The sequence below is a fragment of the Schistocerca americana genome, chromosome 3 (genome assembly GCF_021461395.2).
Source record: "Schistocerca americana isolate TAMUIC-IGC-003095 chromosome 3, iqSchAmer2.1, whole genome shotgun sequence".
In the NCBI taxonomy this organism is placed as follows: domain Eukaryota; kingdom Metazoa; phylum Arthropoda; class Insecta; order Orthoptera; family Acrididae; genus Schistocerca; species Schistocerca americana.
In genome coordinates, this window is record NC_060121.1 from 527,862,667 (window position 1) to 527,934,755 (window position 72,089).

Here is a 72,089-nt window from a genome sequence, read left to right on the forward strand (position 1 = left end):
CTGTTTTAGGAGGTGTGGTGGGAAAATGTCAGAAAGAATGCACCTCATTTCAGGGCTGATTTTTAGAAAGTCGTAGCCTTGTTGAAGTAGCTGATTAATACATTCAAGACTAGGATAACATTGATTGACAAGAGTTTTGGTGAGGTAATTATGTCTAGTGAATGCTAAGGTGAATATGGTTGTGTATTGCTGTAAAGAGTCTGCATCTGATCAGATCTGTTTCCCTTGGATACCGAAGCTGTATAGGAGGGAATGTACAATGTGGGAAAGATGGCAACTGTCAAAATGTAAGTACTGTTGTTTGTCAGTGGTTTAATATCAACACAAGTGTGTAGCTGACTCTCAATGAGGTTAAGTTCAACATAATAGAAATGGCGTGGGATTCAGAATACGATTATGTATATTTAATTGGGAGAATGCATTCAGAGATTCCAAGAATTTTAACAGGTCAGCCTCACCTTGAATCCATATGGCATATGGTTCAAATGCCTCTAAGAACTATGGGACTGAACATCTGAGGTCATCAGTCCTCTAGACTTAGAACTACTTAAACTAAAATAACAATGCCCGAAGCAGGATTCGAACCTGCGACCATTGCAGCAGTGTGGTTTTGGACTGAAGCAACTAGAACCACTCTGCCACAATGGCCAGCAGCAAAGATATTATCAACATATCTAAGCCAAGTAGGGTATGAAGGCTTATGGATCACAGGAAAGCTTCCGCCAAGCAAACGTTGGCATAGGAGGGTGCCATCCTGGTTCCCATGGCTGCGTTGCTGATCTTTTTGTGTGTCTGCCCTTCTAATGTAAAGTAGTTGTTCTTAAGTATAAAATTGATTAAGGTGTGAAGGAAGGATGTCATAGGTTTGGAAACAGGTGGGCGCTGGTTGAGGTAATTTTCAGGAGTGGACAGAGCATGAGCATGGGGAATGTTGGTATACAGTGAAAGGGGATCTGTGGTGTGATGCAAAATGATTAATAAGTGCTTGAATAATTGGAAAAATTGATTGGAAAGATCAACAGCACAGCATGCTAATGCAGGTGCATTGTTGCATGTGCCACTTGGGACCCAACCTGGCCTTTGGCAAAGTGTCTTCAGATTGATGATCACTTGCGCTTCTCTTAATTACCCAACATGTAACTCAAGTTACCTGGCAAGATCCCCTGCTCTGACAGGAGATTCATCTTGTGTGCATGGTTGGCCAGAGCAACTGCCTTCCAAGGAGTTTGGACCACTCCACAACTAGTTCCTCCTCTGACATCAGCTGGCAGCTGTCAACAGCACCTCCTTCTTAGCACCCATGCGAATGACCTCACATTGTCATCTATAGGCTTACAGGCCCACATCCTTGCTCTCCTAGACCATGGTCTCTGGGATAAAACCAACGTGAAGGTCCTTGCATGGCGCTTTCCTACTGGTCTGGTGTTGATTCAACAATTGTGAAGGTTGTCCATGAGTGCCAACAGTCTGCCGAGCAGCAAGCAGCATTGCAATAACATTCACTGCATAGCCCACACCAAGTCAGCCATGAGACTGTATCCACACTGACTTAATGGGTGCCTTCTGTAATTCTGTGTGGTTGGTATTGGTCGACATTCTGTCAAATTATCCCTATGTCATGCATACACACTTCAGGCAAGTGGAAGTGTCTGTGTAGGTTCTCACTTAGGTTCTCATAATTGGAGCGTGGACCCGTACAATTGTTCCTGATAACTCCCAACAGTTCACTTAAGTGTTGTTCCATGATTTCTGTGCCCACCTCATGTCTGCACTGTTTCACCCGCATTGAATGGGGTATTGTGCTCACTTTTAGACGCCATTAAAACATGTCACTAAACTAACTACATTATTTACAAATGTAGCATTCTGCTATTCTGAGCTTACATGTCACTCATCAAATAGTTTACATAGTAAATCCTTCTCACACAGTGCAAAAACATAGATTTTTCAGCTCAGCTAACCTTTAAGAAACAAAGAAAGAAGTACGAGGGTTATTCCAAAAGTAAGGTCCGATTCGCCGTAACTATTGAAATGTGGCGCCAATGACAAAACACGCATGCGCGCCGACTCCCGGCAAGCCTTGCGCGTCAAACGCCGCCATTCGCTTTGTTACTGTTGCTGAGTGTAGTTCACAGTGTCACTTTACAATGTTTAAGGCAATTGATCAGCCCGCCGATTGTAAAGTAAGGGCAGTGATACGGTTTTTGTCTGCAAGAAACAATTCAGCTGCGGAAATCCATCGGCAGATTACTGAAGTGTATGGTCCTAACATAATGAGCGACAGTAAAGTGCGCAAGTGGGTGCGAGCTTTTAATGAAGGACGGGATAATGTGCACGATGAACCACGGTGTGGCCGACCATCAGTGATTTCAGACGATTTGGTCAATGCGGTTGACAAAAAAATTCGTGAAGATCGCCGATTCACTATTACAGACGTAGACATGCATTTTCCGAATGTGAGTAGAACAACTTTGTACAGAATTGTGTCTGAACATTTGAAGTTTCACAAATTGTGTGCCCTTTGGGTTCCCAGGCTGCTTACTGAGCCCCAACGAATGAAAAGAATGGCTTTTGCTCTTGATTTCTTGGAGCGATATCATAACGAAGGTGACAGTCTTTTAGACAATGTTGTCACAGGGGATGAGACATGGGTTTCTCACATCACTCCAGAGTCTAAATGTCAGTCAATGCAATGGCGTCACACGTCATCGCCAGTCAAGGTCAAGGCAAAGCAGACAATCTCAACACGTAAGGTTATGGCGACTGTGTTCTGGGATAGACGTGGAGTATTGTTAGTCGACTTTATGGAGAGAGGAACAACGATTAATAAAGCCGCCTACTGCGCTACCCTGACTAAACTTCGACGTGCAATCCAGAATAAGCGACGTGGTCTTTTGTCGTCTGGAATCTTGTTGTTGCATGACAATGCCAGACCCCACACTGCAAATGAAACGCAAGCTCTGATCAAGAAATTTGGATGGGAACAGATGGACCATCCTCCTTACAGTCCGGACCTGGCACCAAGTGATTTCCACCTGTTCCGTTACTTAAAGGAGTTTCTCGGCGGCAAGCGCTTCGACACAGATGATGAAGTGAAAGAAGCAGTTAAGGACTGGTTATCGTCACAGGCGGCCGATTTCTATAACATGGGCATTCAAAAGCTTGTTGAACGATGTGACAAATGTTTAAATAAGTATGGAAGTTATGTAGAAAAATAGATAAAGATGTAAGGAATGTAAATAAAACAATTGTTTTGAAAAAACATTTTAGTTTTGATTTTTTTTTTTATAACCGGACCTTACTTTTGGAATAACCCTTGTACAAACCAAAGAAAAAATGTTCCTATTGGAGTACAGAAAATGGAAAAGTGTTACCGTTTATTTAAAAGACTGACTGAAAAGTGAGGTACCAGCTGCTTCAGTCTGCCTTTCTCAGCACCTTCAAAAATGTTCCCCCAAATTTTGCCATGTGAACATATTTGTGCCTTTTTTAACATATAACTTACACCATACTCTCATAGGCTCCCTTAACTGTAATTCACTCACACCTACTGGTTAATTGTTGTAAGTTACTCTTCTCCATTCACTTCCAGTTGCTCTTTCGCTGTCACTCATTCAGCCCAACTCATTGTCATTATCTCTTTGTGTCTCTCTGTCATTGCCTCTTGTGTCACAGCCATGGCCCCCTGCGTTCTGTCATACTGCTACAGTCTCCTCTCATTCTCACAGCCTCTCTTGCTCTCTCTCAGTGCTAATATTTGATCCCTTCCTTCCTGCTGCTGCTGTGTCTTCTTACTGTCAGTGTCTTTCTCCTCCTTGTTATCATTGTCATATACTCTGTGTCTCATTGTCAGTGCCTCTCAACCACTTTCACTTTCTCCATTTCTTTATTCCTCCCACCCATAGATCTGTCCCTTGACTCTTTTCGTAGCACTGTTCTGTCACTGTCAACTAAGTTCCACTGCCACTGTGTCCCTCTCTTTCTCTCACATTGCCATTGTCTCATTCACTCTTTCTGTAACACAACCACCATACTCCAGTATGAATTAGTTTTTCATCTCTTTACCACTATCTCCGTCTTCTCTATGTCTCAGAAATGGATAAAAATATGAAGAAAATTTTCAAGGTTGTTCAGGATTGGGATTTTAGGAATATATCACAAGAATTACAGCCATTTGCTGTGCATAACCGTCTCTCTGCGGCTGGTTTTTGGTAAATAAATAAATAAATAAATAAATAAATAAAGAAAAAAAAAGAAAATGTTTGTAGTGTTTCTCAATAACGGATAAAGATTTTTGAAAACGGGGAGATGGCTCCTCTAGATAAATGCCTAGAAAATGTACAGCTAAAGTTTTAGCAATTTGTTGCAGTTATTTAGTATATTTTGCCTTAGACTGGATTCTACATGTAGAAGTAGGTAACTTTGAACCTCCATATCTTGGAAACGAATAAAGATACCAAGAATATTTTCAAGATTAGATTAGATTAATTATTCATTCTATAGACCCACAAAAGATGGGGTCCTCCTGGGTGTGGAACATGTCAGATAAACACATTACAAAAATGTAATTAGAAAAACTTGAGTTTCATTAATTTTAATGATCCTCAGTCAATAAACAGTAAAATTATGTACATGAATTAAAAGTAACCTTCTAATATTTAAAGGTTTAATAATTACATCTGCTTTCATTAAATCCATCATTAACACCGTAGCTATTTACTTGGCTATTACAACCAAGTATTGTCAAAAATTAAAGTTAATTATTCATTTAATGATCCTCAGTTAAGAATAGTCAAATTATGCACAATATTTAAAATTAAACTTCCACTATTTACAGACTTAAGACTTACATCTGCTTTCCACACATCCATCATTCACGAAGTAGGTGGTTACTTGGCTGTTACAACCAAGTATTGTCAAAAATTAAAGTATAACAAATTTTCATTAAAATGGTTTACTGCAGTTGTTGAGAAATTCATGGATGGAATAGAAGGAGTTGGCCACCAAAAATTCTTTTAAATTATGTTTAAATTGTGCCTTCTCTGAAACTAAACACTTAATTTTGCTGATAACTTATTGATAATATGTGTTGATGAATAGTGGACTCCTTTCTGGGCAAGAGTAAGTGATTTTAAATTTTTATGTATATCATTCTTATTCCTAGTATTGATACTATGTAGTAAGCAGTTAGTTGAAAAAAGAGATGTATTATTTACAACAAACTTCATTAAGGAATAAATATGGTATACTGAAAAGCTGTGGCTAGTATGCCCAATTCTTTGAATAGGTTTTGACATGATGTTCTTGGATTTACACTGTGCATTACTCTTATTATATGCTTCTGTACGCTAAATGTTTTTTTTTTTCTTGGTTTGTGGAGTTACCCCAAAATATGACACCATATGACATAATGGAGTGAAAATAACCAAAATATGGCAGTTTTTTTTATATTTGCATCTCCTGTGTCTGACATCATTCACATTGCAAACACAAACTTGTTTAGGTGCTTTAGCAGTTTGTTAGCATGTCACTCCCAACCGAATTTATTGTCAAGTTGTAATCCCAAGAATTTTATGCTCTCAACTTCTCCAATTTCCATGTCATCATATTTTATACACACACCAGAAGGAAATCTCTTGGAAGCTCTGAACTGCATGTAGTGGGTCTTTTCAATGTTTAATGACAGTGAATTGGCTGTGAACCATTTATTAATGTCAGTAAAAATTTTATTAGCTGCCCTTTCTAATATTATATTTGATTTACTATTTATTGCAATGTTTGTATCATCTGTAAATAATACAAACTTGGCATCTGGTAATTTAACAGATGACAGGTCATTAATATACACAAGAAAAAGTGGTGGACCTAGTATGGAAAATTGGGGAAAACCAGATGTAATTTCTTCCCAGTCAGATGATGTCTGATTGCCTACTGCTGAAGTGACACCCTTTGTTTTCCATTAGTAAGATATGACTGAAACCACTTTGCAGCACTACCAGTGATGCCATAATATTTTAATTTACTTAAAAGAATGCTGTGATTAACACAGTCAAAAGCCTTTGACAGGTCACAGAATATGCCAATTACCTCTAATTTCTTGTCTTATGAATTAAGGACATTTTCACTGTAAGTGTAAATAGCCTTCTCAATATCAGAATCCTTAAGAAACCCAAACTGTGACACTGACAACGTTATTTTCACTAAGGTGCTTAAGTAGACACTTGAACATAATCTTTTCAAAGATTTTTGAAAAAGATGGCAAAAGTGAGATCAGTCGGTAATTTGATGGCATTTCTTTGTCCCCTTCCTTATGGAGAGGTGTAACTTTAGCATATTTAAGCCAGTCCAGGAATGATCCCGTGATAAGTGATTGATTACACAAATAACTTAAGATACGACTAAGCTCACATGAAAACTCTTTTATTAACTTTGTTGATATGTTATAATAACCTCTAGAATGCCTTGATTTCAAGGACTTTATGATGTATTCTATTTCTTTGGGTGAGTAAGTGTCAATTCCATTTTACTGAGATTGCTTGTGTGCACTGGTCTCAGTTATTCCATTGCATTATTTACTGAACCTGACAACCCCATGCTATCAGTACGAGAGACAAAATACTTGTTTAAATGGTTTGCAGCACAACATGTGTTTGTTACCAGGGTTTCATTTCTTTTTAGAGCTATTTGTTCCTCCTCAATTTCTGGTCCTACCTGTCTCTGACTTAACTATAAGCCATATTGTTTTAATTTTATTGCTGGATGTATTTATCTTCTTCTCATAATGCAGGTGTTTAGATTTCTGGATAACCTTCTTCAATATTTTGCAGTTATTTTTGTAATGAGCTATAATACTAGTATCAAAGGTGTCCCTACATATTAGATAGAGTTTCTTTTTTGTCTCACATGATATCTTTATCCCTTGTGTGATCCATGGTTTCTTATTAGACTTCTGTTTAATTTGAGTTACCTTCAGCGGAAAACAATTTCCAAATAAGGATCTAACTTTATTAATGAATGTTTTGTACTTTCTATTTGTGTCTTGGATGCTGTAAACATCCATCCAATTAATTTATTTGAGCAAACTCCTAAATTTCTCAGTTTTTGACTGTTTTATTGGCCTTTTGTACTCAGTTCTGATAGATGTTTTACCCCAACAATTTTCAGAATTTGATGTTACGTGTTGCCTGTCATGGTCAGATAGCCCATTTACTACTGGTTTTGTAATGTGGCTTAGTTGCCTAGAATTGTCTATAAAGATATTATCAATGGTAGTCTTAGAACATTTGTATACCCCTAAATAGAACCCATATATGAGCACCGGAAAATCTTGTTTTTATGCGCTGCGTTTTGGAACATATTAGATACCCCTGCTGTCGCGTGCATATCGATTATGCCCTATTTTGTCACCCAACTTACTCTAATCTGGCTCTCAAAAGAGGAGTAACGTGTTACAGAAGGTGGGTACGTAAATACTCCGTTTTATAGATTTTATTGAACACTGCGATGAATTTAATCAACAAGCATAATTGCACAATTGCGTTATTAATTTCATTGCTTGCCTCAATTTTAAACTTCGCGGTGACACTAGTTACAGTGCCACACTGGAGACTGAATCGTTCTTCCACGTGCCACTAGAATGCGCTGTCATCCGAATCACATCTTCGCAATACTACACATTCCTTACGATGTATAGTATGGAAATGAATAGAAGATCGCTACACTACTAAGGGCTAGCTGTGCAGTCCCGTTTAGCAGCCTCTGAAGTTCTATTCTCGGAACAACGCGGAAAACGTTTTGTACATATACGTAATAACAGCTGATCGGAGAATAAACGCGGGATAATTAAACCGGTTATTCAGGCAGGGTTAGTAAAGAGAATAGGCTTTGACAACGGCAGGAATAGTTACAATATTAGTGATGACAAGATTGATTGTTAGAATGTGGAAGGAGAAGAAACAGAGACATCACACAAACTGTATGGAAGGATATGACGGTTCCAAATTTATATAAAAATTTCGTACTACTACTTTTCTATCTCTTGCTTGAGAAACTGGAGCATATGAATGAAATGTGAAACTGTTCCTAATATAAAACTTTTTTCTCGTAGTAAAATGGCTCTGAGCACTACGGGACTTAACAGCTGAGGTCATCAGTCCCCTAGAACTTAGAACTACTTAAACCTAACTAACCTAAGGACATCACACACATCCATGCCCGAGGCAGGATTCGAACCAGCGACCGTAGCAGTCGTGAGGTTCCCGATTCAGGCGCCTAGAACCGCTCGGTCATTTCTCGTAGTAGACCTAAGAGGCATTTGATATTGGCACTTTGTGAATTATATTCTGACGTGTTATTTATGTAAATGAGGTAGATACAACTGACTAATTGTGCTTAAACAGCCTCGCTTATTTGCCAAGTGTCAAAATTACTGTACTACCGTATTAGAAAGGCCTATTTCGTTTTACATAGCAGACAGTGATAAAACAGACGTAATCAAATTGAGAAACCACACCAATCTTGGGTACTACTCGTATTAACAGCTTTTTCAGTATTAGACACGACATTTTGATTTTTCATGTAACAAAACGTTTGACGAACTTTGATGAGGTAACAGATTCTTTCACACAAAGGAAAGCGCGCCGTGTAAGGCTGTAGGAAGGTCAGAGAGAAAAAATGCTGAGACCGAAGTATTGAAGACATGTGTAGGCCTACTGTCTTCCGTGTCTCTTGTCCTTCCAGGTTTTATGCTTCCTATATTTAATTTTACATTCGGAAAAGAGAAAATTATTAACTAAAAGGCAATAAAGAGTGATAGTTTCTGAAGAGTTTTTATTCTCTCGGTTACAAATAATCCCAACCAGTACTAATTGTGAGCTTTTAATTTCCACTGTCCTAAATATAGGTTTGATGGCTTCCATTACATAATATACACGTTTGAATTCCACCGAGCGAAATACAGTGACATGCGATTGAAGTTGCTATGTAAAGAGGTGTGGCACTTCACTTTGGCATGTTTAAGAACAAATACATTGTCTTACATTTCCTCGAACATATATGTTTTATACACCAAACTCTTCAGAAAGATGTGCGCAACGAAATGAACATATTTTGAAAGATCTTTTCTTTTTAAATTTTTGGCTTCCTCGGACGCTCAAGCAGGGGGGGGGGGGGGGGGGGGCGCCACTATCAAGATTTCGCCACAGTTCGGAAATATCGTATGTCGTAGGTTCGGGGCTGCACATGGGGTAAAGTATCCATTGCGTCACACAGTTGAGTACTGCTGGCAGTTACCATTTTGTGATGGCTTTTGAGATCACCGAAAAGTTGGTATTGATGTATGCCATGTTTCCAGATAAGGTATCAGCAAAGACTTATTTCACAGTTTTTAAATTCTGTCACAGTTTTGATAGCACATGATTCATTGCTGTCAATCTCACAAAAAAGTGTCTTTATTTTGGTGTAGTTGATGCAATAATACTCAGCAGCATTAAACCAAGTAACCCATCGTGTAAGAACAGGCTGAGAGGGGAGGGGCTGTGAGGGTGTTTCTGCAGCCGTTGTAGAGCTTTCACATAGATTTTGTTGTCACAGAAAATTAATTTGATTGCATCTTTTCTGCAATTCTGTCTAATGCATGTAATGTACACAATATTGGTCAGAGAATTTGAAGCCCCTTGGCCAGGACCGGATTTAGAGGTGTGGAGGCCCTGGAGCAACAAAGTGAAGGCCCTTAATTTATTTGCTAAATAGTTTAAATAATTATTTCCCTTCGAATGTTTCAATAATTTATTGTGAGAAAAAATAATAAAATGGCAAAATAAAATACCAGAAAGAAACCAAATTAAGATATGAAGTTAACGAATGGAATAATGGAACCGTGCTAGCAGTTTTCTACGAAAACTCATTGATGATTTCGCCGAAATCCAGCTCCCAAAGTATATCACTTTCAGTGCTGATGGGGACAACTTTGATAGGTGTTTTGCTTCTGAGCCTGTTTTTATAATTTTAATTTTTGAAAACGAGCGCTCTCCGTTGCAATTCGAGGCCATCAAAATCAAGTACATTCTCAGTGTAATTTCAACGTTTGGGAATATTGACATAACTTCTGTCTGACAAACCGTGACATTTCTCTAAACCTAACAAAAATGCTCGTAATCTGAGAGGAAGCAGAAACCGGGACACTTCCTTTAAACTTGAAACAGTGAAAAATGCGAGAAAATTGAGCCTTTTAGTTGGGTGATTGCGAATCGATGCAGCGAGCCGATCACTGTGGGACAGAAGTGGCTCGCTTAAGCAGGTCCTTTGTCTTAGGCACCTCAATATTATTAACAATTGCACTTCAGTCAATAAGTCGCACTACATTCGAGGATGAAGAAGGAGACGCTGTTGCGGCTGTCACCAAATTAAAAAAGGAAGATGAAAAGAAAGTTGCGGGGTCAATATGGGTTCTTCAATTTTCTTTTTCACGTTCTACTTGCAGTTTTCCTTCTGGGAATCACTAGCGAATACTCGAGGAGTTTTGTGAGGATCACCCATGTTTCCACTATAAAAGAAAGGATGGGCTTCAACCGCTGAGAGAACATGCAAAAGACAAGCCGTTAACCAATAAGGAAATAGTCGTGAAAATTCGATAATTGAGAAGAAACCAAAGAACGAAATGATGTTTGGGATCGTGAGAACACAAAAATTGATTACGAGAGCACTAGGAAAGTGAAAAGAATAGAAAAGCTATCCAGTTATGGAATTTGTGTTAGATGTCAGAATAAGAATATGAAAATACATGTGTCCATACAAATTCAGAACAACGATATTTACAGGAATTTACATTTGTTGTACACCATTCATAGACAATTAGGCTCACTTAAGACAATTAACGTGAGTCATAGTTATCGGGGACTCCCCGCTACAAGCACGCCATGAGAGGGGATTCCCCGGTACAAGCACGCCATGAAGCTGGATTGTCTGCTACACGTTCGCCACGAGGCGGACGCTTGTTAACGCCACGACCGACCGTTCAGAAAAAAACGGAGAAAAAGGAGCATTATATATGAAGATAGTCACTGTTCTCGAAAGAACAGAAACCATTGATGACCGTGCAGCTTCTCTAGAATAAATGATAATTAATTGAATCCCTGAGCTGCCGACAGGTGTTGTTGATATCCATCAATGGGGACAGCTGAAAATGAGTGCCTTGACTGGGACTGGGACTCGAACCGCCGGGTTACATGGCAGACGCTCTGCCGACCTGAGCCACCGAGGACACAGATGAATAGTGCGACTGCAGGGGCTTATCCCTTGCACGCTTTCCGTGAGACCCGCGTTCCCAACTGTCCACAATTCTACATATGTAATGTATCTAATAGATATTTGCCATCCACTCATTACTCGCGGACAATTTGGCGATTCCCGTAAGAGTTCGGGCAACCTGTGCGCATTCACATCCCCATCGAGGATATTAACAACACCTGTCGTCAGCTGAGGGTTTCAATTAATTATCATTTAAAAGAAGCAATGACAGGCATGAGGGTCATTTAGTGGTCGATTGCTCGTTGCGATTATTTTTCTTCTCATTACAAAATGATGAACACAATTAAATAATAATATGTGATCAACTGATATTCTTCGATTGTTAAAAAATTATTTATTTATTTCCTATCTGATTTGATGCACTAGGTAATGTGAATAGCTCATCCAATTAATTCGTTTAAAAAAATAATTATTTACATATCTAACGTTATGTACAAAATAGATCATATTGCTGTAAACAATACCTTCGAATCGGAAGTACGGTACTGCCCCAATTTGCCACTGGTGTACTCACGAAATGTAGGAGGAAAATGGTATCTGCTAATCAGGGCTGCTTGGGATACTAAAGGCTTGTGGAGAAGGGTAGTTAGAGAACTGTGGTTCAAATGGCCCTAAGCACTATGGGACTTAACATCGGAGGTCATCAGTCCCCTAGACTTAGAACTACTTAAACTTAACTAACCTAAGGGCAACATACACATCCATGCCCGAGGCAGGATTCGAACTTGCGACCGTAGCAGCGTCCGGACTGAAGCACCTAGAACAGATCGGCCACAGTGGCTGGCGAGAACTGTGGCTAAATTATTTTTTCATCTCATCTGGTCCCACTTCATCTGACTCACGCTCGTAATAAAATAGGAAATGAAGAAGTTATTGAAACGAATTTCACAGTAATATACACTTAAGCGCCAAAGAAACTGGTGTAAGCATGCATATTCAAATACAGAGATGTGTAAACACGCAGAATACGGCGCTGAGGTCGGCAACGCCTATATAAGACGACAAGTGTCTGGCTCAGTTGTCAGATCGTTTACTGCTGCTACAATGGTTGGTTATCAAGATTTAAGTGAGTTTGAAAGTGGTGTTATAGTCGGCACACGAGCGATGGGACACTGCATCTCCGAGGTATCGACGAAGTGGGGACTTTCCCGTACGACCATTTCAAGAGTCCACCGTGAATATCAGGAATCCGATAAAACATCAAATCTCTGACATCGCTGTGGCCGGAAAAAGATCCTACAAGAACGGGACCAACTACGACTGAAGAGAATCGTTCAGCGTTACAGAAATGCAACTCTTCCGCAAATTGCTGCAGATTTCAATGCTGGGCCATCAACAAGTGTCACCATGCGAACCATTTAATCAAACGCCATCGATACGGGCTTTCGGAGCCAAAGGCCCTCTCATGTACCCTTGATGACTGCATGACACAAAACTTTACACCTCGACTGGGCCCGTCAACACCGACATTAGATTATTGATGACTGGAAACATGTTGCTTGGTTGGACGAGTCTCGTTTCAAATTGTATCGAGCGGATGGACGTGTACGGGTATGAAGACAACCTCATAAATCTAAGAACCCTGCACGCCAGCAGGGGACTGTTCAAGTTGGTGGAAGCTCTGTAATGGTGTGGAGCGTGTGCAGTTGGAGTCATATGGTACCCCTGATACATCTAGAAACGACTTTGACAAGTGACACGCTTGTAAGCGTCTTGTCTGATCATTTCCATCCATTCATGTCCATTATGCATTCTGACAGACTTGGGCAATTCCAGCAGGACAATGCGACACCCCACACGTCGAAAACTGCTACAGAGTGGCTCGAATAACACTCTTCTGAGTTTAAAAATCTCTGCTGGCCGCCAAACTCCCGTGATATGAACATTATTGAGCATATCTGGGATGCCCTGCAACTTGTTTTTCAGAAGAGATCTCCACTCCACTCTTGCAGATTTATGGACAGGCCTGCAGGATTCATTGTGTCAATTCCCTCCAACACTAATTCAGACATTAGTCGAGTCCATGCCACGTTGTGTTGCGACACTTCTGCTCGCGGGGACCATACACGATAGGCAGGTGCACCAGTTTCTTTGGCTCTTCAGTGTAATAATTAGGTAGCTGAAGTATTAATGCAATGGTGTAGGCGGAATGAACTAATGATTTTTCCAAATATAATTTTGCATATTATATAGCATCGTTAGAAAATTTGTGGGTTGTGTGTGGTGGGGGGGTTCTCTTGAGGAGGCCTCAGGGCTGAAGACCAGGTTGCCCTCCCCCAAATCCGGCCATGCCCTTGACTTCTTTAGCTACATATGAAGCACCATCTGTTACTAGCAGCAAACCGTTGTCTCTCTTCTCACCAATCGGCCACAGTAGCTTCATAGAGTAGTCAAGCAAACTGGCAATTGTCGAGTTGTTTACTCCTTCGAGAACTTCACATGTTAAGAGGAACATTTATTGAAGCCCGTCAACTTTTAAAACACTACCAACAACATTTGCAGCAAATCGCCCAACCATATCGTTGGTTTGATCTATGGACACCCAGACACTTTGGTCAGCAACATTAATTCGTATTTTGTTTAGCATCTTCTCGTAGCACACAGATAAATAGTTCTTACTCAGTATAGATTCATCTGGAACTCGATGTGCTATGTACTTCTCCAAGAACTGTCTGAGTAGTGGATTCATTAGCTTCTCCTATGGGATGTTGCAAGACACCATCACCTCACCCAAATCCTCGAAGAATGATTCCACCGTTGAAGTTGGACCGATCCGCTCTTCCCTTCACACAACTGCTGTGTTTGGCGGTATTCATTGTTGTCGCGCATTAAAACGCTTTCCGGCACTAAATTTGGGGTGCACTCAGCCTCGCGATGCCAACTGAGGAGCTACTCGACCGAATAGCAGCGGCTCAGGTCAAAGAAAACCATCATAAAGACCGGGAGTGCGGTGTGCTGACCACACGCCCGTCGTATCCGCATCCTCATCTGAGGATGACACGGCGGTCGGATGGTCCCGATGGGCCACTTGTGGCCTGAAGACGGAGTGCGGCACTAAATTTAATAACCTCAAAAAGGTTATAAAATAATGTTTCCCCCTCAGTACTGAAGAACTTTCCTCTAAAATCACGAACAAAACCTCACAACTTCATGTTGCTGGAGCAATTTTATTTTTGGTATGTTAAATCAGATTGTGTGACCATGTGTGTGATTTGTATTACGTCGGAAGCGGCCTTTGTTAGCTTCGAGACCATTCAGTGAATCGGCTAGTTAGTGCGTTAAGCTGTTTGCGAACTATGTCCTTGGCAAATAAAGCCTTGAGCTAATTTTTGTGCTTATTTGTGAAAGTATCACCCGAAACATTGTCATGTAAGCAACATTTTTCATGTTTTTATTCTTGGGTCCTTTAAAGCAACGGTCGTAAAACTGCGGCCTGCGTGCCTCAAGCTATCCGAATGTAGTACGGGGGTTCCACAGAAAGTAATGCGTCGCATTTTTTTTTTTTTTTTTTCCTCAGCCGAAGACAGTGCTACGAACACCAAACGCTACGTATGTATTATTTGAAGTTTACTGAGTGAGTGCGGCAAATTTCCGTCACTTCCGACAGATAGCGTAGCTGTGGGTCAGTTTCAAAATGCCGTCTACAGGTGATGTACGGTACAAGCAACGTGCCCTAATTGAATTTCTCACTGAAGAGACAGCCTGTGGGGAATATTCACAAACGCTTGTGCAAAGTCTGTGGAGCATCCGCTGTCGACAGAAGTCCAGTTAGTCGTGAGGCACGGAGGATGGGGTCATCAGAAGGCGATTCGGAGGAGCTCCACGATTTGCAGCACCCGTGGAGACCATCAACGGCTATCATACTTGACATGTTGCAGCGAGCTGATGTCATTCGCGAGGATAGACTTTTTATTAAGACTCGGCAGTTGGCGCTGCATCTGTCAATCAGCAAAGGAAGTCCACACAGTGAAGCACTGGCTCCGCCACCAGGATAGGGATTGGTACCGATTGGGCTTAAACGTCCTTGTTTTGCGCTGGAGGAAGGCCATAGAACGGGATGGAGATTACGTGAAAAGAACAGGGTGTGTAGATAAAACACAGTTCCTTCGTGTGTGTAATTATCATTATGTTCGATAAAGAATTGTTGAAGGAAAAAATGGGATGCATTACTTTCTGGGCAACCCTCGTATTTGTGCGGCCCGCGATTCTCATCTGTATCTTATAGTAACTAATACCCGAATCCTCAAACTTGAACTAACCTTAAGAACTTCTTAAGAGTTTATTTTGAGTGCTCAGTAACAAATAAAAATATTACAGAGAGGGTAATACTGCACAGGGTGTACCGGAAAGAATAATCCGATTTGGCACGTCTATATTTCTGAAACTAATAAACATATACAATGAATTTTGTTTTTTGATGAACGGGAAACTCAAAAAGTTTTTCTTTTCATACCTTTACATGGGAATTTAGGCATTTTTCTCCAACAACCTGTAGTGTACCGTGACGCATGATGAGGGCAAGGAAATGTTTTCCACGCCATTGCCCTACTAGGTGGACTTTTGAGGCCCGATCCATAAACATAGTTTATGACTGCCAGAAAGACATCATTGAGCATCTGAACCCCATGCTGGGAGCTGAATCTGTAAACAGTGAAATTACAATTTACCGGACTTCAAATGGCTCTAAGCATTTTTTTTTTTTTTTTTTTTTTTTCACTAGCACTATGGGACTTAACATCTGAGATCATCAGTCCCCTAGACTTAGAACTGCTTAAACCTAACTAACCTAAGGACATCACACACATCCATGCCTGAGGCAGGATTCTAACCTGTGACCGTAGCAGCAGCGCGGTTCCGGACTGAAGCACGTAGAACCGCTCGGCCACAGCGGCCGGCAATTTAGCAGACTCTCGGTCATAAAAAAGTTGCAGTTTTAATTATTTGTTGAATTCTTCCGTAAAATTATATTACTTGTCGAAGTTTCTTGGTCAGCTACAACACGAAGATGTTGCTGTGTGTTCTGTATATCAAGTAATGTCAGCCTCCATGGTAAATATCACTAAGATCCGAGAAGAAACTGACCTCAACGCTGGTAGTGAACCTACCGATTGCTCACTGAAGAAAAGGAAACTGGACAAGACTGAGTGGAAATGATAAGCACAGAAGTGTGCGATGTCATACTTTCTTCGGATAAAAATCGTTTTAGTTTCTCCGGTAACCTTGTAGCTCCATCATTGTTTCTTCCAGAGGAATCACCAATGTCTTGTTCTATGTTTTCTGGTCACACCTTAAAGACAGTGTGTTCAGTGTATACTTTTATGGACTAGCTCAAACTACGCCATGAACTATTTTGCGTCTATTTAGCACAAGGGTTCAGTTTATTATCTGGTGCTACTGATGTAGAGAAAGTTATGCACTAAGGTGACAAAAGTCATGGGATACCTCTTAATATCTTGTAGGACCTCTTTCGTCCGGCATAGTGCAGCAGCTCGACGTGGCATGGACTCATCAAGTCGTCGGAAGTCCCCTGCAGACATACTGAGATATGCTGCCTCCATAGCTGTCCATAATTGCGGAAGTGTTGCCGGTACAGGATTCTGAGCACGAACTGACATCTCGGTTATGTCCCATAAATGTTCTATGGGATTCAGGTAGGGCTATCTGCGGGGCCAGAACATTCGCTCGAATTATTCTTAAAAAATGGTTCAAATGGCTCTGAGCACTATGGGACTTAACATCTGAGGTCATCAGTCCCCCAAAAGTTAGAACTATTTAAACCTAACTAACCTAAGGACATCACACACATCCATGCCAGAGGCAGGATTCGAACCTGCGACCGTAGCAGCAGCGCGGATCCGGACTGAAGCGCCTAGAACGGCTCGGCCACAGCGGCCAGCAATTATTCTTCAAACTAATCGCGAATAACTGTGGACCGGTGACATGGCGCATTGTCGTCCTTAAAAACATGTCTGCAAATGGTCTACAAGTAACCGATCATAACCATTTCCAGTCAACGATCGGTTCAGCTGGAACAGAGGACCCAGTCCATTCCATGTAAACACAGCCCACACCGGTGTGGAACCACCACCTTATGGCACTGTGCCTTTCTGACAACGTGGCTTCATGGCTTTGTTGGGTCTGTGCCGCACTCGTACTCTATCATCAACTCCTTATCAAGTGAAATATGGACGGTTTTCCAGTCATGTAGGGTCCAAGCGACATGGTCACGAGCCCAGGAGAGGCGCTGGAGACAATGTCGTGCTGCTGGAAAAGGCACTCGCGTCGGTCGTCTGCTGCCACAGCCCATTAACGCCAATATTACGCCGCACTTCCTAGCTTACCCTTCATTACAGAAATCCACATACTCAATTAATACTAAGTAAAAAACAAAGTAATTACTAAATTTAGAGCAGCGCAGTCTGAGGCATCTTGTCACGGCCAGCGAGTCCTCCCTCGGACATGGGTGTGTGTGTTTTCCATAGCGTAAGTTAGTTTAAATTAGATTAAGTAGTGTGTAAGCTTAGGGACCGATGACCTAAGCAGTTTGGTCCCATAGGATCCTACCACAAATTTACAAATTTTACAAAATTTAGACGACGAAGTTCAGCATCGTTTTCCTAAAGTTAATTCAAGTTGTAGTACCGTACTTTTCTTACAATTTTCCAAATCTGAAACTGAGACATGGCAGTGAAATTTCACTATCGACTATAATCTTACGTAATAACGTAAGTTAGGATAAAGAGTAAATTACTGTTTACTAGGCTTAAAAATGCAGTGGAAAATTTTCAGCTCATTGGTGCAATCTGCTGGAAATCGAACTTACGCTGTGATTTCCTTGCACTTTTGAAGATAACGGAGCAACACAATTCAGGGACGTAAAAGGTAGGCATGTTTGCTAGTGTTCTGGAATGCGAGAGGAGAAACGGTGGAGCGAGCGGCGGGGACATTGGCGTGGGTGGAAAAAGGAATCAACACAGAGATATCAGCGTCACTTCTTGAGTCTTTCAGAACATTACGTACGGGCAAACTTTCGGCTGAAAGAAAAGTAAGACTTAATTTGAGCGAAAGATACCCCTTAGGTTTGGAGTAATGGACTCGTCCGTGTCCTGGCGGAAGAGAGACAGGAAATAGTACGTCAGTGCTCTTTGGGTGATAAATTATATAGTAAATTTAGTATCCTCGCCAGCAGAAGTCGATATGGATGCAGGTGAGCTGGCGTGGGTATCGTCCCAGAGTAGTGAGGCAAGCTGTCATCGATGGCGCGCACGAAACAATGTATGGGCAAAAGATACGAAAAGTGAGGTGTACCGTACATGTACGGTCTGAAATAAAATTGCCAGTACGTCAGTGAGTGCGAACGTAAAAAGAATAGAAATCATACCGGGAATATTCTTTTGTGCGACTAGCAGCGCCTGTGTCGTTCTTTAAAATTACATTGTACTATGCCAAAGAACAGTGGAACGGCGGAAAAAGGAAGGAAAAACTACAAAATGTCCGATACGTGTGAACGCAATGGTGTTCACATACAAATGATTTAAGCAGCACGAACCATCACCATATTTCCGTGTACATAAATCTCATCTGTGTTTTCAAAATATTGTGCCGGAAGAAATCAGCTGTACCGAATCACTGTAGCACTGTGTAGTCGTTCTGTAAAAAGCTATGAATTGCGAATCTGCCTGTTTCAGCTGCTTGACTGTTACAAACTGCCTACAGTTCATGTTTCTGTGGGAGTAGGAAGGAATCTAGAATTTTATTAGTTTTCTCATTCGCGTGCAGTAACAATAGAGCAGTACGTTAGGATGTCCAGGTCCAAATATTGAAAAGCCGTTCTTGACGTTATATTTGGCTGGACGTTTTGTCCTAAAAGTCGAGCTATCTTTTTTAAATAGAAACGGAGTCAGCAAATGCAGGCATAGAATCAGCTGGATATTTTCAGTCGTTTATTACTAATCAGTTACTGTCACTTTTTATGAGATCAACCTTAAACGTGCTTAAACTAAAAAGAAATCTTTAAACAGTCTTATAATTAGGCGCTTACGACAGCAACTAAGTGCTCAGTTAAATGGTTCAAATGGCTCTTAGCACTATGGATCTTAACTTCTGAGGTCGTCAGTCCCCTAGAACTTAGAACTACTTAAACCTAACTAACCTAAGGACATCATACACATCCATGCCCGAGGTAGGATTCGAACCTGCGACCGTAGCGGTCGCGCGGTTACAGACTGTAGCTCCTAGAATCGCTCGGCCACTTCGGCCGGCTTAAGTGCTCACTTATCTTAATTGCATAGTCTTCTTCTAATGTCAAAATAAACTAGAAGTTCTTTACGAAACAAAGTAAACTATTATCTATTCTTCTGCGACGGAAAACATGGCCATTTCAATTAGACTAATAAAGAAATAACTATAATGTGCAGTTAAGTATTGGCGTAGCGGGTTGGCATCGGCTGATCGGTACACTGTACTTTGCCTCACTCGCTCTATGGGTATTGTGTTTTTCATACTGTGTGTTAGGCTTGTTCGATCTACTAAGAAAAAAGTAGGACACGCAGATGAGAATTCCACTGGTTATTACACACTGAAGCGCCAAAGAAACTGGTATAGGCATGCGTATTCAAACACAGTGATATGTAAACAGGCAGAATACGGCACTGCGGTCGGCAACGCCTATATAAGACAAGTGTCTGGCGCAGTTTTAGATCGGTTACTGCTGCTACAATGGCAGGTTATCAAGATTTAAGTGAGTTTGAATGTGGTGTTATAATCGGCGCACGAGGGATGGGGCACAGCATCTCCAAGGTAGCGATGAACTGGAGATTTTCCCGTACGACCATTTCACGAGTGTATCAGGAATCCGGTAATACATCAAATCTGTGACATCGCAGCGACCGGAAAAAGATCTGCAAGAACGAGACTGACGACGACTGAAGAGAATCGTTCAAAGTGACAGAAGTGCAACCTGAGCCGTGGCGCCATTGAGTTAGTAGACCGTTCTGTCTGGCGCCACTGGCTCAGGTGTAGTTTCGACTATCCCTCTTGCGGCGTCATTGTCAATATCTATGAGGAAGAGTTGGTATCTGTGGGCTGTGTCCTTAGAAGGTCTTTGCTTGTCTATACACATATGGGGTTCGCTGGCCCGAGACTGAGACACGAAGTTGGGGATTGGCGGTAGCGTCGCGACAAGAGGTGGTCACGAGGTCCGAGCGACCGAAGCCACGAGCTGCGCAAGGAGGGCCTGCGCAGATACCGGAGTACTTCACCGAAGTCAGCGTCGACTACAAGCAGCAGGCCGACATCCCGTCGGGTTGGTTGCCAACATTCGTGTCGGACGACCGTTCGGGGCCTGGCTGCTCTCTTCTACCTGGCTTTCACCGGCACCACTCAGTAACTGCCTCAGCGCACCGTGGATCCATGGAACTGCTTGCTGATAAAGGGGAGTAACATTCTGTAATCTTCGTGGTGAATTGTGTCATTGTCTACCTGTCCTTCTTATTGTTTTCTGGTTTGTACCCGACCCTCAGAGTTTTACTCGGTTGGCTCTTTTGTCGTAAATATAGTCAGTAGTATTGTACTAAGACACTGGTTGTCATTTGAAAATTTGTCCCACTATTATATTGCCTTTCCTTTCTGGTTTGTACCCGATCATTAATGTTCTAATTAATCAGCTCTTGGTCATAAACACAGACAGAACAATTGTACTAAGGCTGCTAACCGGTTCAATTCTTTGATTGTAATTTGCATTTTTCAGTCATTAGTTATAATCTGAACAACCTGTTGTACTAAGCTGTTCGTTTGTGTGTTTGAAAGACGGAGTCATTATTGGTGTATACTAGCTGGATCTTGTGGTTCCGCCGAGTGAATTCTCTTGTAATAAGTGTTCATAAGTAATGTTTTAAGACGTTCCTTCAGAAAGGTCATAATAACAGACAGTCAGTTTAGCTTTGAAAATATTAACAGCCAACTGTCACCAGGGTTTTAGTCAAAATAAAATTGTCAGAAGAGACGGGTTGTCACCAGGGCTTTAGTCAAAATAAAATTGTCTGAAGACGCGGGTTGGGATCCATTCGCACCTTCGTTGATGATTGAAATTAAGATGCTGATTACTTTGAAGTAAACCTTATCATTGTCATATTGTTTGCTAATCTGTTTAACGTTTAAGCGCAGGTGCCCATCTGAACCCCGAACCTTTCGACGTACAGCTTTCAAATTAAAAGTTAAGTCATCTGTTGTGAGCAATTGAATCACTCTTGTCATCAATGCTGCTTATATTGTTTTCATGTGTTGCAGAAAGGCGTTTAATAAGACAGACTGTGTCCTGCGCGGTAGTAACGGCCGCTCTACACCCCTTATAACGGACGAGTTGCTGGTCTGGCCGTCTTGTAATCATTGTCATATTGTTTGCTGTTTTGCAATACAATACTTCAGATTTCTTTTGCAAAGATTAAAAGCTTTTCAACTTGAGGTTTAAGATCAAAAGAATTTTGCAAATTTGTTCATTTTGTGAAAGAAACGTTATGGTTAAATGCTTCGAAAATCTGTAAAACGCAATTTACATATTGTTAAATTAACAGGTTGTATGAAAAGAAAGTTATATTGGTGGGTCCCTCCTTCCATAATTCCAGTAAGTACCACGTATCCTTCGTCAAATTGCTGCATGTTTCAATGCTGGGCCATCAAAAAGTGTGAGCGTGCGAACCATTCAACGAAACATCATCGATATGGGCTTTTGGAGTGGAAGACCCACTCTTGTACCCTTGATGACTGCACGACACAATGCTTTACGCCTCACCTGGACCCCTCAATACCGACATTGGACTGTTGATGACTGGAAACAATGTTTCCTGGTCGTACGAGTCTCGTTTCAAATTATTGTATCGAGCGTATGGACGTGAACGGGTATGGAGACAACCTCATTAATCCAAGGACCCTGCATGTCAGCAGGAGACTGTTCAAGCTCGTGGAGGCTCTGTAATGGTGTGAGGAGTGTGCATATGGACTGATATAGGACCCCTGATACGTCTAGAAACGACTCTGACAAGTGACACGTACGTAAGCATCCTGTCTGATCATCCCATCCATTCATGTCCCTTGTGCAATCCGACGGACTTGGACAGTTCCGGCAAGACAATGCGAAACCCCACACGTCCACAATTGCTAAGAGTTGCACCAGGAACACTCTTGTGAGTTTAAACACTTCCGCTGGCCACCGAACTCCCCTGACATGAATATTATTGAGCATATCTGGGATGCCTTGCAATGTGCTGTTGAGAAGAGATCTCCACTCCCTCGTACTCTTACAGACTTATGGACAGGCCTGCAGGATTCATGGTGTCAGTTCCCTCCAGCACTACTTCAGACTTTAGTCGAGTCCATGTCACGTCGTGTTGCGGCACTTCTGCATGCTCGCGGGGGGCCTACACGATATTAGGCAGGTGTACCAGTTTCTTTGGGTCTTCAGTGTATATACTGTTATGGTGTAGCTCTTTATTTCGCCTTACACTTACTACGCGCGCTTAATTCGTTAGCTTGAAACGGACCTCAGATGTACTTTTTCTGCTTCATCGCTAGAAAGGCTAATGAAAGTCGGGCAGTCGGACATGTAAGTATTTTGCCGGACATGATCATAAGAAGCTGCACATGTACAGTTGAAACCAGACACCTGGTAACCCTGACCACATCTACTTCTGAGCTTAAATCTGCAGTCGAGATGACGAGTGTAACCAAATGATGCTCGCACACGGCAGCTGCAGTTTCGCGTTTCAGAGTTGACGCATTGTGCGTAACTTCGTTGCAGCGAGTTGCCGATTAGGTCCCCATCCCGTTGCTTCCCTTTTCAGTCGCTCTGTGTGCGAACTGCCGGGCGTCTGTCTTCCCACAGGCGCTCGTAATAGTAACGCCTGGTCCAATCCAGCTCTCGGCTCTGCAAAAAGGATATACGCAGTTGCGATGTAAACCCCAGCACCCACGGTCGCACTTCCTCGGACGAAGCCTCTATTCTTGAGCCTTGAATTTCCTTCTTCTTCTCGACGACCTGTAGACGTGTCGCCAAATGCACCGCTACGTCTGGAGCTCCAGTGACATAATTTTTGCATCATCACCGTGTTTATAACGCTAACACTCAGCTGTGGCGGCTCGCCGCGAGTCGATTTCCGCATCGAACGAGGAAGCTAAGTGGCTCTCGGTCGAAGCGAGGTGAGCTTGAGCTGGGTCGCGGAGAGGAAGGTCAGTAGTCGGTGGAGTGGAGACAGGGCAGATTGAGAAGGGGCGTGCTTGGTCGCGCAGTGCGGCGGTTGCAGGGTGTTTTGCTGTGGGTCTGGCAGTGGCTTACAGTGGTCGCTGTATTTATCTCGCTACCATGGATTTGTCGCACGTTGTCTTACCCGCAAGTGTCTTAGCTTCTTTTCGTCTTTCCCGATGGTTGTTTTTGGGGAGACTTGGAGGCGAAGATTTCTATTATTTGGAAACTTGGGCATTATACGTTGGTTACTCTTATTCCACGCTTTGTGGTCGCTTCTGCTTAAATGATGACTTGTCGGTTGTGCGTGGAAGAAAGTGAATGAATTCTGTATTGTTGTGAAGGGTTTGCACCCCTAAAAAAATGGTTCAAATGGCTCTGAGCACTATGGGACTCAACTGCTGAGGTCATTAGTCCCCTAGAACTTAGAACTAGTTAAACCTAACTAACCTAAGGACATCACAAACATCCATGCCCGAGGCAGGATTCGAACCTGCGACCGTAGCGGTCTTGCGGTTCCAGACTGTAGCGCCTTTAGCCGCACGGCCGCTTCGGCCGGTTGCACCCCTAAATATTTATAAATAAATATAAGTCTCCTGTGTGAGCAGCTTGAGTGAATCTTGGTTTACATAAGGAAGAGCTCTTTGTCATGCTCCTTGTCCATGCTCTGGCTCTCCTGTCGTGTTTCAGTGGGTTTTAGTGTTGCCTATGGAGTTCCGGTAAGATTAAGCGTGAGCTGCGTCATCGTGCGATTGTTCCGGTTAATGTTCGCGAGCGGTTGTAGGCGCTACAGTCTGGAACCACCGCTACGGTCGCAGGTTCGAATCCTGCCTCGGGCATGGATGTGTGTGATGTCCTTAGGTTAGTTAGGTTTAAGTAGTTCTAGGGGACTGATGACCTCAGAACTTAAGTCCCATAGTGCTCAGAGCCATTTGAACCATTTGAATGTTCTGGACGTGTTATTTTCCCTACGTGTGCTGCAGAGAGCGGAGCAAACCGTAACGTAGAGGCACATTTGCTACTCGTCCGAGTATTTAAACCTTACTGTATTTCATGTGTGATATACGCCCCCTCAGTGCTCTGAGTTGTTTGTAATCTTAAGGTCTTATAAAGCTGCTTTTAATTCCTAATTACTAAGAAAGATACTTATGTGCAATCACCATTCACGTTTTGCTGTGCCATTCAGGCGAAAAATGTTTAAGAGATGTTGTTACTCGTATTTTGTGTTGATTAGTTGATACATTCGACTAAAGTCCATAAACTGAAGGTATACTTGTACTTAAGTCCATTTGTTAGCCATCCTTGTTAGCTCAGCCGTAAGCATTATGCATGAAATGTTGTGTCATCGACACTGCAGATAGACAGTAACTGTGAAATCTTTATTTTCTCTCCTTGCGGCTTATTTGGGCAATATTTCGTAATCGGAATTTACACATTGGCTATTGAGTGCCTCAGATGGGCATATTATATTCGTACACCAATTATTAAGTCTATCTGTACTTCAGGTGCCCTTGATGGAAGTGTTATTCAAGGAACTTGGTAAAGTTTGGTCGGCCGCATGTTTGGCTTGGCCGTGCCTTGAAGCCGAATAAGCAAGCACTACTGCCGTTTGGGGTGATCTGTCGGTTACACCGGCGTCTTGATATCAGATGAGACAACCCAAATATTGCATGTGTCAACCGGTGTGTGTAACGGCGGCAAGGGCCTCCACATTCTGTGATTAAAGCCTAATCCTTGCAAGTTACGGCCTCTACAGAGAATTTCAGTTTCATCAAAGTTGAAATCTTAGCTGTCTGACCTGTGTGTTCACGATAATTGTATTTTTTTCTCTTAAAATGAGCCTTGGCCCTTGAGAGCCTTGGGGGGATTATCAGTGAGGGCAAACAGTTATTGTTGTGATATTTTAATCTGTATATATGGTAATTCTATGAAACAAATGTTGTATTCTACTGTATCTTACAGAATAAGAAAGTGTAAGTGAGCGTCACTATCGTTTTCAGAGCTGTGATTTTCTGTTGTTAATGAGAGAAAAAAAATTCAAATTCTTAGGTTAACCCGAAGTTATGTAACGAATTCATGGTTCTGTCTTTAGTTTAAAGGATACCGTGTAGATGGTTTTAAAAATTTCATTGTTATCAGTTTTGGCCCAGCTAATTGTTATTATGACCCTTTTAAATGATTTCAATTACTTAAGTTGTTATGTTTATTTCCGTAAATTGTTTTTTGGTGTAATAAAGTTGTATTTGTATTTTGGTAAAACGGTTAATGACGCTGAAGAAAAGCACCTTGGGTCCAGTCCTTCCATGTAGATGCTTTCCCGAGTTCCTTTGGGCGTGAATTTCCCGTCCCAGCGTCCTCCAGAATGTAGGCCATAGTAATTTGCTTGATATGAAAGAATAAAACCACATCAGATATTCTACATGTACAGGTTCTTTAAATCGTTGGAATAATAAAACGATTCCCTTTAATCTTTTGTATAAAGGATAATCCCATCTATCTCGACCACCAAATAACTTTTCGCCAAGAAGCAAAATGATAAATATTTTTCAAGTAAATGTTGCTTAGCTTCCAGGGAGATATCAACGAGCATAGTTGACTCTTGTAACATTGTTTGTTACGAAGGTATCAACAGCACACGTCTTTTTTTAAGTAGCACCCTATAATTTTTATTCGGTAATAAACTTCCTCTTCACAAGATCTGTTTAAAAACGTTGATAGTGTTCCACTGAAGTTAACATGACGCTATTAAAAACGTGTCACGAAACTAAATTTGTCTCTCCTGCAGTAGCGCAAACTTAACGGAAGGGGTTGGATAAAACTACGTAAAGGCTAAAAACACGACACATTATCATACCTAAAACGGTGTAGGAAACCCGTTGGCGTTCAAAACTGCTTCCAGTTGTCTTGAAAGGATGAATACAGATCCTAAGTGGTTTTCAAAGGAGTCTTATACCATTCTTCCTGCAAAATAGTGGCGATTTCAGGTAACGATGTTGGAGGTGGATAGTGATCACGCACCCTTGCCTCGAAATTGGATCATAAACATCAATAACACTGAGATCTGGTGACTGTGGTATCCAGGGGAGATGCGAGAATTCATACTCGTGCTCACAAAACAAGTCCTGGACGACGGGAGCTGTGTGAATAGGGCACCTGTCGTCTTCGAACACAGCATCACCATTGAGGAACAAACACTTTACAGTAGGATGGACTTTACCAGCCAAAATGGTCACATAATCGTTAGCAGTAACCCTGGAGCACTTGAAATACCACTATATGGCTGCCCAAATCATCACCGAGCTCTAGCCATGTGATTCATGCAATAGGGAGCTCGACCCCATCAAAGAATGAGAGTGTTTGATGTCCTGGAGGATTACTTTGGGGACTGCATTGGGGGTCTGGGGTACCCAGAGGCCACTGGCATGAACCTCGATTGGCCACCATATTCTCCAGATCTGAACACATGTGACTCCTTTTCGTGGGGCTGTATTAAAGACCAGGTGCACAGAAATAGCCCCAAAACTATTGCTGAGCAGAAAACAGCTGTTCACGAGGTCATCGACAGTGTCAGTGTTCCAACACTTCGGCGGGTCTTGCAGAGTTTCACTATTTGTCTGCACCACATCATCGCCAATGATGGCAGAAATATCGAACATGCCATAACCTAAATCCAAATATCTGTAGTGATGTTTGCGTGTTGAATGGAGTGTGTGCATCCTGTAGTTTGAAACTAATTTACGTTTTTTTCCATGTAGTTCAATAATTGTCACCCTGTATATATCTAACTGCCCCTCTTACCTTCACTTCATCAGTGATGGAACGATTTACATTTGTGGCAATCGGTTGCCAGATGGCCACATCTTTCACATATCGCAGAAACTGCCTCTGGTGTACATTAGTTACATTCCAGGACATGGTGTCCGGTCGACTGCATCGACTAAATCTTACGACATACAGTCCACTGTCTACTTATCTTGTATTACCTCTGAGTTGTGACTGTGCTTTCGACGAGCGACAGATAGGATGCAATATGACACCACTCTCTGTGTAAATAGGTCTTATACATTAATAAGTCTTCCATGGAAGCAGTTACACTACTGCACAACTTAAGCTGCTGCCTTAACACGGGATGTGCACTGCAAACCCTATAGTACTCACAATCGGCCTCAAAGTTAAAGATTAATGATTTTTTGGAATCCACCATTTACGAAAAAACTTCAAAAGGACCATACTAAGAAGATATTAACAATCACCAATCATTATCATTTTCTTAGAGCCTTTGTCTCACTTCAGCGTGGGGTTGGCCTTGTTACTATGGAGTTGGCAATGTTTGTGTCAGAGGATGAAGGGATGCCCTTCCTGCCCCGGCCCGCTAGATGCATTCAGTGTGAGCTGTTCTCATAGCGTAGATGCTAGTGCACGAGACTGCCCAGTCGTTGGCTTAAGTTCAATCCTTACTACTGCCCTATGTTCCATTTTTGTATCACCCCCTTGTTAGATTTTAGGAGACCAAACGAAGAACACATTTGGCAACACCGTCTCGGGCAGGCGACTTGTATCTGCGCCTGCATGGTCTGATTGAGTAACTTCATTGCTAGTTACATTGGGAACAACGCAACCTATCGAATTTTTCTATTAATAATTATTTCTCAACTCGACCTACCCTGCAACATACATACAAGCTTTACAGACTGTTTCCGACCACCGTGTATAAGCGGATCAGAGGCTAATGGAGAATCATTCCAGCACTAATGCTGGTCGCTAATGGAGAACTTCACTAACACAACGACTTTGGCGATGTGTAGATTATTATATGGCCGGCGCCAGCAAACGAACGTCGCGGAAACGGTAAAGCTGGTCGGCTGTTCGTGTTGTTGTCGTGACGATCTATAGAAAGTGATTGAAGACGGTGATAGCACGAGTAGACAGTAAGGTGTAGGACGTCCACGACTCATCACAGAACGTGGATGTTGGAAGCTTGCGCGCTCAGTGAAGCTGGATAGATACACTGTTTCTGATTACGAAATATTGCCCAAATAAGCCGCAAGGAGATAAAATAAACACTTCACAGTTACTGTCTATCTACAGTGTCGATGAAACAACATTTCATGCATAATGCTTACTGTGGAAAGTCTGTCGACAGAGTAGTGCTTGCCGCAGTAACTTGACAATTTTCTGGTTCTACCACAAGCGAAGAAAAACGGTACTAGCTGAAGTATAGTTGTTTCCTAGTGCTGCCAGCCTCAACACTTGTGTCTAGTAGCAAAAATATAGCAAAGTATGGTTACATAGTTTTACAGTTATATATGCTCTATACATTGCACTTACTTTCTGAAAAGCCCTCCTTTACTTGTTATATGACAGAGGTTTGATTTTCTTTTACAGTCCATACTGATCAATGAACTTAAATAAAAGCAAGATGTCAGAGGCATATGTTCACATCGGCTGCTTATGTGCCAAAGAACGTGATATGTGTATAGATATACTTCTGTAGTTACTTCAAAGATAGTTCTACATAGTGTAGATATTTTTATACAGTTAGACATTTAATAAATTGAGTCTGAAAGACGCTGGTAGTGGCAATGAAGAATTTTCTCTCTGCCAATTAATTGTTGTTTCTATCGTTTCAAGTTATAGGAGCTGTATGAAATTTTGGAGGTACATTTGGTGTTTTAATTCAGTATGCTGTCAGGACTATTGCACATACGGTTTTATATTTCCCATTCCCCTAACAAATTCACCTGTACTCCTTCTTCGGCAAAACGTGATTTTTCTAAATTTTCTTCGGTGTTCATGTCTGTGTTTCGGTGTTGGACCAAGAGAGTATCGACAGTTGCTTTATTTAAGTTGTTGAGCCTGAGAGCATCCGTGTGTTCACGGAATCGTACGTTGAAACTCCTATCAGTTCGGCCAATGTAAAATTTGGCGCTCATACCCAAAATTGGTAGTGGTACAATAAAATCATTTCAAAAAGACTTGTGAATGGTGGCGGTATTTCCTACAGTGTAATTTACAAAAAGAATGCTTTGTACTTCAACCAAAATGGATAAAATGGTGACAAATATTTAAGCTTATTTGCATCTGGAAGTACACTTTCATTTCATTCACTCATCTTTCAAGTCATTTCCGCGAGCGCCGCCTCCACTTTCGTATAAACACAACACGCTGGTAATGGTGGAAGAACTGCTGTAAGAAGCGTGTGGTGCCTTCCTGTCAACAACTCCTCTCCCCTATGCAGTCTTAATGCGGTAGCGAGGCAGTCGACTCATCGTGGACAAGCAGTACAGTGCTCTTGCAGATACAAGAGTTTCGGAGCACATCATTCAGCCCACACTGTTGAACGTGATTCTCCACTGTAGATCCCCCCTATGTGTTACCATGTTGATCCAATGACATCTTCAGTTGCTGTTGCAGTGGGCCTAATAACATCGAGATTGCACAGTGAATCAAAGAAACAGTAATACGGACAACCTGCATCTGTCCACACTTGACGTCTTACCTGATAGTGTTGGCTTCTTATAGCGGGATAACTGACCATGCCGCAAGTCCAGAATGGTGCTGCAGTTGTTTTGAGGAGCAAGCCAATGAACTCAAGCTTAAGTCATGGCCACTAGGTTCGCCTCATCTCAAGCTGTTGGAATACATCTGGTATGCTATTGGGTGTCATCGCCGTACCCTCAAATCACCGGAGCGTAATTTACATGAATTGCATGACTTATGCATAGACATCTTGTTCCACACAGAGGTGTACAAATTGTCCTTCCAGCCTGTGTGTCCCTATCTCAGCCGCAACCGTTAAAGCAGCTCAACCTATATCGATAGAATCCCGAGAGTAGAGTGTACACAGAGTGACATGGCCAGTAGATGTGCAGTTGGCAGGGCAGTAGTGTTGGGGGTTGTGGGCAGGTGCAGCAGGGGAAATGCTTAGGAATGGAGGGGATGTGCCATTCTAAACTGAAGCCTACTTTCAATTTTTTTCTAAAAATTAAGTGGAGCTCCTCAGTACTTACGTGCTGCCCGTTCAGAAAGATATGCTGTCACCTCCGCTTTGGCTGGTATCTAAAAAAAAATTCCGCTGAAAATGTAACCTGGATTGTTAACCATTTGTAGCTTTGAGAGTAGCATCATTAAGGGCGAATTTTGAGTAAAATCTACATTTCTCTTGTTGCTATGTTAAAATTTGCTTCTTTTGTCAAAACACAGAGGAGTTTACAAAATGCCACCTCACTAACAAGTTATGAAAGTGTAACTGCGAGAGAATTCTGAAACAGAAGTTTATTAAGTGAGGAACTGAGGAAAAGTAATGTCAATAGCTTATGAAAAAGCAAATCCATAGTACAAAAATAAATGTCTAATGTCTTCCTTATTTTGTTCCAAAACCCACAGCTTTTCTCTTTTCACCAACTATCGATAGCCCTTAAAAGTTACATTCTTTCATCGGAAAAGTCTGTGGTTAATAGAATAACACGGTAGAATATGAAATTTTCGGTAATTGCTATATGGCAAAATACTCTCCTCTGTGTGTGCCAAAATCTCATTTCGTTATCTCAAACCGTTTATGAAATATGAGGAATGTTGGGAATATTTCATTCTGGCTTTATCGCAGATGGTGAGCGGTGTGCTGACCACATGCCCCTCCATATCCGCATCCAGTAACGCCTGTGGGATGAGATGAGACGGCAGCCGATCGGTACCGTTGGGCCTTCATTGCCTGTTCGGGAGGAGTTTTTGTCGCTGGCGCGCGCGGTCTCAAATGGAGATGCTACGTCTGATTAGTTTTCTCGAGATTGACGACAGGTAGAGGCCTCCACCCAATACTAACGAAAAATTCAATATTTTGGCTAAATTTCATACACAGCTACATATTAGTACTTTCCATTGCAAACTTTTTCAAATATCGAGCAGTGTCTTATTTACACACAGGTATCATAATAACTATGACTATTAATGAAATGATGGGCACATCATCAAGAAGCTGACATATAAAGCTATAAGAAATGCAAAAATGATTTTTCTATTGGGATAGTTTCATATAGTTTGAGGAAGATTGCAGGCTTGGGCTTCGATTGTGTCGCCGCCGACCGGCCGAAAGCTGGCGCACAATGTCAGCCTCCACTTCTGAACAAACGAGTGAGGTCGTCCACCGCTCTGGACAAAAATGGGTACCGTATCCTGCATAGACTCGACACGTTTACTGAAGCACAGAGATTAAAGCAGGCCAGCCCGAGTTTCCCCAAGTCCAACAACTCGTACTTTCACGGGACCTGTTCCATCTACTGCATTTGACAATAGGTTGGACTATCAATGCAACGTTACTACAGAACACCCAGGCATATATCTGAGTAGGTAGTTTCACTGCACCTCAGAAATATTAATAGTGGGAGCAGCAATATGAACAAAGCAAACTTAAAGGAGATTGAGGATATTTTAAGAATTGGTGAATATCTACTAGTTACGAAACAGAGCTCGAGTGCAACATGAAAAACGTTTTAACGTGTTTGTGAGGTAGTTTCAGATAAATCGGTATGAATCTCGCAATGAAAATTGTGGAAGAAATTAAGTACTCATTCTGGAACCTCGAGTATGTTAACATGTGTACGTAAATTTGACCAGCAGTTACCCCATTTCATAAATGTTTTGAATGAGAACAAAGACTTAGTAGCTGATAAGTATTAGGTAATGTGTGATAAGGAGTTGAGGCCATTAAGCAATACAGAAGAAGAAGGTTTTTCTCAATTTAAGGCAAACATTGGTTGAAACAAGAAAAAATATGGCTCAGTGGATATTAAAAATTTCCTGTGTCCTCGAGGGACAGTAACCAAGAAAGTGCAGACCTTAGCTGATAATGCGCGCAGCAAAATGCTCTCCGATATAGTGCATGCAATTCGCTCTGGTATCTGTGGAAGTACACTTCATTATGGAAAGAAAATTGTAAGGGGGCACATTACAGGTGGAAGTACACTTCATTGTGGAAAGAAAATTGTAAGGGGGCACATTACAGGTCTGTCACACTGCACTACATGAATTGAGACTGGCATTTGAATAAATATGTATTAACATCGTCGGCGTTTCCTAGTTGCTGGAACAAAAATTCGGAGTGAGCTGAAAGATGATTAGAAACAGTAGGCGTTTCTCACGAGGACACTGCCAAAATTACGTTTTTCACAGACCAGAGCATTAATATTGTCAAGATTCTCGACATACGTAAACGATTTGCATATGAGGTTCATAGTGTAAACCCAGTCGTGAGGCATGTTCTCATAACAGCTTTTGAAAGAAAGTGTTCTTCATGTATTAGCAGTTCTTAATTCAGTTCAGGCTATGGTTTCCTACTTCAGGAGGAAGGGTCTCTGTGTGAGATTGAATTCATCTTTAAAGCAATGTATTTCAGCCCGTTGGAATAATTATTTCGACATGCTTCAATCAGTACATGCTCAAACTGAGTGAGTCAGTGCTGGTTTAGATAAGGAACTCGCCTCTCGTAAAAGGCTAGGTTACGACCACCATATAACTAGCCATATTACAGTACTTCTTAAGCCATTTAAGGAAGCCAATCTTACATGTAGTTCTACAGCGGCTTAATGTCTTAAAAGCACATTGTACTCTGCAGAATAGCGATTTTACTTCATCTGAATTTTATAATACCTCTTGTGAAGTTTGAGTGTTGATACAAATGTATTTTCAATATCTGAAACCTTTGAAACAAGCTGACAGAGTCTTTCTAGAGAGAAAGCGGACGCCAGATCTTGCATAAAATTGCAACGTTTGTGGTTCCTAAATAACGCACGTGAACGAAGTTGGTAGACGAGGAAAAAATGTGTGTTTCCAAGATGTGTTATTAACGTAAGTTTCTAAGGTTACGCAGATATTATTTTAATTATATGCGGTTTAAATACTGGTAGATCCCAACATTATTCTGAAAATATTAGCTCAATATAAGTGCAAGTGCCCAGTCACAGTCGGAAAGAAGCAAATTCAGGACGTCATATGAAAACGAAAATTGTGGACTCGGAAGTAGATAATTACAAGAAAGCTACATGAGCGACGAAAATACTCTTCAGTGGTGGAAAAATAACTCCAGGCTTCCTCAGCTTGCTTGTGTTGTAAGAGAAATGTTAAATATACTTGTACCTGCTACTGAGAGCTTGCAGCGATAGAATCTCTAGTTCCGCGGGAAACATGATGAGTGAGAAACAACCATGTGTTCATGCAGAAAGATTTAATGATCTCGTCGTAATTCATTCAAACTGTAATCAGTACACACATTAAGAATACAGGCAAGTGTAATGCATCGGAATGAAAAACTATAAACAGTAAATAGGAGAATATGAGTTAAAATTTTGTATTGAAGTCTGTAGTTTCCTTCGTTGTGCTTTTTCGGAGAGGATTTCTGAGGTAGGAAATTATAAGATATTATAAATAGAATTAATTTTTGTCTGAAATTAAACAATTTTATTTTAATAGTGTCAAATGACATTTGTTATTGTTTGTAAATCGTTTTCAGATACTTGTTGTTGTTGTTGTTGTTGTGGTCTTCAGTCCTGAGACTGGTTTGATGCAGCTCTCCATGCTACTCTATCCTGTGCAAGCTTCTTCATCTCCCAGTACCTACTGCAACCTACATCCTTCTGAATTTGCTTAGTGTATTCATCTCTTGGTCACCCTCTACGATTTTTACCCTCCACACTGCCCTCCAGTACTAAATTGGTGATCCCTTGATGCCTCAGAACATGTCCTACCAACCGATCCCTTCTTCTAGTCAAGTTGTGCCACAAGCTCCTCTTCTCCCCAATCATATTCAATACTTCCTCATTACTTATGTGATCTACCCATCTAATCTTCAGCATTCTTCTGTAGCAAAACATTTCAAAAGCTTCTATTCTCTTCTTGTCCAAACTATTTATCGTCCATGTTTTACTTCCATACATGGCTACACTCCATACAAATACTTTCAGAAATGACTTCCTGACACTTAAATCTATACTCGATGTTAACAAATTTCTCTTCTTTAGAAACACTTTCCTTGCCATTGCCAGTCTACATTTTATATCCTCTCTACTTCGACCATCATCAGCTATTTTGTTCCCCAAATAACAAAATTCCTTTGCTACTTTAAGTGTCTCATTTCCTAATCTAATTCCCTCAGCATCACCCGTCTTAATTCGACTACATTCTATTATCCTCGTTTTCCTTTTGTTAATATTCATCTTATACCCTCCTTTCAAGACACTATCCATTTCATTCAACTGATCTTCCAAGTCCTTTGTTGTCTCTGACAGAATTACAATGTCATCGGCGAACCTCAAAGTTTTTATTTCTTCTCCGTGGATTTTAATACCTACTCCGAATTTTTCTTTTGTTTCCTTCACTGCTTGCTCAATATACAGATTGAATAACATCGGGGAGAGACTACAACCCTGTCTCACTCCCTTCCCAACCACTGCTTCCCTTTCATGTCCCTCGACTCTTATAACTGCCATCTGGTTTCTGTACAAATTGTAAATAGCCTTTCGCTCCCTGTATTTTACCCCTGCCACCTTCAGAATTTGAAAGAGCGTATTCCAGTCAACATTGTCAAAAGCTTTCTCCAAGTCTACAAATGCTAGAAACGTAGTTTTGCCTTTTCTTAATCTAGCTTCTAAGGTAAGTCGTAGGGTCAGTATTGCCTCACGTGTTTCAACATTTCTACGGAATCCAAACTGATCTTCCCCGAGGTCGGCTTCTGCTAGTTTTTCCATTCGTCTGTAAAGAATCCGCGTTAGTTTTTTGCAGCTGTGACTTATTAAACTGATAGTTCGGTAATTTTTACATCTGTCAACACCTGCTTTCTTTGGGATTGGAATTATTACATTCTTCTTGAAGTCCTAGGGAATTTCGCCTGTCTCATACATCTCGCTCACCAGATGGTAGAGTTTCGTCAGGATTGGCTCTCCCAAGGCTGTCAGTAGTGCTAATGGAATGTTGTCTACTCCCGGGGCCTTGTTTCGACTCAGGTCTTTCAGTACTCTGTCAAACTCTTCACGCAGTATCGTATCTCCCATTTCATCTTCATCTACATCCTCTTCCATTTCCATAATATTATCCTCAAGTACATCGCCCTTGTATAGACCCTCTATATACTCCTTCCGCCTTTCTGCTTTCCCTTCTTTGCTTAGAACTGGGTTTCCATCTGAGCTTTTGATAGTCATACAAGTGATTCTCTTTTATCCAAAGGTCTCTTTAATTTTCCTGTAGGCAGTATCTATCTTACCCCTAGTGAGACAAGCCTCTACATCTTTACATTTGTCCTCTACCCATCCCTGCTTAGCCATTTTGCACTTCCTGTCGATCTCATTTTTGAGACGTTTGTATTCCTTTTTGCCTGCTTCATTTACTGCATTTTTATATTTTCTCCTTTCATCAATTAAATTCAATATTTCTTCTGTTACCCAAGGATTTCTACTAGCCCTCGTCTTTTTTCCTACTTGATCCTCTGCTGCCTTCACTACTTCATCCCTCAGAGCTACCCATTCTTCTTCTACTGTATTTCTTTCCCCCATTCCTGTCAATTGTTCCCTTATGCTCTCCCTGAAACTCTCTACAACCTCTGGTTCTTTCAGTTTATCCAGGTCCCATTTTCTTAAATTCCCACCTTTTTGCAGTTTCTTCAGTTTCAATCTGCAGTTCATAACCAATAGATTGTGGTCAGAATTAGCTTAGTCATTTTGCACTTCCTGTCGATCTCATTTTTGAGACGTTTGTATTCCTTTTTGCCTGCTTCATTTACTGCATTTTTATATTTTCTCCTTTCATCAATTAAATTCAATATTTCTTCTGTTACCCAAGGATTTCTACTAGCCCTCGTCTTTTTTCCTACTTGATCCTCTGCTGCCTTCACTACTTCATCCCTCAGAGCTACCCATTCTTCTTCTACTGTATTTCTTTCCCCCATTCCTGTCAATTGTTCCCTTATGCTCTCCCTGAAACTCTCTACAACCTCTGGTTCTTTCAGTTTATCCAGGTCCCATTTTCTTAAATTCCCACCTTTTTGCAGTTTCTTCAGTTTCAATCTGCAGTTCATAACCAATAGATTGTGGTCAGAATCCACATCTGCCCCTGGAAATGTCTTACAATTTAAAACCTGGTTCCTAAATCTCTGTCTTACCATTATATAATCTATCTGATACCTTTTAGTATCTCCAGGATTCTTCCAGGTATACAACCTTCGTTTATGATTCTTGAACCAAATGTTAGCTTTGATGTTATGTTTGCTAAATTAGTGACACAGTTTTCTTTGGAGGATCTGGTTTGGCTGAAATAATTGGATTAGTGGAACTCAAAGATATTTTGTAAATATTTAGATCTGTTCTTCAAAATAAAATATTCATTTGCCATCGATTAAGGCAATACAGAAAAGACACTGAGGTGACGAAAGTCATATGTTAGCGATATGCATATATATACAGACGGCGGTAGTATCGTGTACACAAGGTATAAAAGTGAAGTGCTTTGGCGGAGCTACCGATTGTACTCAGGGTATTCATGTGACAAGGTTTCCGACGTGATTATGGCCGCAAGACAGGTATTAACGGACTTTGAACGCGGGAAAGTAGTTGAAGCTAGACGGTTGGGAGATTCCATTTCGGAAATAGGGAATTAAATATTTCGAGGTGCACAGTGTCAAGAGTGTGCCGAGAGTACCAAATTTCAGGCATTACCTCCCACGAAGGACAACCCAGTGGCCAACAGCCTTCACTTATCGATCGATAGCAGCGGTGTGTGCGTACAGTTGCCACCGCTAACACACACCCAACATTTAGTGAAATAACAGCTGAAATCAATGTAGTCGTAAAATTACAACAGAAATCAATGTGGGACGTACGACGAACGCTTGCTTTAGGACTGTTTGGATTAATGCGCTGTAACAGAAGACGATCGAAGTGAATGTCTTTGCTAACAGCACGACACCTCCTGCAGCGCCTCTCTTGAGCTCGTCGCCATATCGGTTGTACCCTAGGCAACTGGAAAACCTTGGCCTGGTCTGATGAATCTCGATTTCAATTGGTAAGAGCTGCTGGTAGGGTTCGAGTGTGGCGCAGACCCCACGAATCCGTGGACCCAAGCTGTCAACAAGCCACTGTGCAAGCTGGTGGTGGCTCCATAATGATGTCGGTTGTGTTAACATGGAATGAACTGGGTTCTCTGGTAAACTGAAGCGATCATTGACAGTAAATACTTATGTTCGGCTACCCTGAGACAATTTTCAGCCATTCGTGGAATTCATGTTCCCATGACAATGCAGCATGACACGGGGCCACAACTGTTCGCGATTGGTTTGACGAACATTCTGGACATTTCGAGTGAATGATTTTGGCACCCAGATCTCCCGACATGAATCCCATCGACCATTTATGGGACATAATCGAGATTTCACCTCGTGCAGAAATTCCTACACCGGCAACACTTTCGCAATTATGGACTGCTACAGAGGCAGCATGTCTCAAAATTTCTGTAGGGGATTTCCAACGACTTGTTAAGCCCATGCCTTGTCGAGCTGCTGCACTATGCTGGGAAAGATGACGTCTGACACGATACTAGGAAGTATTCCATGGCTTTTGTCACTTTATCGTTGATGTTTTTGTGATATTCAGTCCAGAGACATGTTTGATGTAGTTCTCCATGCTACTCTATCCTGTGCAAGCTTCTTCATCTCCGAGTAACTACTGCAACCTACATCCTTCTGAATCTGCTTAGTGTATTCATCTCTTGGTCTCCCTCTACGATTTTTACCCTCCACGCTTCCCTCTGTCACTAAATTGGCGTTCCCTTGATGCCACAAAACGTGTCCTACTAACCGATCCCTTCTTCTAGTCAAGTTGTGCCACAAATTCCTCTTCTCCCCGATTCTTGGTTCAAATGGCTCTAATCATTATAGGACTTAACATCTGAGGTCATCAGTCTCCTAGACTTAGAACTACTTAAACCTAACTAACCTAGGGACATCACACAAATCCATACCCGAGACAGGATTCGAACCTGTGACCGTAGCAGCAGCGGCCGGCTCCCCGATTTTTTTCAGTACCTCCTCAGTAGTTACGTGATGTACCTTATCTTAAGCCGCTTAAATAAACAGTATTTCATGTTGAGTCGCACATACATTCTGGAAAATCATTTCGTTCCTGTATCTGCTTATTAACTGGACGAAAGCTTAAGATTTAGACACACTTAAAAAATAACCTAAAACGGTCCTGTAAGGACATACAGCGTGGAAAATAGGGTCAAAATGTAAAAAAAAGTTCAAAATACAAAAGTCTGGTGGTGTGCAACGTAGTACGAAGAAATGTTTCTCCTTTCAGATATGTATTTTTTAGATTAACATAATTTGGAAAACAACATTTGTGTCAGCTAAAATGCATTTCGGGAATTCAGAACAAATTTGGTAACTTAGAATGAATTCAACGAACCTGTAATATGTATATTGTGAAAAGTAAATAAAATTGGTATAGCTGGAGTTATATTTGACTGGAACACACTAATGTTCCAGAAACTAGACTTGCAAAACCTTACTTTAGTTGGTGCTGCCTATAATAATCATCTTCAGCATCTTGCATGCAGAGGATTTTCAGAGGTGGTTCTACTTACTACAGAAAACATGTGTTAGAGGTGACCTGACGGTAGCTCGAATTGAGAACAGCCAGTAATAGTCGAAAGAAGATTAAGTTTCAGGGGAAACAGTTGATATATCTAAAAATAAATAAATAATGCAGAAAAACACCGAGAATGAAAAGAAAGGACAAAATCCACCATTTTGTGGCCTACAATGACGCAGAGTGAATATATATTACACTGGGCGTCTTCTTGTGATACTTGGTTAAAAAGGGGCTCTTAATAAACTTTCAAGCCATACTCAAAACATTAGAATGAAAGCGTACGGAATAAACTGCTGTGTAGTGTAGCACAGTGGAAAGCCGAGCAGGCAACCAAGAGTTCTTCAGCCTTCTTGTGTTGAGCACAGCTTGGCTTGGATGGAGGTAAAGCATCCTGCCTGTTCTGCTAACTACCAGGCAAGCAAGGGCAGGCTGAAGGCGGTATACGTACAGTTCTGGTCTCACATACCACCGGAAACCTTCAAAAACTTCCTGAATCCTTGATACGCAGAATAGCTTCTATAATTCGTCCCAAAGATGAATCAACACGCTGTTAAATGAGTGGTGATAATGTTATGGATTATCAATGTCTTATAGCTAAATATAAGGCAATGACGATTTTGAATGTCGCTGTCATTGGTCTCCATAGCAAGTATTGTACAAAATAAAGGAAATTCAATTGTTTTATTGTGGAGCTTACCTCTGTACGTGGATTACGCCCCGTGAATTTGTGTATGTACGATATGTGAGAACCTCTCTCTGGATACACCACTGCGACAAGTATATGCATTCGGTGACATGTCAGTACACGAACAACCCTTCGACATGTTTTCTTTCAAATAAAGTTTATTAACTGAATCTGGGAGCCACGAGTTCTCTCATTTCGTCAGAGAGTTATTTTGAGTCTAGGAAATCAACGGTGAGACCCGAATTGTAAGTTGAATATACCAACAAACATGAGATATCCATGTCAGCAATTTCAGGTAAATTCCAGTACTGCTGAAATATGCGGGTGAGTGATGAAATTACTCGTTGAAAAACAATAGCACTCGGTTGGAGTGGCAGAAATAACACAATATACACATAATTAAAAATAATTCACCTGGATGGTGCATTGTGAGTCACTATTATACGTGCACGTAATCGAGTACTGCACTGAACTAAGTAAATACCTGCCGATCTCACAGTGACTGTATAAATGAAAATCATTCATTAAAAATTATTAATAGCAGCAAGGTGCAATTGGCTTTGAAATATTACAAAAATGCTTGGAAGTTCGGTGATGTAGAATTTTTTTTTATAGAACTCTAGCGTTTTCACTGAAAACTGATTCTGCGTCATTATACTGTTTAACGCGGTTTGTGTTTGCATTTCCATTAAGTGGAGAGACCACATTAACAACGAGTCCGCTTTGTTCAACAGCCAGATAAGCTGTTTAATTAACGACGACACAGGTAATGTAAGCGCACGTTTCAAAATGACGCAGTATAAATTAGCATATAAAAAATTGCTTTAAGAGGAACATTTTCAAAGAAAAGTGTTTCGGAATGGTTAACATCTAAATCACCAACTTTTTTTGTCTGAGATTCCAAAGTAATGACACACATGTCCTGTTAGACGAATTATTTATTCTTGAAGATTAATGAACATATGGCTTCAGTGAAGACGGAGCTGGCTGTAATAGTACTCCATGAAGTGAACAAGAAGCTTAATTTTAATTTGAACACCACAGTAGTTCTTGTATAACGTTATAAAAGTATTAACACATGTTTAACAAAATATGCAATGGAAATAATTCGGTTATAATAGCACTGAATGTTGTAACTGTTAAAAAGTTTGTGTGTTCTTGGTAATATTTTGCTTACAACATATTTTTAAATGGAAAATCGAGAGTTAAGTTTTTTTGGTTTACTGCTCCAGACTGAATCCAGTTGCTTAGATTTGATCTCTTTTCTCTGCTACAGTATTGGAAAATCGTTACCGGTTTGTATGCCACGGCAGTAATCATGTTTTTTTGTTTTGTTTTTTGTTTTTGCCTGAAGAGAACTTTTCTGTAATGCTTGATGTGAAGCTGACGATCATAGTGAAATATGAATAATTTGTGCACTCGCAGTTCCTTTGGTGGAAATGTGGTTAGTTGTCCAATCTGCAAGCCCGTCGGAACTTCACACTAAACCAGCATGAGCTTGACACAAGGTTTAGCACAGTTTCATCTGGACTGGCAAGAAGCGGATGGGCAGACGAACGTATCGCAGTGCCATGTTTCACCAAAGAGGACGCAGTAATAATTTTATCACTCGGATCAGCATAACTTTCTCAGGCAGTATGTAAGTAGAGTGATTAATGGGAATAAAAGGAACAATACTAGGCGTCTTAGAATATATATTGTCGAAGTACTGGTCGAAATATCATTTTTCAGTTCACAGTTACGAAAGATTGAGTGCTTAGTGGATGCAAGAGCAGAAGATCCAGCACCATTTCTGTGCTCTGCAAATTTCTTTTAAAATCAAGACGTTATTTGGTTTAACAGTACTGTATAAACCCACGGAAAGCGGCTTGGCAGACATTTAAAAGTCATCATAAATAAGCTGATGAACTATGAACCTTGTTGTATGTCACTTTTAAGACCTGTCTGGGGAAATTTGCTGAAGTGAGATCTGCTTCATGACGTATTTCTCAACATTTCTTTCATATTCTCCCAAAGATATTTCTTTTATTTGCGGATTCAGTTGGTCGGTCCTGTATTGGTGACCGTTTTATTAATCCAGCTGTTATTTACTTAAGCTCATAAAGGTCGCTTTACGGACGAAATACGATAACACATGATTTATCACTGTAACTGGTCTTTTACAGCGCTTGTAATATCTGGTTGAAGCGTCTCTATACAAGTCGCTTCATTGACTTTCAGGGTTGATGCCCACTTTCACATTCCCAAACAGAATCAGTTAGTTGTCGGTTCTCCTATAAATTAAAACTGAGAGGATGATGAGCTGGCAGCCATTGAGATATTTCAGTACTAAATTATCATAGCTGAATTGTATCTGATATCTAAATCATTTTCCTTATCAACTAGATAGATATTAAGAATTTGATACAGAAAAGCAATCATATAGATTTGCGTTGAAAATTCCTAGCAGATTTAAACTGCTGGCGCACCGAGACTCGAACTCGGGCAGGACCTTTGCCTTTCGCGGGCAAGTGCTCTTTTTGGGATTTATAGCAGAGCACTCGCCCACGAAAGACAAAGGTCCCGCGTTCGAGTCTCGGTCCGACACACAGTTTTAATCTGCCAGGAAGTTTCATATCAGCGCACACTCCGCTGGAGAGTGACAATCTCATTCTAGATTTGCGTTGTCGCCCTATGTTTTCCTAGCTCCGTCCTTGTGGTTGTCTGCTTAGAACCGTGTTTGTCGTCAGCTGGAGTGTCTATATGTCTTAGGACTTTGGATAAATTTCCTTGGATCTAGAGACAGCTTAGCCAGGCTCATAGTTAAGGGGAACCCATCTGGGTTAGAGAGACACCGGCGAGATATGATCCGTCGCATTTGTTAAAGTGCACAGGTAGAAAGTACATATTGTCTGTGTGCCGGCTTGCAGTTCGTGGTAGGGACTGTAAATGAGTATCGAGCAGCGGCACTGCTCTGGGAATCGTCGAAGAGGTAACGTCTAACTTCTAGTTTTATTCCTTAATGTTATAATTTTGTAACTGTGTAAGTTTCAGCTTATCCGAGTCCTTAATTCATTTCTTAGTAGGTTTCAGATATTATAGAATAAATCGGGATACGTCGCATAGGAAGGAATTGAGAATAATTTCACGATTTTTGGAATTTATAGCAGTGTTTACTTCGTGCTCTTGAACTTTGGGACTGTGGGCATGAGGCCACATGGATCTATGAGTGTGATTAGATTCCTGAATAAATCGTTTACCTGATTATGAGCAGTGCTTATGGTTTTAAAATTTGGTAGTTGTATTAATAAAAGGCCACTGTGTACTGTGTATATTTGAGTGAGTTTCTTTTGTTCACGATTGGTAGCCGTTACCTTGTGCTTTACTCGTGAGATTGTGCTTCAGTATCCTATGCGTGCAAAAGAACCAGTTTCATTGCTTCAATAAATTCCCGTGCCTCATTTTTTGATTTCGTGATCTTTCTAGTCCTGATTTTTTAAATTTTATTTTGTCAATTTTTCTTTGTAGTTGGTAGCCACATGGCTACTTTTGATTTCTGGTGGCTCCTAACTTTCGGAAGAATTGTTTACAGGATGTAGTTCTTATTCATTCTGCTGTTGTTGTTGTTGTTGTGGTCTTCAGTCCTGAGACTGGTTTGATGCAGCTCTCCATGCTACTCTATCCTGTGCAAGCTTCTTCATCTCCCAGTACCTACTGCAGCCTACATCCTTCTGAATTTGCTTAGTGTATTCATCTCTTGGTCTCCCTCTATGATTTTTGCCCTCCACGCGGCCCTCCAATACTAAATTGGTGATCCCTTGATGTCTCAGAACATGTCCTACCAACCGATCCCTTCTTCTAGTCAAGTTGTGCCACAAGCTTCTCTTCTCCCCAATTCTGTTCAATACCTCCTCATTAGTTATGTGATCTACCCATCTAATCTTCAGCATTCTTCTGTAGCACCACATTTCGAAAGCTTCTATTCTCTTCTTGTCTAAACTATTTATCGTCCACGTTTCACTTCCATACATGGCTACTATCCATACAAATAGTTTCAGAAAAGACTTCCTGACACTTAAATCTATACTCGAAGTTAACACATTTTTCTTCTTTAGAAACGCTTTCCTTGCCATTGCCAGTCTACATTTTATATCCTCTCTACTTCGACCATCATCAGTTATTTTGCTCCCCAAATAGCAAAACTTTTTTACTACTTTAAGTGTCTCATTTCCTAATCTAATTCCCTCAGCGTCACCCGACTTAATTCGACTACATTCCATTATCCTCGTTTTGCATTTGCTGATGTTCATCTTATAGCCTCCTTTCAAGACACTGTCCATTCCGTTCAACTGCTCTTCCAAGTCCTTTGCTGTCTCTGACAAAATTACGACGTCATCGGCGAACCTCGAAGTTTTTATTTCTTCTCCATGGATTTTAATACCTACTCCGAATTTTTCTTTTGTTTCCTTTATTGCTTGCTCAATATACAGATTGAATAACATCGGGGATAAGCTACAACCCTGTCTCACTCCTTTCCCAACCACTGCTTCCCTTTCATGTCCCTCGACACTTATAACTGCCATCTGGTTTCTGTACAAATTGTAAATAGCCTTTCGCTCCCTGTATTTTACCCCTGCCACCTTCAGAATTTGAAAGAGATTATTCCAATCAACATTGTCAAAAGCTTTCTCTAAGTCCACAGATGCTAGAAACGTAGGTTTGCCTTTCCTTAATCTTTCTTCTAAGGTAATTCATTCTGCAGTCTCGCGTAATTTACTATAAATTTAGGAATAAGTTTCTGTTAAAGTATTTGACCATCGAAGCTAGTCTCCCTCTAACGCAATTTAGATCTTGTTTCCTTTATTAAATTACGCAACAACTTCTTTCTCTGTGATGGATAGTTAGTCTGAATGTGTGAGTGTGTAATACATCTTTCCTCAGCACTTTCGATTTCAAATGATCGTTCAAGATTTGGTACGTACGACATCCGAAACTGGGAGGCATGATAATTAGTTTAGAGAGATCCGCTTGAGTTGTACTAATTATTTATTCAACCCACAGTCGCTTTCTGTGTTTTCAAGCCCATCTTCAGGTGCATGAAATTATTGTATTCTGTGACACATACCGGTGACATGCGGTCGGGCCAGTCAGTACAAGAGAACCGGTCACTGCATGTTCGCGGAGACTGTACTCCGCCGGACAGCCGCACAGAAGGAACGCCAACCACTAGTTGTGTATTAGAAGGCATTCCTGATCGTCAGTAACTCACCCGTTATCTATCCAATTTCCTGCCTCCCAGTCCAGCTCACACGTGTATGATGATTAGTATATTTAAGTACATTTCGCAGCTGATTCTCCTACAGAACTGATCAACAACTGTCAAGGTATTTTTCCAGTTTTGTTGTTGTTGCACATGTACAGGGTAATTAAGTGACAGGTCAGTTCAGGTGGCGACGCGAGATATCTTCTGTAGTAGATTCCCATTTTAAATTCAGGTAATAATGGACCAGGGTACGTAACAGTGTAATTTAGCATTACCCAACCTAACTATATAATTAAATAGGTGAGTTACGGTATCTAACAAGCATCTGTGTGCACAAGGACAACTGTTTTGCTTTATTATAAATAGACTTAACATTTGTCCCTTGGAGATAAACTGTGAAAAGATTTACACCGATTGATGCAACTACAAGCTATCATTGTACGTAACGAAACGCATTGCAGAAATGAGTACATAATGTTCTAAACGATCACCGAAGCGTACCCAGAAGAGTGCGATTTCCATTATATTTCCATGAACGCATAATATTATCTAATCGAGTCTTACAGGTAAATCTTGTCTCCTTTGATACTGGTTTTCTGGAAAGGCATATATTTTCTGAAAGCGTATATCATGAGTAGAAAAACAGTGACATTTTAGGGGCAGAGAAACAAGCGTTTAGCAGCTGTAGCATCCACAAAGCATCAGTAAAGTGTTTGAAATATGACACCAAAAGTCGCTAAAATGCTCGTTTCACGTATTTATATGAACTAATAATATGGAAAGAAGTTGGAGGTCTCAATATAAAGGCAGAAACAACTCGCTGAAAAGAAACAATATACTTTGGGATGTTGAAAATGTGACTCGTTATTGATTTCAAACAAAATCTATTACAAACAGCAATCAATGTGCAATTCATCGCCGGCCGGAGTGGCCGAGCGGTTAAAGGCGCTACAGTCTGGAACCGCACGACCACTACGGTCGCAGGTTCGAATCCTGCCTCGGGCATGGATGTGTGTGATGTCCTTAGGTTAGTTAGGTTTAAGTAGTTCTAAGTTCTAGGGGACTTATGACCACAGCAGTTGAGTCCCATAGTGCTCAGAGCCATTTGAACCATTTTTTGCAATTCATCAAATGAACTGTGAGATGTGTAGAAAGACATTTCACAATGGACACATTTTACAAAAGTGACAGCCTCATACTTTACACACCCATCATTTGTCAATGAATCGAAGCAGTAATCCATTGGCGTAATCCACATTCCAGGTTCGTCGACCAAGTTTCCCCCCTGTAAAAAGCATACATAATCAAGTTCTTGAAATGAGGAGCGCTGAACTAATATACAGAAAAGGACTGCAAGGCTAGAAAACTCGCGGTGCCAAATGTGGTCATGTGCCAGCAAGGGATTTGTTGTGTTTGAAAAAATGAGTATCTATAGGCCGGATCTTTACCTAACATGCTTCAGGTACTAGTTCTCTTAGTAGGACTTTACCATCAGGTACTTTGGAGGCATCCAGTGCATGATGTTGGGGCACCATGAATCCACTAATAGCAGAGTTTTCTTCCTGTCACTAAACACTCTTGACCAAAATGCGTCACGACGGAACCGTTTGAGGTGTGCTGTCGACATGTTCGCTGTTTTTCCAGCATACGATCTTATATTCGGAGGATCTGCCGGCTTTGACTGCGGGCAGTTTCCAGATGGCTCGGATATAAAGCACATACGTTGGCCGCAGTATTTCGCCTTCCATTGAAATCACAGGCGTAATCATTAAACTGTGCTGTGTTGCAGAAACTGATCCAACAACAGTGCGAACAATCGTTGTTCCTCTGATTCGCAGGGTTCGGAGGCCATGTAACTCTTTGTCAAAAATGCTCTGGTCAGCACTGAAGGTATGTGTCGGTGGAAAATTTTCTGCGAAGATGAGGTTGCGAATCTTCGCAACAAAATCATCGCACGCCTGTGACAAATTTGCCTCCTTATTATGTTAATTATTGCCGACTGCGTGGCTTATTGTTCTGTCAACAACATTATTCCGCTTCTTGGAGCAATATACCCAGAAATCAGAAGCTATAAAATCGATTATATTTTGAGGATCCATTTGCATGGCCCACAGTCGCAACGTACAGTCGTGAATAACTTGCTCCTTCCGTTTCCTTCTCTTTGAATTTCTGCAGGACAGCCTGGTTGACTTTTTTTGGATCAACAGAGTATTCATATTTTTCTCCAAATTGCACAGAATGTTCATGTTCTTAATTTTCTTGAACTGATTCATTACTGACGCATGCGGCAAACGTTTTGTTTGTGATTCGCCTGCCGTAGAATCTGTGGTCCAGTTCAGTAAAGCGCGCTGCCTGTAAGGAGTCCAGACCCCTTCTGTCATGTCTGCTGGACCATTTTGCTTACGCGTTTGTTTTCGGTGAAGGCACATACTCGGCTGCCGATGAACTCGAAGTAGAGGGAGACGACTGTTTGCGACGACCATTGTTGTTCCGTATCGACGCCATCTCCGAAGTCCATTCCACCGTTCCAGTCTTTTCCATCGCCTCCGGCAAATCTTAAAGTCCGGATCTCTTCCACAATCTCCACATTATTTTTCAGGAGAGTAGTTATGTGTTATCTCCGATTCCTGGATGTTTAGAAACCGAGACAGCCACCACGACTGTCGGATCCATCTCCAGTGTAAGAAGAAGACATACGTTAGTACTTGATAACAACACAGAGAAAATAGGAGAAACAGAGACTATGGGATTCAACATCTGAGGTCATCAGTCCCCTAGAACTTAGAACTACTTAAACCTAACTAACCTAAGGACATCACACACATCCATGCCCGAGGCAGGATTCGAACCTGCGACCGTAGCGGTCGCGCGGTTCCAGACTAAAGCGCCTAGAATCGCTCGGTCACTCCGGCCGGCAGAGTGCGAATCCAGTCCTAACCGCAACCTCAAGTGACACGCCATTCGCCACTCCTATGACACAGCCTTTTGATACACCAGAGATTGCTTCTGTTTTTGACTGAGACTTTCCTTTCGGGTGTAGTGTTGTTCAAGGTTTCTTTGGCACAGTGTCAGTTTACGCGAATACATTAAACAATTATTTCATTATTAAGTGATGGTTACACAGTGTTGAAGACTTCATAAAAGAAACATATCGTATGAACGAATAAGGCTTATAATCGTCGAGTTATTTTAGCTATCTTTAAGGGTAGTAAGTTCGGCAAAAGCAACCAGGAAAATTAGAATTGTGATTAATATACAAATCACATGAAAGCATAAGTTATGCTGAATAATTGGAGACTTCGCTTGTTTCGAGAAATTTCGCAGCAAAATTTCAATAAAAACTCATAAATACGATATTTCAAGTACATCAATGTGACTTTTTACTTAGATATGTCATTTTTTTAAAATATAGTTCTAGAGTAACAACGTATTTTTAAAATAAGACCATTTTTAAGCAGTCGTAGGTGGCACTTAACATTGGTTACTTGAAAACTGAGTGGACTTACTACGGCTTAACATTCACTTACCACTGTTTACTTGGTGGGCGAACTAACCTAATATTACTGTAAAAAGTCTCAAAAATACATATTAAAAGTCCAAACTGTTTGAGTTTTTGATAATAAGATTCGGATTAACAATTTTTGCACCAACAATTTTTGCGGTAAAACCCAAAATTAATCTATGACACAGTACACGGTAAAATTAATTTTTAGCAAGCAACTTATTGTAGCACGTAAATAATGTAAAGAATGGCCCTTAACATGTCTGTCAAGACACTGTCGCGTAAATGCACGGAAACAACGATAATGGACACGACTTAACATTATTTACGAGTCTGAATAAATACCTGACTAGCAACATTTTTTGAAGTATACTTGCATTCAGCAACATATTCAGGATCCATACCTGACTCGAAGTTATCGACATCATCCTCATATTCAGACAAAACGTTTCTGAAAAGCATTTTCCTGGCACCAACACAACACCCAAAATTTTCTGTAACACTGTACTGGACAAGTAGAGGAGTGATGTGGAATTACCTGACAACAAATAGCCCCTCCCATAAAGTCGGGTTTGTTGATCAGGATATCAGAAATGCAACTCCCCCCCCCCCCCCCCCACACACCAATTTTTCCCTTTCTTTGCTGCAAGGAGTAGAGGATGCTTTTTGACATCCGATCTATTATGAAGTCTTCTTAGGCAATTACCGCGAGAGAAGGTAGTCGGCAGAGGGGTTTCCACATGCGAATGAATGGGTGGGGTTCCAGTATCGGCATTTGACTTTGCGTGAAACTAGGGGACTATAACTATTTTTAATTTACATCTGGAACAATGCTGTAAATGGAGAAAAATGCGTTTGGGCGTGTGTTTGTGCTCAGATTCAAACGCAGCTACTTTTAGCGGTACCGTGAATTATAAAAATAGCGTGCACGGGAAAAGAATACGCTAGTCTGCCACGTGGCGCTATTCCGGGCCGTGGATGGGGAACACGAAAACGGCTGCCTTCTTAGAAAAGTGCGTACGCAACGGTCGCGGTCAGTCACGTGGCGGATCTCGAAAATGTCCGCCGGAGATCGGCACACATCGTCCCGATACGGCCAATAACTGTGCGACGTCAGAGGAGATATGATACGGCGTGGAGGGCAGAAGTCGTCTGCTCTGAGTCACGCGGAGCGGCCCGTTTTCCCTCCATGTGTCCTCACGTGGGCCGCCGTCCGCCGACCGTCAGGAATGAGCGTTCCCCGACCCTGTCGCTCCCTCCACCAGCCTCCCGTGAAGGCCGTCCTTTGTAGGCACCAACTCCTTCTGCAGCCCTCGCAGTCCAGATAATTGGCTTCCAACGTGCTCCTGGTGAAATCACAGAAGCCCCTGGACGAGGGCCTTTTCTCATTAAGCCCTAATAGTTTATTTGTCTACAGGCAGCCCATTTGTGTCATTGCTCGCTTTGTAGCGACACTGTCAAGGTGAGCGCTGATGAACTGTTGTACGCGCTGTGACGGAGGCATAGTTATTGAGGTCATGCATGTGCCTTGATTTCGAGACGGAAAGCGGAGTGCCACAGTGGTTAAATGTACCGGACGAGGAAAACTTAATTCAGAATGTGGAAATATACAATACACATAAACACAAGGTTCGTCTCTGGGTTGAGGCGGTTTCTTTCTTTGAGCATTTTTTTACGTTATTATCGTACATTAACGTTACCTGATGTCTACATTTTATGTGTCAAGGTGCAAATTTTATCTAACTTGAATGCTGTCCCCAGAGAGTAAATATTTTCTATGCAAAATCAGTAAGAGGAATGGGGAAAGTGTTGAAAGAGATTAGGAGTGGGGTTATAGAGTAGTACTCAGAGACAGTGTGGAAGTTTCTTTGTGAAAGACGATTGGAAAGTACACTCCTGGAAATGGAAAAAAGAACACATTGACACCGGTGTGTCAGACCCACCATACTTGCTCCGGACACTGCGAGAGGGCTGTACAAGCAATGGTCACACGCACGGCACAGCGGACACCCCAGGAACCGCGGTGTTGGCCGTCGAATGGCGCTAGCTGTGCAGCATTTGTGCACCGCCGCCGTCAGTGTCAGCCAGTTTGCCGTGGCATACGGAGCTCCATCGCAGTCTTTAACACTGGTAGCATGCCGCGACAGCGTGGACGTGAACCGTATGTGCAGTTGACGGACTTTGAGCGAGGGCGTATAATGGGCATGCGGGAGGCCGGGTGGACGTACCGCCGAATTGCTCAACACGTGGGGCGTGAGGTCTCCATAGTACATCGATGTTGTCGCCAGTGGTCGGCGGAAGGTGCACGTGCCCGTCGACCAGGGACCGGACCGCAGCGACGCACGGATGCACGCCAAGACCGTAGGATCCTACGCAGTGCCGTAGGGGACCGCACCGCCACTTCCCAGCAAATTAGGGACACTGTTGCTCCTGGGGTATCGGCGAGGACCATTCGCAACCGTCTCCATGAAGCTGGGCTACGGTCCCGCACACCGTTAGGCCGTCTTCCGCTCACGCCCCAACATCGTGCAGCCCGCCTCCAGTGGTGTCGCGACAGGCGTGAATGGAGGGACGAATGGAGACGTGTCGTCTTCAGCGATGAGAGTCGCTTCTGCCTTGGTGCCAATGATGGTCGTATGCGTGTTTTGCGCCGTGCAGGTGAGCGCCACAATGAGGACTGCATACGACCGAGGCACACAGGGCCAACACCCGGCATCATGGTGTGGGGAGCGATCTCCTACACTGGCCGTACACCACTGGTGATTGTCGAGGGGACACTGAATAGTGCACGGTACATCCAAACCGTCATCGAACCCATCGTTCTACCATTCCTAGACCGGCAAGGGAACTTGCTGTTCCAACAGGACAATGCACGTCTGCATGTATCCCGTGCCACCCAACGTGCTCTAGAAGGTGTAAGTCAACTACCCTGGCCAGCAAGATCTCCGGATCTGTCCCCCATTGAGCATGTTTGGGACTGGATGAAGCGTCGTCTCACGCGGTCTGCACGTCCAGCACGAACGCTGGTCCAACTGAGGCGCCAGGTGGAAGTGGCATGGCAAGCCATTCCACAGGACTACGTCCAGCATCTCTACGATCGTCTCCATGGGAGAATAGCAGCCTGCATTGCTGCGAAAGGTGGATATACACTGTACTAGTGCCGACATTGTGCATGCTCTGTTGCCTGTGTCTATGTGCCTGTGGTTCTGTCAGTGTGATCATGTGATGTATCTGACCCCAGGAATGTGTCAATAAAGTTTCCCCTTCCTGGGACAATGAATTCACGGTGTTCTTATTTCAATTTCCAGGAGTGTATAATTATTGTCACGTCAAAAAAAAAAAAACTTTCGTAATTAATTTTGCGAGGCAGTACTGACCCTAGCAATAATCCCAGAAGATAGGTTAACTAAAGGCAAACCTACATTTGTAGATTTAGAGAAACCTTTTGACAGTTTTGACTGGAATGCTCTCTTTGAAATTCTGAAGGTAGCAGGGGTAAAATACTGGAAACGAAAAGCTATTTACAAGCTTTACAAGTTCCAGACGGCAGTTGTTAGAGTAGGTCGTGGAAAAGAGGCAGTGACTGTAAAGAGAGTGGGATAGGGTTGTAACCTGTCTCCAGTGTTATTCAATCTGTACCTGAACAAGCAATAAATGAAACCAAAGAAAAATCTAGAGAATGAATTGAAGTTCATAGAGAAGAAATAAAAACTTTGTGGTTTGACGACGACGTTCTAATTCTCCCAGAGACAGTAAAGGACTTGGAAGTGCAGTGTAACAGAAAAAAAGTTCAAATGTGTGTGAAATCTTATGGGACTTAACTACTAAGGTCATCAGTTCCTAAGCTTACACTCTACTTAACCTAAATTATCCTAAGGGCCAACACACACACCCATGCCCTAGGGAGGGCTCAAACCTCCGCCGGGATCAGCCGCACAGTCCATGACTGCAGCGCCTTACACCGCTCGGCTAATCCCGCGCGGCCAGTTTAACAGAATGGACAGTTGAAAGGGTGTAAGACGAACATCAACAAAAGCAAAACGAGGATAATGGAGTGTACTGAATTAAATCAGGTGATGATCAGAGAATTAGATTAGGAAATGAGACACCTACTGTCACGATTTTTTTGGAAACAGATATTCTGTACCTGTTAAACAGAAGGTAGTGAAATAAGATTCACAAAAGTTTTTCTTTTTTTCTTTTAAATTCATGATTTTCTGAAGTGTCCATTACAATGGACACTGGGTCTTGGAGACATGTAAGTAAACATTAGAAAAGAAGTAAAGTGTCCATTACAATGGACACTGGGTCTTGGAGACGTATAAGTAAACATTAGAAAGAAAGTTGAAAATGTAAAAAAAGTACTTTATTTTCAATTTATTGAACAAAATACAGTCTTATTATGCAGATATTACTTGAATCATACACTGATTATTAATTTTAAATAATTAATATAAATTTAAAAAGTAAAATAAATGACGAATTTTGACAGTTTTATTTCTGATGATACTCAGAGAAACAGTTTTTCTGTGATGTCAGACAGAGGAAAACTGAACAAACTTTGCACCTTATTTTGGTTTTCTTCGTGCAGCCACTGTTCTTACACCTCATGCTATTTTTCAACCCTGTCATTTCTGGCAAATGGGTTACAGAAGGTGAAGGTGATTGTGGCAGCAGTAATCTTCGCCTTTTAGGAGTTGACTCCTCATCATCTTCATCAGAATGTTGTTCCTCTTGGCCCCTTAACAAATGCTCAGCAATTCTAATTTTGAAATCAAGGTACTGCGGGATATTCTTCTTTGGCTCATCGTTCTTAATTCTGTCACTTCTGTACTGAATCCAGCTATTTGCAATTCCCAGATCTATGAAGTGAAAAATAGTTTTTACGGTCCACTTTTTCGTTCTGGTGCAGATCCTGTAAAAACTCATCATTCTGTCAATCAGGTCTATGCCACCCATATTTTTATTGTAGCAGCTGATTACTGCTGGACGGGGAACCTGAATGTATCTCCGATCTTTTTTCGACCACCTTTTACGTTGATCCATAGGGTTCTTCCCAACCTTCGTCGATGCAGTTATGACTGGCTTTTGGTCATACCATTTTACAATAGAAATGAGTTTGTCTTTTCTCACTGTCTGGTCAACAGACCCACATCCTTGATTTGCAAGAATCTTGTCTGCTGTCAGATGGACTGCTCTGGGTATTCTTGACTTCATGATTGTTCCAGTGGCAGGCAAGTTTTTTTCAGCCAATGGTTCCAGTAACGGAACAGAGGTAAAATACCTATCGAAGAACACATGTGTTCCTTCTGGAAGGCTCTGGCAAAGCCTGAGGACTTCTGAGGCTCCTATTCCTTGTTTTAACTGTTGACCAATAGCTTCTGGGAATGTTGCTTTACCCTGATAAATCTCAAAGTCAAGGACTAGTCCTGAAGGAGCAGCCAACATAAAATTTTTAAGCCCTTCAGGATTTGGCTTTCCCCTGACAAATTGTTTTATTGCACATGCTCCAGTAAATGGGATCATTTGTTCATCCACTACCACTTTAGGAGATCGAGATAAACTGAGGCATGCTCTCTTTACACGTTCTAAAAGTTGCCTTATTTTCCACAACTTATCTTTCCTTATAGTTTCCTCTGTTACAGCATTATCGTCTGTCACCTTTAAATTACTTCTAATGGTGAAGTATCGGTCACGAGTCATAATTTCAGTAATGCTAATAACTCTTGTTGTTTTACCCCAGTACATGCTAACTCTAGGGTATCTCAAACAAGACATTAGTATTGTCGCTCCAATAAATACCTGCAATTCCTTGACAGACAGCTTTAAAGACCTTCCAGTCTGCTGTAAATATCTCATATTGGTAAGTTCAGAAGTATCCTTAAAAAAAGCCAAGTCAAAGTATTGCTGAAAGTAGTCCATGATCTGCTTCTCATTATGTTCTGCAACTTCCGTGGGCGAGAAGGTAGACTGGAGTCCCTCAAACCTGAAATTTGGAAACAAAGCATCAAGGAAAGATCGAAAATATCAGGAATAATAGAAAACTGTTTACGAGAAGGTATCACACTTACCTTTCGCATTTCTCCCAAAACATCCTGCGATTCTGCGAAGAACTCTCGTCATCATCAGAATTATCAGTGCAGCTGCTACTCTGTTCACTTGGGCAAGGAACATTCGATTGCTGCACAGCATCATCTGCCAGATCAAAATCACCATCCTCCTCCTCACTAATCTCAAGATCTGACACGTCTCCATTCAAAATAAGTTCTAAAATTTCTTTTGAACTGAGCTTTGATCTGCATCCTTTAAGAAAATGATTGTTTTAACATTGTGCCTACTTCCCTTACAGAAAATAATGATAGTAGTGCATCACATAATGTCACTGAGCGACAGTCACAACACGAAATGTAGTGGAAATTAGCGAAGGTAATCACCACTAATGCCTACGAAATAGTGCGCAGAAATGTGGCTGCAAGTCCCAGCGTCCACTATAGTGGACATTACTGTTTTGCAACAATAATTTATGGAAATACACAGTACTACCAAACCTTATTGCACAGAAAGGTCGTATAAGCACCACTTATAGATACTGTCTACAATAGGTCCTTTTTTTCATAAAATAAGTTTCGAAACCCCATGAACCATGGACCTTGCCGTTGGTGGGGAGGCTTGCGTGCCTCAGCGATACAGATGGCCGTACCGTAGGTGCAACCACAACGGAGGGGTATCTGTTGAGAGGCCAGACAAACATGTGGTTCCTGAAGAGGGGCAGCAGCCTTTTCAGTAGTTGCAGGGGCAACAGTCTGGATGATTGACTGATCTGGCCTTGTAACATTAACCAAAACAGCCTTGCTGTGCTGGTACTGCGAATGGCTGAAAGCAAGGGGAAAAGCAAGGGGAAACTACAGCCGTAATTTTACCCGAGGACATGTAGCTTTACTGTAAGATTAAATGATGATGGCGTCCTCTTGGGTACAATTTTCCGGAGGTAAAATAGTTCCCCATTCGGATCTCCGGGCGGGGACTACTCAAGAGGACGTCGTTATCAGGAGAAAGAAAACTGGCATTCTACGGATCGGAGCGTGGAATGTCAGATCCCTTAATCGGGCAGGTAGGTTAGAAAATTTAAAAAGAGAAATGGATAGGTTAAAGTTAGATATAGTGGGAATTAGTGAAGTTCGGTGGCAGGAGGAACAAGACTTTTGGTCAGGTGATTACAGGATTATAAATACAAAATCAAATAGGGGTAATGCGGGAGTAGGTTTAATAATGAATAAAAAATAGGAGTGTGGGTTAGCTACTACAAACAGCATAGTGAACGCATTATTGTGGCCAAGATAGACACAAAGCCCTGCCTACTACAATAGTACAAGTTTATATGCCAACTAGCTCTGCAGATGATGAAAAAATTGATGAAATGTATGACGAGATAAAAGAAATTATTCAGGTAGTGAAGGGAGACGAAAATTTAATAGTCATGGGTGACTGGAATTCGTCAGTAGGAAAAGGGAGAGAAGGAAACATAGTAGGTGAATATGGATTGGGGGGAAGAAATGAAAGAGGAAGCCGCCTTGTAGAATTTTGCACAGAGCATAACTTAATCATAGCTAACACTTGGTTCAAGAATCATAAAAGAAGGTTGTATACCTGGAAGAATCCTGGAGATACTAAAAGGTATCAGATAGATTATATAATGGTAAGACAGAGATTTAGGAACCAGGTTTTAAATTGTAAGACATTTCCAGGGGCAGATGTGGATTCTGACCACAATCTATTGGTTATGAACTGCAGATTGAAACTGAAGAAACTGCAAAAAGGTGGGAATTTAAGGAGATGGGACCTAGATAAACTGAAAGAACGAGAGGTTGTAGAGAGTTTCAGGGAGAGCATAAGGGAACAATTGACAGGAATGGGGGAAAGAAATACAGTAGAAGAAGAATGGGTAGCTCTGAGGGATGAAGTAGTGAAGGCAGCAGAGGATCAAGTAGGAAAAAAGACGAGGGCTAGTAGAAATCCTTGGGTAACAGAAGAAATATTGAATTTAATTGATGAAAGGAGAAAATATAAAAATGCAGTAAATGAAGCAGGCAAAAAGGAATACAAACGTCTCAAAAATGAGATCGACAGGAAGTGCAAAATGGCTAAGCAGGGATGGCTAGAGGACAAATGTAAGGATGTAGAGGCTTGTCTCACTAGAGGTAAGATAGATATTGCCTACAGGAAAATGAAAGAGACCTTTGGAGAGAAGAGAACCACTTGTATGTATATCAAGAGCTCAGATGGCAACCCAGTTCTAAGGAAAGAAGAGAAGGCAGAAAGGTGGAAGGAGTATATAGAGGGTCTATACAAGGGCGATGTACTTGAGGACAATATTATGGAAGTGGAAGAGGATGTTGATGAAGATGAAATGGGAGATAAGATACTGCGTGAAGAGTTTGACAGAGCACTGAAAGACCTGAGTCGAAACAAGGCCCCGGGAGTAGACAACATTCCATTAGAACTACTGATGGCCTTGGGAGAGCCAGTCATGACAAAACTCTACCATCTGGTGAGCAAGATGTATGAGACAGGCGAAATACCCACAGACTTCAAGAAGAAAATAATAATTCCAATCCCAAAGAAAGCAGGTGTTGACAGATGTGAAAATTACCGAACTATCAGTTTAATAAGTCAGGGCTGCAAAATACTAACGCGAATTCTTTACAGACGAATGGAAAAACTGGTAGAAGCGGACCTTGGGGAAGATCAGTTTGGATTCCGTAGAAATGTTGGAACACGTGAGGCAATACTAACCTTACGACTTATCTTAGAAGAAAGATTAAGAAAAGGGAAACCTACGTTTCTAGCATTTGTAGACTTAGAGAAAGCTTTTGACAACGTTAACTGGAAGACTCTCTTTCAAATTCTGAAGGTGGCAGGGGTAAAATACAGGGAGCGAAAGTCTATTTACAATTTGTACAGAAACCAGATGGCAGTTATAAGAGTCGAGGGGCTTGAAAGGGAAGCAGTGGTTGGGAAAGGAGTGAGACAGGGTTGTAGCCTCTCCCCGTTGTTATTCAATCTGTATATTGAGCAAGCAGTAAAGGAAACAAAAGAAAGATTCGGAGTAGGTATTAAAATTCATGGAGAAGAAGTAAAAACTTTGAGGTTCGCCGATGACATTGTAATTCTGTCAGAGACAGCAAAGGACTTGGAAGAGCAGTTGAACGGAATGGACAGTGTCTTGAAAGGAGGATATAAGATGAACATCAACAAAAGCAAAACGAGGATAATGGAATGTAGTCAAATTAAATCGGGTGATGCTGAGGGGATTAGATTAGGAAATGAGTAAAGGAGTTTTTGCTATTTAGGGAGTAAAATAACTGATGATGGTCGAAGTAGAGAGGATATAAAATGTAGACTGGCAATGGGAAGGAAATCGTTTCTGAAGAAGAGAAATTTGTTAACATCGAGTATAGATTTAAGTGTCAGGAAGTCGTTTCTGAAAGTATTTGTATGGAGTGTAGCCATGTATGGAAGTGAAACATGGACGATAACCAGTTTGGACTAGAAGAGAATAGAAGCTTTCGAAATATGGTGCTACAGAAGAATGCTGAAGATGAGGTGGGTAGATCACGTAACTAATGAGGAGGTATTGAATAGGATTGGGGAGAAGAGAAGTTTGTGGCACAACTTGGCTAGAAGAAGGGATCGGTTGGTAGGACATGTTTTGAGGCATCAAGGGATCACAAATTTAGCATTGGGGGGCAGCGTGGAGGGTAAAAATCGTTGAGGGAGACCAAGAGATGAATACACTAAGCAGATTCAGAAGGATGTAGGTTGCAGTAGGTACTGGGAGATGAAGAAGCTTGCACAAGATAGAGTAGCATGGAGAGCTGCATCAAACCAGTCTCAGGACTGAAGACCACAACAACAACAACAACAAACAAGTTTCGAAAAATACACAATAATGACGGAGAATTCACCTGCCATCGTAACACGTCGTAAACAAAGCTGTTACTTGGCGCCAAGTGATAGTAGTGACTGTTTCTCCCGCCAGATGGCTGCAGCATATAATCCATTCAAATGTGCCACAGGTATTACAACGGAAAATCCAGAATCTCTGACAGCAGGTCAGGAAACTCGATGTCCATTATAATGGACATCAGGTCTCAGGAGGATGGACAGTTGAAAGGGTGTAAGATGAACATCAACAAAAGCAAAACGAGGATAATGGAGTGTATTGAATTAAATCAGGTGATGTTCAGAGAATTAGATTAGGAAATGAGACACCTACCGTAGGAGATCAGTTTTGTTATTTGGGAAGCAAAATAACTGATGTTGGCCGAAGAAGGGAAAATATAAAATGTAGGCTGGCAATGGCAAGAAATACGCTTCCTAAGAAAAGAAATTTGTTAACATCGGATATAGAATTAAGTGTTAGGAAGCATGTTCTGAAAGTATATTTGTATGGAGTGTAGCCATGTTCCGAAATGAAACATAGGCAATAAACCGTTTAGACAAGAAGAGAATAGAAGATGTTGAAATGTGGTGCTATAGAAGAACGTTGAAGATTATACGGGTAGATCACATAACTAATGAAGAGTACTGAATAGAACTGGGGAGAAAAGAAATCTGTGACACAACTTAACTAAAAGAAGTAATCGGTTGACAGGAAACATTCTGAGACATCAAGGGATCATCAGTTTAGTATTGGAGGGATGTGTGGGATGGTAAAATTTTTAGAGAGAGACCAACAGATGAGAACAGGAAGCAGATTCAGAAGGCTGTGCTTGCATTAGTTATTCGCGGATGAAGAGGCTCACACAGGCAATAGTAAAACGGAGAGCTGTATGGAAACAGTCTTCAGACTGAAGACCACGACAACAACAAATTAATTATTTGCTTGTATGCAATGCGGCGCCATAGTATCTTGACAGTGTGACAATGTGAAGATGGACTGCACCTTTCGATGTAGGCTCTCCTAGCTATGTGCTACGGTACTACGGCGCGAAGATCTCAGTGTGTACCAGCACTGCAGATACACATAGTGCTGGAAGTGTAAGTGCAGATATTTTAGTTGGTGACTGAGGGCAATGTAAAGAACAACATTACATTAGAATTTACTTTGTTTGGAGACTAATGATTATTTTTATTAGGAATAGTATGTTTTGAAACTGATTAGTATCTCCAAGCACGCGTGGAAACAGCAAGCCATTAACGCTTATTTTCTCCTGAGCAGCACGTCAGCTGTCGATGTGTGAACGAGCAAACGCAAAACAGTTAATTTATACCGACAGGCGTAGTTCGCTTAGTGATGCAGTTACGACTGTTCAGAAAACATTCGGTAGTAAATTGTGTGACGTGTTTGCGAGAAGAATGATGGAGAAAAAAACAAACAAACAACGCACTGAAGTGGCTGCGTATTAATATACCAATGATGACAATATCTGTATTTATATCCCTAACCCTGCATAATGCAACAAACAAAAATTTACTTCGTGACTTATTTTTTCCCAGTATTAATTAAAACGTAATGTCTACCTCACGCATAAGGCCAGTTACTTTTGTGTGGAAATGTACCTGGAGGAGAGTTCAAATTGTACATAATCAGCGCTACTATTCAAATGAGAATTCCACTGACAATTTGAAAAATAGTCCATGTTCAGAGAAGGTTGTAATAGCGCTTGCCAATATTGTTGGCCGCACATGAGTTTTATAGCTAAGGACATTAAAATTTAAATTCCTGTGTGGGAGATATGCCAAGAGAGCTCGTATTGCCCAAGATTTCACAATAACATTTTTAAAGAAAGAGTTTATTGACCGCAAGGGATATGTGCATTACCTAGCAGATTCACAAAAACTTACGTAGACATGACCTTGCCTAGACAGTTTGCCTGAGCGATAACAACAACCAGTAATATATGAATAGCACACTTTGACAAGTTGAGTGGTTACTTTAGATATATCATCATAAATCGGGCATTCAATCATTCGTAAGTGAAAACATATGTCGAAGTGACATTTTTATATCAATTCCATCCAAATAATTTATCCCAAGCTTCTTGAAAGTATTTGTTTACTCCAAAAGTGAACCTTCCGGCATCTCAGCGCACGAAAGTAACAAGCATAATTTTGAATACGAATCTTCGTAAATTAAAAAAGAAGAGTCACGATACAGGACACAAAGATGCGGAAGCAGAGACAGTGGGTCCCAAAAGCAGCATTCCTCGTCACCTACAATCATCAGATAGGAGCAGAGATGGAATTCTCGACTTTGATTGTCGCCGAACAAGTCTCAAAGAGAAGCAGGATGACGGGAAGAAACGATAGCTTGTATTAGTTCCCAGTAAATAAACGATAACCTCTACCATTTAAGAGTAAATCCATCAAATCATATAAACGTTTGAATTGCATTAAATTATGAAGGCTGCTTCCTTTGATTCGATGAGACACTTAATTGATATGAACTCTCTCGCAGTGTAAACTAAACGAAACTGATAAACGAATTCATTGTTTCGCATTATGAGTTGTCCGTAATTTAGAACAGACACAATCTCATTTTGTTATTGACCTGTTTTCTTTCATGTGTACCTCAGCTACGAAAATGTGAGTGGGCGTATAGCTGCATATATGTGACTACTTACTTCGTCGTTAGTATAGGACTAAAGTATGTAGAGTATGCACTTTTTTCAGGAAGCATTTTGTTTTATCTGGTGACAGGACTGTGGAAAGACGTTACGAAAGCTAGTAAATTAGACAGAAGAGGAGATTAATTTCATCTGATGATAGAATCAACAGGGTGTCTGTCTTTTGGGTAGCAACAGAATACCTTGCACATATAAATATAAGTCAATCTAATCAGCGAAACTGTAGCACAGTTACAGGGTGCATTCCTATTCTTATCATATCTAAATGCCATTAAACGACTCTAAAGGACGGTTCAGAAACCACTAATCAAGGATTCAAACGCAAATACAACAAAAACGGTCCTAATGATAGATGAAAATACCTATAACTGAGTGTTAATGACCTGCAGCTTCCAGAAACAGACATTTGTGGTGACACTAAATAAAACAGTATGAGTGAAATTCCAAGGCGTGCAGCTGCACAACCGGTTAAAGAAATCGCACATTTCTAAGCTAATCTAGAAGTTGAAGTCGTTATGATTTGTAATTGGGGTGATTTGTGTTGATTTACAAATGAAAGTGCTTCTGATGCACTTATGGAAATCCCACTAGAAGTGTGCGACTGTACTTGCTACAACAAATTAGACCGCACGTGACTGGGCAAAAGCACGGCTTTATTTGAAATATTTACTCGATAGTGTCTTATGCTTGAGCCATGCATCGTCTGATTCCATGCCCTGCAGCGAAAATCCCCGCAAAATTATTTTAACTCGTGATACTGCAGCCTAAATTATCCGAATTTTGGCAAGTGAAGTAAAATTAAGTAAAATACAAATTAAAATAAATGAAATATTAACAAAACGGTAAAAAGTTGCATTCTTTCGAATAACAAATTGTAGAGGACACCAACGGATTTAGATTGAATGAACTGCTGATTTATTCAGTCTGTAAAAACACGTAAGTACGTACATTAGTGGTCGTATAAATATGCGTATAGGCATGAAATAAAATAACAACAATACCTTTAGTCAATTTCAGTGAACATTGAGTATTTGAGTATTTCATTGGTAGCAGATTCTTGAAATACCAATTCCGATTCCGCTAAACTGCACGTGAGACTATTGCCAGTTCACAAATAAATAAAGGTCAGTATAGTTATTCACATATCTAAATTCGCGCAATCATGAGGAGATTCCAACAGGCTAGCCATTAATAATTCCGAAAATGCAATTGAAATAATTCAGAGTTCAATGCTGCCCATCGCACAACACTCGCAAAATGTTGAAGTGCTAAATGGCTTAGAGATTCTGAGCTCTATTTAGTTTGAAATAATCTAAGCATAAACGAAAGTATTTACGCAGTCGCTTGTCACCCAAAATCTGTCACTTAACAAGTTCTAAACGAAGCTAACAGCTCCGCAACATAAGCGTTACCTCAATGACTACTTAGCACAGAATGACCACTTGACGCAGAATGACCAGGAGAGCTATTCAAGCTCCCTTATAAGCCTTCGGTAAGCCCATCAAATTTTACAACTTTACAACGATCACAAAATTACATAAATTGTAAGACCATTTAAAATACATAGATTTTACAAGTTCAACATACATGTTAAAAGAAGCACTTGCTGTGACGGTTCCCCTCAGACCATACACTATGTCCTGTCTCTAATAGTTTATCTATAAGTAATTAAACAAAAAATTAGCGCGCACATACTCAATTTCAATGACAGTGAAATTGTTGTTTATACGTGATAAGCACTAAACGTGACCAGCTCAATTGGAGCGACCCTTTGCGCTCTTTTTAAAGCTGGTTTTCGATTTTATATACGTATTAGCACTTTCAAGTGGTGAGCGTCTTTACTGCAGGCTGAATTAACATTTAATTACTTAAGTAAGGGTTACACACAGACAGGCTATGCTGCGTTCGCTTTCTGTGTAAGTGGAGAGAATACAATGGTTTTACAACTGACACGAATTCGGTATAAATAAATAAAATATATGCAGACGTGTGACTTTCAGTGGTGATAGCTAGAGTCCTCAGCTTTGGTCTCTGTACCACACATGGTATAAGGCAGACTATAACTTCAGATTAAATATTTTCCATTTATAGATTATTCTATTTTTGTCAAATGTCACATTGTTCTTTCCAAGACTAAAATGTCCGAAAAAATATGCCAGCAACACAAAAAATGCAACGTTTACATCAAATGTAACAATGTTATTATTCACAAAACACACGCACATACACACACATGCGCGCGCACACACATGCGCCATAATTGGTGCCTGAAATAGCGTTGTGATCTCTCAAATTAAGTTCGCTAATGTTATTTTCACGCTTAAAGATATGTGTCTAAAAAGACGTATTCAGTACAGGCAATTACACGTCATGGTTAGCCTAAATGAGGCAATACAGCGAAACTAACCTGACCAAGCTTATGAGAGCAGGAAACAGATGTTGGCTAATATACTATGCTAAGCAGGCAACACATAAACAAATTAATTAATTCCAGTTTTTGGATCTATGCTTTATGTAACGCACAGTGGACACTCAAACTAAACATTTCTACATCTAAATTGTTCTGTGATGCTTGTCAAGTGTTACAGTGGTATCCCCATTCTCCATAACTAAAATATATAAAGGATGTTGGGATTTCAATCATATGCTATGTTCTGATGGTTCACAGAACAAACAGTTGTCACTTGACGTTGTTATACGTTTTTCAGCAACGTTTCTTCTTAGGAAGCACAGTTTTAGGTAGGAAGAAGATATAGTTTTATGTTCTCCAATAAAAAGAATTTATGATATTAAAAGGCTAATATTGCTTTTTATTTGCATTTGAAGCAGACCTACTTGAGTTTATGTACGAGAACAACTTTAGAGGAAGACTGCATTGTTTACCAGTCGGAACGATCTCTGCAAGACTTTCTTCATACAAGATGGTTGCGGGACCTCGGCTGTTCAATATACAACGTCAAATCAAAACACCATTAGCCGTCTAAACGTCAAGTATTATTTGTTTTGTGCTACCAGTATCAGCGTTACATTACGCCATCTCTAGGCCCCTTGCCCGACATGTGCGAAGAATCCCACCTACAGCGAAATCGACAGTGAGACCAGCATATAGTCACTGGTATCCCTAGACTTCTTTTTAACAAAACGATCCCGTCGATCGTCACTTGCAGTCTGATTCTTCCTACACGTCAGTCAGGGAGCCTGAAAATGGCGTAATGTAACGCTAAAACTTGTAGCATAAACAAAACAAAACTTGAAATTTAGACGGCTTAAGGTGTTTTGATCTGACATAGTAATCGGAACTTTGCGCTAAGTCTCTCTAAAACTTTACATACTGTATTTTCTATAATCAATTACTAAATAACACAAAAAATCTGGTAAAATACGCACCTAACATAGCCAAATGACAAACAAACTGACAAAACACGTTTTTACGAAAGAAGGAAGAAGGTGTTTTCACGAGATTTTGCATTGCAAAGTAACAGTTAAACTGCATATTTTCATAATACACAATGAGAACTTAAAAAAATGGAATATTTACAAAATAAACAACACGACCAAAGGCGGTGGTGGAACAAGACAGAGATGGAACATGTCCGGAGATGATGGTGGTACGAGACAGAGATGGAAGGTATGTATCTCGAAATTATTACATTTGGCGTAAAAATAAAATTATCATAGTAAGTAATGAATTCGAGTACAAACACACACACACACACACGCACACACACACACACACACACACACACACACACACATATATATATATATATATATATATATATATATATATATATATATATATATATATATATATATATAATTCCGTTGATCATTTGCACCGTGAATCGTAATAGTGTGAAACGAATTACATCATAAATTAATTTTTAAATTGCTGAACATTTATATGTTTCTTATGAATTCAATGCATAGAATTAATGTGTGGTAGAAAATGTGACCTATGCTCATCTAGTAACCTATAATTTTTTGAAGTACTGCAAATAAGCAAACCATGTACATTTAAATAAGCAATACATGCAAGTTAGCTATGTAAATGTTTAATTGGAAGCTCAATTTTGCTTGCAAAGTGTGACAACAATCAAACTTTGGTCATCGACAAGTGCTGCTTAACTTATAAGCTTTATCAACAGTGACAGTACGCAAGCCAACCGTATTTTTTTCAATCTTATAGAATAATTAAGGCGCAAAACTAGTATCAAGGGTTTGTTGTGCACAAAACGTCACATATTTTGAGAAATAACATAACTTTATTCTTGCGCATAGTTTGAATTTTCATTCACTATGAGAGGTCTGTAATAATACTTGCATATTACAATAAGCAATATATATACGAGACCTGGTACTCAACGGGGTGTCTCGTCAGCATGGACGGAAATGCATGCTCTGCAACGTGATCCCATGCTGGCACAAGGTTGATGAGTACTTCCTATTTAGACCCATCCGCAAATACAAGTACAAAGTTGTAGTGTTCAGCTAAACTGTCATAAAGTAATGTATTAAAAACATATGCGGTAGTGCAACCTATCTTGTACTGCATTAAATGTAAAAGAGCTCCGGGCCTCTGCAATACGCAGGGTTGCGGTTGGCTAAAACCCTGGAGTTGTGGTTGTACTTACTACACTCCTGCACACACTGCACGAAGGTGCCAAACGGCGTTGTGGCAGAGCGTTCCACTCTTCCATCAGGGCGTTCGACACCTGCTGAATAGTCGTTGATTCGTGTGGATGTGCTACAGTACGTCTCCCTAAGGCACCTCGCACGATCGTATGTGTGAGTGTTCCTGGGTGCATTACATGTTCTCCTCTCACCTTATCCATTACTCATACACTTTCGGTGTTCCGCTTTCGTGTTTCACGTGTTTCAATGTGCTTCACGACCTACGTCGAACCTATTAAACAGTGAATAGGTTTCTGAAACCTGTTAGGTTAGAAATGGATTATTGTAACCCATTCCCAGTAATTAATAATTTAGTTCACCCCTTCCTACTCTGTGGCATGAATTTTATTTCGGTCACTGTACCTAGGCACAAAAGATGCGGAACTCCTCGGTTTGCTGAGGAATTATTTCCGTTTGATAACAGCGCTTATAATTTGGTCATCTTGACTAATGTTATTAAGCTTTGAGAAATTTTATCAAACTCTGTCTCAGTAACTTCTTGAAAGCTGGTCAAAAGCCTGTATAGATTGTTGAAAGGACGTCATATTACATTTACAGCTGTGAAGAATTTTATTTTTACTATTGCAATTTCGACGTTTACCCCATTAGCAAGCACTTGCACACATGCCAACATATCAGGAAGATATTTATTTTTACCCCCCGGTGTGGCCGAGCGGTTCTAGGCGCTTCAGTCTGGAACCGCGTGAACACTACGGTCGCAGGTTCGAAGCCTGCCTCGGACATGGATGTGTGTGATGTCTCTTTGTTAGTTGGGGCAAGGAACTCACCTTGGTGATTCTATGTTTTTTTCAGACATCATCCGTTGTCTTAATGGACTACGTTGGACCATTTACATCCGCGTTCATGTTCTCTGTCTTGGCAAAAGAAATTTGTAATCCTGTGTTCTGTGCATTTAGTGAAGGAGCTCAATTTGTTTGGCCACAATATTACCTTATTGGGCTGGTACTGTGAAAAGCTGAAAGCAAGGGGAAACACCAGTCGTTATTTTTTTCCCTTGGGGGCATGGTAAAGAAGTCCGGACGTAAAATAGTCCCCAATTAAGATCTTCCGGTGGTCACTACTCAGGAGGATGTCGTCATCAGGAAAAATGAAACTGGCGTCCTATTGGTCGCAAAGAGGAATATTTGATTCCTTTATCTGGTAGGTAGGTTAGAAAATTTAAAAATGGATAATAAGCAGGTTGAAATTAGACACATTGGAAATTAGTGAAGTGTGGTGGAAGGAACAGCAAGACTTCACGTTAGGTCAGTACAGGGCAATAAATACAAAATCAAATAGGGTTAATATAGGACTAGGTCTAACAATTAATAAGAAAATAAGAATGCTGGTAAGCTAGTAGTATGAACAGGCTCGTGAACACATTATCATAGCAAAGATACACTGGAATCCAGCAGAATTTTACATGCCAACTCTCTCTGCAGATGATGAAGAGCTGAAAGAATGTATGACGAGATAAAAAAAATAATCTAATAGTTAAAGGAGACGAAAATTTAATTGCGATGGGGGACTGAAATTCGACAGTTGGAAAAGAAAGAGAAGAAAAAGTGTTACGAGAACATGAGATGAAGGAAAGGAGTGAAGGAGGAAGCCACCCGATAGAAGTACGCACGCATCATAATTTAATCATCACAAACATTTATTTACGAATCCCGTAAGAAGTTCGTATACATGGAAGGTTTCAGACTGATTATTAATGCGAAAGGAGTCTACTTCTACACCTGAATGTGATAAAAGATGTATGTCTCTGACAGGATCGATAATGAGGATTTCTGACTGTGCGTGAGCGCAGAGCCAAAGATACTGCTTTGTTGGAGTAAGAGAGCGCTTGGCACACAGTTGTAGATAGCCGTCTGTGCGGGAAAGACGATGGAGTAGGCAGTCTTTGTGGTGTGCTGTGTGAAGCCGCCAAGTGTTAGATTAATTTAGGTATGTCAGTGTTGTTGAACATGGAAGCAGAAGTCTTCATGCAACCAAGGTAAAGATGGTAATTAATTATGATTTCTATTTTGGCCAGCGCGTTAGTATAGATAAGTTGGCTGATAATTTGTAATTGTCGAGTAACCCCAGAATGCACGCAAACTATTTCGATAAAAAGGTTAGTTAGATATATCATTTTTGTAATGCTTTCAAGATTTGTTAACAGAGCTATGTCTAAGTTGGTGATTTGCGTTTATGTTGGATTAGTGAAGTTAGATAATACTGGTTGTTTAAATCTAATTGTTTGTGAATCAATTATGAGTAATGTAACTACAATTGTCAGATGTTTTTTAAAAGACAAACGTAGCTTGGAATATAATTTTGCAAAAAACTCAGTGTTTGTAGTTCATCCCCCGGTCCAGATCATATATTTTTTAAAGAAGTTGGATTTTCTTAAACGTTCTCGTTTATTAGCCAAAAGAATTTCATGTGCATTTCAAGCATTATGGTCAACATTGCACACTGCTGAGCCTGTAGCTAGCATATTTATATTTTCTTCACGAGAGACCAGAATATATCACATTACTCCGCTGCTGCTCTAGAGGTAAGACAATTTAATTTATTTGTCATGTGCACAGGGACGAAAGTTATCAGTTTTGAACAGGGCCAGATGATTCAGTGCCTAAGGAGCTCACTGTATTTTGCAGTGACTGTATTTCTTTATTGGTATTGAGAGTAGCACTGCCCAATCAGTTCGTGTAAAGCTTTGCTAACAATAACACAGAGTAAGCGCACAACTTGCACTTACAACACGCAACACGACAATTCGAGTTTTGTATCCTTTCCTCAGTTCAGACTTCATTTACCGCAATCGTAAAGTTTCCTCTTTATTAATTAAAAGAACGTTACACGTTGCGCGACAGCTCTGCCAGTCGTTCGCTTTGTGAAAATTTTGATATTAAAATAGTCAGATATATATATTCTGTTCTCTCAACAACACTATAGTAACAATAGTGGTTAGATATTTTTGGCGCAACGCAGTTTATTAATTTCTACAAAATTTATCCACAGTTCATCGGCATTGTTATGCTACGCCTTGTTTTTTTTATTGAGTGGAGTCTTGTAGTTTTGTCTTTGGATTTGCACCCTGTATTTGATACGATGCCGCGCATAAGTGTCAAGGTTCCGGTGCGTAATATGACAAATAGAGATACGGTACCAAAACAGACGATTTTCCTATTACTGACAACAATTTTGAGGATGACAGTAACCAATCTGCGGTGCAACAATTGTAAAGCACCACGGAAAACTAGAATCCTCTTCCCAGAGTAATGTACAGTTTCCTGAAAGTATGATTTTACCTAATTTACCATCTGCTCAGACTGTCGCGTCCGACATAGCGGGAGACGCTGAGGTATTGCTAACACGCAGGTGTCAGAACACGATTGTTTACCGAATCAGGTCAATGAATTTTCCAATTCTTGTACAGTCAATTAGAATGCAAACAGTGTGTGAGAGGACACAGTTGTGCAAAGTATTCAATCTGTTTTTAAAAATCCGTCAGATTCTGTAAACGATAACTGTGCAGATAACGCAACAAATGAGACGTCAATGGTTGCAGAAGATGTCTCCACAGCACAAAGCACAACAAAGGTGACACCCGTCGCATCAATTCAAAGCAATATGGAAGCGATGTTTCAAAATATCATGCACATGTTCAATGAAAAATTGTCCATCATACGAGAAATACAAGTTGACACGGCCACTCAGTTCAATGAACGATTTAATAAAAATGATGAACAATTCTCCATCATACGAGAAATATAAGTTGACACCAACACTCAGTTCATTGAACTATTTAATAAAAATGATGAACAATTTTCCATCATGATGAAATAAATCTCGGGTGAACAGCCTGGTGTGAGTGTGCAAAGGACACAATACTTCGGCAGTAGACCTTGTTGCCATCATCAGGTGTACTGCCAGGGGACTCTCGTTCGCTGCGGACATGATGAGGTGAGTCCTCGACTGGGGCGAAGTGTTAGCTCCTCAGGGGTGCTCCTCCTTCTGTCTTGGTGGTGCGGGGAGGAAAGATCTTGGGGGGTCAGATGTGGCATCACTTTTGTACTGTTTTTCTTTTTTGAAACATGAAAGAATAGTTAGAGGAATAGTAGGAGAATCAGGAAAACGAACGGCCCCATTGACAAGCCTGTAAAATTATTGGTACATGTCGGAGGAAAGGATAGTAGAAGAGACAGGAAGAGAGTGAAGAAAACGAACGGCCTTTTTCCTGGCCGTATCTTCTTGGCGACGGCGGTGACAGACGTTCATGAGGTAGCAGAATTGGGGGGGGGGGGGGGGGAGAAGTGACGAAGAGTGACAGTCGGAGATGTGAAAGAGGGAGGGGCTGTAGCGGTTAGGCCGACAGTATGTGTGTGTGGGGGGGGAGAGGATGGCAGTGGCGTTGGAGAGGGGGGTGATGGATGGCATGACGTGATGACGAAATGAAACGATGAAATGAAGAAGATGAAATGACATGAAGGTGGGGGATGGTGGATAGTGAATCAAGGGGGGCAGAAGAGGAGGTCATGCCAGCGGGTGGTGGCCAAACGGTGGACGTAGGTGCCCAGGGAAAGGATTAGGGGATTGGGAGAGTGGCGGGTTTGCCAGTAAAAGGAAGCGGCCGTGGAAAGGATGTGGGAGTGAAGGAGTGGCACATTGGCCAGGATGTGGAATTCCTGGGCAGGGAAGCTGGAAGGGAGGTGGAGGGCATGTCAGAGAGCCCGATTTTGGAGGATTTGGAGTCGTTGGAGGTGGGTTGACGCAGCGTTGCCTCACACCACCGCTGCATATTCAAGGATGGGACTAACAAGGGAGGTGTACAGTCTGACAGCAAGGTGGGGAGGGGGGTGAGAAGAGGTGGTATTAATGAGGGGGTTGAGCAGGCATAGTCGCCCTGTCGCCTTTCGACACATGTCGTCTATGTGGGGCGCCAGATGAGGCGTCTGTCCAGGGTAACGCCCAAGTAATTTGCAGTACGGCTCCAAGAGACTGGGGTACCGAGGACACAAACCGGCGAGAGCCAAATGTGAAATCGGCGCTGGAAAATGATAAGGGCTTGGGTTTTGGAGGGGTTAAATGCCAGGCGCCACTTCCTCGCCCATTCAGTCAGGGAATCTGTTGCCCCCTGGAGCCGCTGCTGGAGACCTGCTGCACTCAGAAAAGGAGAGAAGAGTGCAGTGTCGTCTGCGTAAAGGGCTAAATGCACTCTTGGCGTGTACGGCAGGTTAGCTGTGAAAAGAGAGTACAGCAGCGGACCAAGCACACTGCCTTGCAAGACTCCTCCCCCGATATGCCATTGTGTAGATTCCCCCTCGAGGATCCTAACATGGAAGGTACATCCTTCAAAGTACGTGGCTATCAGCCAGACGTGAGACACTGGAAAACCTAGTGAGAACAACTCTTGCAGAGCAGCCCTTCGTGCCAGACCGAGTCAAACGCTCTGGAGTGTGGCCCTGAAGTACTCCCTATGTCCTATGGTGACCAGCGCCTCTTCTACAAGGGCCAGGAGATAATGGGTGGTTGCATGACCATGCTGGAAGTCAACCTGCTCCTCAGGGAGGACTCGTTCTTGGGCAATGTGGATGAGGAGGCGTACAGCCTCTCGAACGCCTTGGAGGGAGATGGCGGGCAAGAGGCTGATGGGACGGTAGCTGGGAGGGGAACGAAGATCTTTCCCAGCCTTGGGGGTAGCTACCACCTCGGCATGTTTCCAGCCTGTGGGAAATTGCCTGGTTGTGAGGATGTTGTTGAAGATGGCAATCAGGATGGGAACAGAAGTGGCGGGGGGGAGGGGCAGCTGCTTGATAAGGGTGTTGATAAGCTTGTCAGGGCTGCCAGCTTTCTTGGATTTGAGGTACTGCAGTTGCAGTGTGACCTCTTCTTCATTGATGAGGATGATACAATTCTCCGGGTCCTGGACAGCAAGAGGGTGTGGGAGATGTGCTGTGGCCAAGTGGATGTGGCCAGGGTCGATGGGGTCATTGACCGGAGTGAAGTTGCATGTGAAGGCATCGGCCATGGCATTTGCCTTAGCGTCAGGTTTGCACACAAAGTCATTACTAACCAGGAGGTGGGGGATCCAGTGCCCTCAACGCAGAAGGCGTTTTGTGGGCTGCCATGCAGATGGCTCACTCAGGTCAATGCCAGAGATTTTATCTGCCCACGCCTGATTGTGGTGGTCTTGCA